The 71620-nt window shown below is 40.5% G+C and overlaps 3 protein-coding genes and 1 pseudogene across 3 annotated transcripts; 3 read left to right on the plus strand and 1 right to left on the minus strand.

Annotated features, from left to right (window-relative positions):
• Positions 1–8633: 8633 nt before the first annotated feature.
• On the plus strand, positions 8634–16829 carry ggt5b (gamma-glutamyltransferase 5b). Its single transcript, XM_085463629.1, has 12 exons — positions 8634–9171; positions 11059–11186; positions 11280–11375; positions 11668–11857; positions 13937–14097; positions 14249–14395; positions 14521–14651; positions 15233–15417; positions 15508–15599; positions 15688–15797; positions 15882–15992; positions 16197–16829. The coding sequence occupies exons 1-12, from the start codon at positions 8999–9001 to the stop codon at positions 16344–16346; spliced, it is 1674 nt and encodes a 557-aa protein (XP_085319755.1). The 5' UTR covers positions 8634–8998; the 3' UTR covers positions 16347–16829.
• Positions 16830–22026: 5197 nt separating this feature from the next.
• ggt1b (gamma-glutamyltransferase 1b) lies at positions 22027–29317 on the minus strand. The gene is made up of 13 exons (XM_085463631.1): positions 29130–29317; positions 28228–28402; positions 28001–28131; positions 27786–27875; positions 27351–27543; positions 27102–27262; positions 26526–26675; positions 25357–25493; positions 24897–25084; positions 24675–24802; positions 24331–24443; positions 24122–24235; positions 22027–22887 (listed from the first exon to the last, which is right to left on the minus strand). Exons 2-13 carry the CDS (start codon positions 28392–28394, stop codon positions 22741–22743), a joined length of 1719 nt encoding a protein of 572 aa, XP_085319757.1. The 5' UTR covers positions 28395–28402; positions 29130–29317; the 3' UTR covers positions 22027–22740.
• A 7208-nt stretch (positions 29318–36525) lies between these two features.
• Positions 36526–53952, plus strand: LOC146705808 (leucine-rich repeat-containing protein 75B-like). Its single transcript, XM_085463632.1, has 4 exons — positions 36526–36637; positions 36745–37053; positions 49543–49671; positions 51569–53952. Exons 2-4 carry the CDS (start codon positions 36766–36768, stop codon positions 51683–51685), a joined length of 534 nt encoding a protein of 177 aa, XP_085319758.1. The 5' UTR covers positions 36526–36637; positions 36745–36765; the 3' UTR covers positions 51686–53952.
• Positions 53953–71532: 17580 nt separating this feature from the next.
• LOC146705809 (leucine-rich repeat-containing protein 75A pseudogene) overlaps positions 71533–71620 on the plus strand; it is a 2377-nt pseudogene continuing 2289 nt past the window's right edge.

The raw sequence follows: 71620 nt of genomic DNA on the forward strand, positions 1-71620 counted from the left end.
TGGGGATTTTTTTAAACCAATGAAATATAAACAAATGCACAAACTGTAGCAGCAGTTCAGTGAAATGTGAAGATTTTATGACCACGTTCTAAATTTTTATAAAATGGGAACATCAGAAAAGAATCCAAAATGAATGGTTTTAATGGCTATTGTTGGCTTTTATTACTTCAAAAAAAAATATTTCAGACATAAAAACAGCAGCACATAATGTATCTTGACTTCATGCCTTTCACATTTATTTTATTCCTTCGGCAGGATGGAGAAGTTTTATCGGTATCATTTTGCATGTTAGTGCTTCAGCTGTGAACTGCAGCAAAGCATAGTTGCATAAACGTGTTGGCTTAAAAGAAACAGATATTTTGGGGGTTATGCAATAGCTGTGAATTCAGAACACACTCCAAGTGATCTTGAATGTGCTTGTGCATCTTTTTCATGCTCCTCTGTTTCATTTCATCCTGGCTAGTTCCCAAAGAAATGTACTTGTCTGAATAGAAGAAAACATCAATTTTAGTTATGATCTGCCAGCCTATAAGTGCACTCTAAAACATAAAGATATTAAGAAAAGTGATGCTAATTCTCTCCTGGAAAATGAAAAGTAAGACTCTGCAAAAGGATGATTTAAAAAAATATCCCTTGAACTAAAAGCTGTGAAGGTGCAGTGGCGATGATGGCGGATGTGATTGACTAGAGGCTGGCATGGTGAATTTGGGAGGTGGGGGTAGTTATGACGCATCAAGGACATAATAATAACCACGAGCGATTTATAGGAACACAGCGACCTACAGTATGATATCCTTCATACACATTCTCTGTGTGCTTACATAAGTGGAAATCATGACACACTTATTTGCATTTTGTAAAGATTAATTACTGGAGCGCAGCAGAAAATAAAGTGATTCAGCTCCTTTTCAGCGCTGTAGGCACTCAAACCCAGCTCAGATTTTATTACGTTTGTGGTTATAACAAAGCCAACGCGGCCTTAAAGAACTTTAGCATGCATGTGGTTTTGTTTTTTGGAGGCGCATTACTTTTGATTATTGCTGTTTTTCACATAGCACAGTCCAAATACTTTAATGTGTAACACCAGACATTACGGCTAAACTGGAGTATTATACTGGGACGTTCGTGGCCCAAGAGTTGGCAGTTCGTCTTGCAATCGGAAGGTTGCCGGTTTGAGCCCCGGCTCCGACAGTCTTGGTCGTTGTGTCCTTGGGGAAGACAGTTCACCCGTCGCCTACTGGTGGTGGTCAGAGGGCCCGGTGGCGCCAGTGTCCGGCAGCCTCGCCTCTGTCAGTGCGCCCCAGGGCAGCTGTGGCTACAATGTAGCTTGCCGTGAATGTGTGTGTGATGTGTGGGTAGATGACTGGTCCATAGGGACTAAGTAAAGCGCTATACAAATACAAGCCATTTACCATTTATCATACAATTGTATGTGCTTTTCTTAATTATGAAAATGTATTCTACATCTAAAACCCCAATTCCAAAGAAGTTGGGATGCAAAAACCTGAAAACGTAAAATGAGACATTTTACTATTTTGTGAATTCAAAAAAGAGCTAATAGCTCATTTGAAATTTGATTGCAGCAACATGTCTCAAAGGTTGGAAACAAAAGACTGTAAAACATTATACTAAGAAGAAACAGCTGGAGGAACATTTAGGTTAATTGACAACAGGTCAGTAACATGTTTCTCAGAGTTTCTCAGAAGTAAAGATGGGAAGAGGTTAAAGAAAACCAAACTGTGTCTTCAAACTGTGGGGCATTTTTTTAAAAACTTTGATTATCCCACCAACTACAGTACACAATATTATCAAGAGATCCAGAGAACCTGGAGGAGACTGTGCACAGGGGACAAAGCTGCAAATCAGTACTGGATGTCCACGATCCTGAAGCAGGACTTCATTAAAAACAGGCATCATCCTGTCACGGAAACCACTGCAGGGGTCACAGTTCACAGACATGTTTCCTGAAAAAGAGATCCACACCTCAACAGCAACATGAATGTGAACTTGCCAACATCATCACTATAATCTCATGTGCATTTGACCAAACTAATGCCTGAATGAAAATGTAAAAGTAAATAAATAAATGAAATGTATGAAAATGTGTGAATGTGTCATCTTCGCTCAGTCATAGGAGTCTGGAGTTTCATCTCTGAAAGCGTGCACACTATTTCCCCCTTGTTTTGAATGATAGCTGGCCCTTTGCTGCAGTGGCCATAATCATATGAGTGCTCTCTCAAACCATACAATGTTCTGACCATGTCATATAAGACATACAAATATCTGCATACGTATTGCTCATTATAATTATCACTTGCACCTCTTCTTAAAGTCAATAAAGATTTATTTTTACTGAGTTGGCTTTTATGTGAGTCATAAAATCTTGGGGTTGATATTGTTACAGCATCACCTTGATCACAAACTACGCCACCGTCGAACTAAAACACAAAATGAAAAAAATTCAATGAAATAGGAGGACGGGTGAAATAGAGACAAATAAATGATCTATATAAAAAACAAAACATACCTTGCTGCCTGACCCCTGCTTTGAGGCAGAAATAAACACCTTACAGATACTTTTAAGAACATTTAAAAATCCTCTGACTTAAATTGGCCTCTCCTGCTTCACTTCCATCCTTCAACATGGGTGTACATCTCACTCAGGTGCACCAGCGGAACCAACATGCAGTACAATAGTTCCTACATGAGAATTTCCACAATAAATGACCTAATGACATATAAAATATGTGTAGTGCAAAAAAAATACATTAACTAAAAGTATAGCAGTAAAAATAATAATGATAACAGCAATCCAATAGCAGGAGCAAACACACTCTCTCTTGGCTTGGGACTCATGGCTCCTGTGGTGCAGTGGCTCTTGCTCCACCTAAGAGTCAACACACAAGGCGGCGACAGTCGATGTCAGATTTTTTAAAATGTTGAGCCGTAATGAGTGACCGTCTCACCTGAGGTCACTAAACATACTGGAATCTGGTGACCCTCTTGCCATAATTTTTATTATACTGTTACGGCTGTGGCCATAAGAACACTGTGTGGGCTGTTTGTTCTGTGTCTCTTTACTGTGTTTAAGACTCTTTACAGGTCCCTCCCCTAATGAAGAGTAGTGAGCAGCTGATTGGACCATGGAACAGGTGACCACATTCAAAAAGCCGCTCTGACAGCTCCAGGGAGAGAGAGAGAGAGAGAGAGTGTGGAACGAGCGAGTAGCCTGACAGCCGTCGCAGTCCTGACCCTGGTTTTCCCAGCCTGTGTTTATCTTGTGTATTTGTGGGAGTGTGAATTGTAAAAGCCGCTCCTAGTGCATTAGCTGAGAGCTTAGGCACTCGTGGGCTGAAGCGGAAGGGGTGAGCTGCCTTTTCTTTTGGAATCGTTTTCTCCTGTTTTCTTGGTCAGGGAGCGAGGGATAGCTCTGTCATTTGTTTGTTCTTTTTTCTTTCTTAGGGTTTAGTTAGTCTTTTCTGGTGGGACTTAGTTGGTTTTGTTTATTATTTTGGCCTGGGCTCACCCTGGAGCTATGCTTCTTGTCCTTAAATAAAATCACTTTTTTTACTCACAACTGGTTTGGATGTTTGGCTTGGGAACCAGGGCGGGGATTTGTCTCTCTCTCCTCCAACCTTATGTGCGTCCCTACCCGCCTAGACTAGGGGCATAACATATACGCTTGTGTCTTTGTTTGCTATTGTTGGACTTCACATCTGACTTCAGCTGATTATATCCCTGAACACACCAGCCCTCACTCCACTGTTGGCTCTTCTTCTTGACTTTACAGTAACACTATCCACTCAACCAGACAGCTGACTATAGTTACACATTTCATCAAGATTTGTGTTACAGTTTCTGTAAACATGGTGTTTCACTTTCACTGTAACTGAGGCCTATGATTACTGATACTGCGGGTCTAAAGGAGGAAGGAGAGCTAACAAAGGAACTGGGCTGGAAAAAAACTCACAAACCGGTCTGATAGCTGTCTTGTAAAATATGAAAGAGAGCTTTATATGGGACCTTGTTTCTGCCACTGGAAAAAAAAAACCTAGCATACCTAAGTCAATACATTTGGGTTACTATCTCAAAATTTCAACTTAATAACTTGAGACTTAAAGTTATTTTCTCAGTCTTGAGTTGTTTTGTCAGAAGTTTGAGTTAGTAAGTCAAACTTCTGACAGAAACAAGGTTCCATACCTTTATGTATGTGTACTACTTTAAATATATCACATGACTTTGCCTGTTCCCTCCAAAGAGGGATCATGTGCAGTCATCTCATGGATTATCAGGCTGAGCATGTGGTCGTCTGGTAGATTACCAGGTCTGCTCGGCAGACAGGAAGAAATCCAGTCTTGTTCCTCGCTTCCACGGTGGCCAGCATGGTAGAAATGCAGTGATCCAGGGTGGAGTTTATACATCAGGTTTGTGAACAGACTGTCTGGGATGTTGGACAAACCACATGTTCCCTGTCTGGGTTTTTTCCACTTTTCACAGTTTAAGAATAGACTGGCCATCTGGTCATTTCATGTGCTGAAACAGCAAAAATATAAACAATGAAATCCCTGTTTACCTTTTCTGTAGAATGATGGAACCATGTAAGAAGCTAAGAATTAATCACATCTTGTCACTCGTTCTCTTTCACTTCAGAGACTTGGCTCTGGTAATTCTGATTCACATGTGCTGCAGGCTAGCTACGGTGCACTTCTACAACATTTCAAAAAGAGGGGAAAAAAACCTTAAGATGTTTTGGAGTTTGAATGGGTAGCTATGCATGCATGAACAAAGAAATGAGACAACATTCAGAGCTTCACAATGACTCACAATAACTGTCAAAGTGAAATGACAATAAACGCTAATCCATGTCCTCTTGTTGTTTCTGTCTCAGTCCACTGAGCAATGACTTTGTCATTGCCACAAGTTTAGCCTACTACAGGAAAAAAGTAAAAGGTACTCTATATTTCCAAAAGTATTTGCTTGTCTGCCTTTACATGATTATGAATTTGAGTGACATCCCATTCTTAATCCACAGGGTTTTATATGACATCGGCCCACCCTTTACAAACAGCTTCAACTCTTAAGAGGAGGCTTTCTAAAAGGTTTAGGAGTTTGTTTATAGGAATTTTTGACGATTCTTCAAGAAGCCCATTTGTGAGGTCAGACAGTGATGTTGAACAAGAAGACCTAAATCATAGTTTCCACTGTAATTCAACACAAAGGTTGAATTAGATTTGATTGAGGTCAGGACTGTGTGCACGCTAGTCAAGTTCTCCCACAACAGACGCACTCATTCATGTCTTTACGGACCCTGCTTTTTGTGCACTGGTGTGCACGTTGGAACAAGATGAGACCATCCCCAAACTGTTTGCACGAAGTTAAGAGTTTTAACTTGTCCAGAATCTCTTGGTATTCTGAAGCAGTAAGAGTTCCTTTCACTGGAACTAGGGGTTGAGCCCATGTCCTGAAAAACACCTGAAAAAACTACACCAAACTAACAAACTAATCCCCCCTCCACCAAACTTGACACTTGGCACACGGCAGCCAGACAATTAGTGTTCACCCAGCAACTGCCAGGTTCATCCATTTGATTGCAGGACAGAGAAGCTTGATTCATTGCTGCAGAGAACACATCTCAACTTCTCTAGAGTCCAGTGGTAGGATGGTTTACACCATTGCATCCAACACTTTGCATTACATAAGGCTTGTATGCAGCTGCTCACTATGGAAACCTGTTTCATGAAGCTCTCCACAAACTATTCTTGAGCTGATCTGACGGCCACATAAAGTTTGGATGTTTGTAGCAATTGACTCTGCAGAAAGTTGGACCTGTGCATATTATGTGCCTCAACACCTGCTGACTGTGATTTTACATGCCATACCCTCCCACACAGTTGCTATTGTTCCCAATCACATCCACTGTGTTACAATACCACAAAAAACTAATATAAAAATATTAAGTAAAAAGGAAATTTCATGACTTGTTGCATGGCTGGCATCCTATCATGGGATTACGCTGGAATTCCTGAGAGCGACCCATTCTTTCTCAACCATTTGTAGAAGCAGTCTGCATGCCTATGCACTTCATTCCACGCCCCTGCGTCAGTCGAATTGATTGGAACACCTGAACTCAATCATTTGGATGGATGAGTGAATATTTTTGGCAATATGGTGTATGTGGATTTGTCCTGACATATCAGTTTAAATGTTTTAAAGACATCTATTGGTAAAAAGTGGAAATCAAGGACAGTATTAGTGTTGGACACTTGTGAAATGTATAAATGTGTTTTTTCACCTACCTCTGCAAATAATTTGAAAAACTTGTAAGTGGACATTTACTGGAAATTGATGTGGACAGGCTTGGGGATAGTGCATATTATTTTACATACATAATTAAAGGTTTTAGTGTTGAAGTCAGCAAGCCTGCTGGTGACTCACCATGAATCACTGATTCCCAGACTGGATTGGCTCTCACTGCAGAGCTCACTTCTCTCTCACTGTAGCTGTTGTGACTGCTTGCAGGAGTTGGAGACAGGTGTGATGGTGTGAGAGCAGAGCTTCCCAACCTGGAGATCAATCCTGTCTTCTTCTTTTTGTAGTTCTGTCTGCTCTAGCGACCCTTGAGCCTCCCTTCCTTCAGTAATGTATAACTCTTTAACACATTCACCAAATAAAAGATTATTGTATCTGGACCATCTTACGTCAGTGGAAGATGGCCATTAAGAAGAAGGCTGCAATCATGCTGCAGACATCAGCACTCAGAACTCTCCGTCTTCTCTCCTCCCACTTTCTGTCTCTTACTTTCTGACTGGATTCCTTCTCTCTCTCTGTGTGACTGTCTTTCTCTATCTCTGCTCCAGCCCTTGACCTCAGGCTCAAATCAATCAACCATGCCCATGCCAGTGTCACCAGGTGGAGGTGTTTTTAGTGGACTCCAACACACTGTCAGACCACCAGTTTTGCTCTGTGCATTGATCTTTTTGTTTGTTTGTTTTTTCCTTTCTTTTTGGGTTTGTTTTTGACTTTTATTGTATTTATTTGAAGTTAAAGTACAGACTTTCTTTACTTAAGTAGAAATACAGATACCTGTTGATGGGTCCGTCTAGCACAACCCTTCGCTGGAACAAAACAATCCTACTACAACAGCAAAAGCAAGATGCAAGTCATCAAAGTTATTTCTATTACTCGTGCACGAGGAAGAGAACTGTGACAAGCATGTTCCTGTCGCTCACCCCAGTCGATCTGCTCCCTCGTAACACTGCTCTTTATTGAGTTTACATGAATATGCATAAGTTCATTAACATATGGCATCTCAAAGAGTACCAGTCTGTGCATAGTGTAGGTATGTGTGTGTGTTGGGGGGGGGCGACTCCCCAAAGCTGGTGCTAGGAGCGCCGCGGTCCACCTAAACAAAGGGCTCTTATACTTAACCAGATGACAATCAACAATATAAACCTAACACCTGTGTTTAAAAAAAGTACTCCAGTAAATCTTGAAGTACTGACTCCACTTTACTCAAGTGAAAGTGAAAAAGTACAGACTCTGAAATATACTCAAACTAAGTAACTAAAAACTAGCTCTCTTTGAAGTAAAATTCTACTCTCCATTTTTATACAAAGGTAACTGAACTTTGTGCTATATTAATGCAATAATAAAACAAAGATATATTTTGAAAAGTCGAAAGTCCACATATTTGTGTAAAGACGTAGGGAGCCAGGGCAAAAGGTTGTTTGAAGAATAAATATGTAAGTACAGAAACCTGAAAATTCTAAAGCATTACAGAGTAATGAAGTATTTGTACTTACTTCCCACCTTTACATGAGAACTATTGCAGACACCTATAATAAAATGAAATCAATAAAAAGACAATAAAATATCGAAAACTATCTAATGTTTGAGCAATGAAAATGAAAACAAGAACAGATTCCCAGTGATTATTTTTTTATTTAAAAAAAATGTTTATACGTCTTTTAAACTCTGTAAACAACTGAGAGAGCTTTCGTAACGTCTCTCATGATGAGCCTTCTCTAAACGAACTGATAGATAAGGTGGAGGAAATGACGTCATGAGAAAGTAAACTATGAATAAACTGTTTACCTAACATGTAATCTGATAAATAGGTGTTAGAGTTTTACTAATCTGAATGCTGTGGACTCCTTGAAAGTCATCCGTGTTTTGTTTTGTTGTTGTTGTGGTTTTGTTTATTTGTTTGGTTGGTTGGTTTTTGTTTTGTTTTGGGGGGTTTTGTGTGTTTTTTGGTGCAGGGTTTTTCTTACTAATCTATTTTTCTTATTAATCTATGTGTCCTATTTCCTGTCTCACAGTCTGTGCGCCCCTCGGTTCACTTTTTCTTGTAGACTCCTCTTGCGTAAAACCATTACAGATTTTACGCACGGAGTTGTTCTGTGTTGCTGTTTAATTTGTCTTACAATGTCTTACCATCCAGAGGTCAGTTACGATGGCGCAATTAAAATAACAAGTGGGAGCCTGCTGTGGTCTTAATGCAGATGAGTTCAGCATCTGCGATATCTCTCTTTAAATACCCCAGTGTCACAGCTGGGTCGCTGACACAGAGTTCACATCAGACAGTGTGGTGGATGTCTGACAGCAGGAAACTAGTTTTTCACACACTGAGGGTCAGGGTGGGATGCTTTAGAGAGTGAGAGGGTACAAATTTATTTTTAACGTCGCATCTTTAGATCATTTATCGACATTGACGTCAATGAGTCGAATGGAAATCACCCTGGAAATCACAGCTAAGTCCCTCGTGAGATTTTAACATGATATAAGAAGGACAATTAAGGTTTAGTGGCATGCTGTAGTCATTGTACTACTCATCCGGTCCTATCTTCAGTTTCAGTTTAGCCATTTCTTTAAAAGAGGCTGGTGGAGGCAGGGAGGGAGGTAATCCACGTCTGGATCATTGGGCAGACCTCGCGCACACTTAGTGGCAGCAAGAACAAGTTCCTTCGGCGCAAGGTTTTCCCCTCAGAAAGTCAAAATGGCCAAATATAAGCCCTGGGTGCTGTGGTGCTTTATTTTGATCGGTTTTATTTGCATCGTTACGCTCTTGTGCCTGTGCTTCACCTCGTTTCTGGGCGTAAGATGTTCCAGCGGCAGCTTCAAGCAAGCGGCGGTGGCCGCAGACTCTCAGATTTGCTCGGAGATTGGCAGGTACGTTTTTGTCTATTAAAGTCCTCTCTATAGTGGAAAGCTAAAGCTGGAAGAAAAAGAAAGTATTGAATTCGACTGGATTTTGTCTTTTATACTAATTCTTTTTAGAAATAGTAAGGAGGTTTTTAATTATGATTTTATTGTGTGTGTGTGTGTGTGTGTGTGTGTGTGTGTGTGTGTGTGTGTGTGTTTATAGATCTTAGATACAGTATTTTCATTTTAAGCATGCTTTCGTTCATGTTATATTCAGTAAGACTGTGCATGCTTCCTTCTGAACCCAGCTGGCACTCCATGAGGAGCCAGTGTGCACCTTGTCCCACTCAGCAATCTGTCAGCCAACAGTAAAGAAAATAAATAAATAAATAAAAATTTTAAAAAATAGACTGTACAACTTGGAGGAGATGGTTAAACAGAAGAAAAACACCTCTATCGCCAAACCAAAACTACTCACTAGTAGCAGCAAAACAACTCCAGCCTCACAGTCAGAAGCTCAAGCAATGCATACCACTGCAACTTTCTACCCTCAGGGTGCTTCACAAATTAACTGACCTGTAGCGCTTACCCAGTGCTGCATGGCAACAATTCACAATACTGTTTGACAGAACTATTAGACTGGACCTTCCAACTCTAAAGAAAAAAGCTGAACTGAGCAATGTGATAAGCTGTTTAAGAGATTTAATAGGCAGTGAAGAACAGAGATAAGACCTGCAGATCAGTAAGCATGCAGCACACTGTACCTCAGTACTTGTGCTTGTAACTGTAAAAGAAAAACTCAGTAACTGATATTAGCTTTTCTGACTGGGCAGTGAAGGTCTGAGCTGTTTCTCTAATGCACTCTGTGGTTGAGTTATTTGTTCTGCAGTGAGCAAGCCATTAATCAATCAACACAGTAACTGCAAATAAAGCTCAGCAGATTATTTTATTGTCCCCCCCATCCCACCCGACTAGATGTGAGCATACCCTTTCCTGCTTCCTGCAGATAGATATATCTCTGTCTGTTCTCTGCCAAAGTTTAAAGAGGGTTCATTTCCCACTTCAAAGCCAACACACTAAATTTGTTCAGGCAGGTAAAACCACCGGGCACTGTGCCAACAGGACACAACTTCAAGTAATCAAAGAAACCTGAAACACATCAGCTTTTTGTTGTTTAATCATACTGACCTTGTTCTTCTACAGTAGATGGGCAGCAAATAGAGCTCTTTATATGTCTGTGTGTGCACCAACACTCACTGCGGACAGATGAGCTATCAAGTTTCAGTTTGAGTTTTCAAACCTCCAAAATTCTTTCAGCTCCCCCACCCCGTGAACATCCCCAATTTTTCCCAACTCATGTTTCATTGTAAAGCTCCTTTGGTTGCCTGCTCTGTGTTACTTATGCTCACAGATTTGTAAGATAATCACTCATTCGGTCAGACCTTATTCACTGACCATCAGAAGCAAAACATTCCCAACAGTGCTTCCTCTTGTAGCTCAGTGACTACACTTGATCCCACGCCAGGCTACTGGTGAAAGGGCCCATTCAGGGCTATTCAAATACGGTCCAGTCAGGATTAAGTTGTTTATGTCACAGCTAACTTAGATAATCCGAGTGAGAAATGTGAGTTACATTTCTTTTTTTAGAGCCAGGTTACCTTATGAGTCAAATAAAAAAAAGAAGAGAAAGAAAAGAAAGAACACCACTATGGTCAGCGACTTCCTGGTATGTCACCTGAGTTCAACCTCAAACAGCAGGATGTGGTTCGAACATGCCCACTGGCAGCCGTCACCGTACTGTGGCATCTTCAAGTACTCAAACACCAGGTTCAATAATTAAAGCCACGTGTAAGTCGGAGCGTGTGCAATGAGTGTTTACACATTTCCCATAAATAAAATTAAACCCTCTTCCAGGAATATGCTTCAGCAGGGTGGATCAGCAGTAGATGGCGCCATTGCAGCTCTTCTGTGCACATCTGTGGTCAATCCTCAGAGCATGGGGATTGGAGGGGGCTCTATAATAACTATAAGAGATAAGAAAGGTAAGTCCTCTACTGATACGTGTTTCGTAAATTGTATTTCTCCACAGCAGTGATTGATTAGACCAACCAATTGGATTTCTCATCTATTTTAAGGCAACATTAAAGTCTACAACTTCAGAGAAACTGTCCCACAGTCATTCAGACAGAACCTGTTAAAGGAGTGTCCCACTTTCTTCAGTTTTTCCACAGGTAGGTAGATTTACAGCACTTATCAATATCCAGTTACAGATTTTGTCCTTGTGGTTTCTCACTTTACAGAAATTCATTTATTTAATTTTAAAAGATGCCGTTTTTATCCACTTATGTACTTAGTATCACTATGTATTGTTTATACAGTGATTGTAGCTTAAGTTGTTAGTGCTCTAGTTGTGCTGGTAAGGTTAGATCTTCCTTATCAATTAACATTTTGTCATATTTTGCAAACAGTTTTCCACCATTAGTCTAATTTACCTGCACTACTTTTTTCATTTTTACATTGAAGGCAGCCAGTGGGTCGGCGTTCCCGGAGAGCTGCGAGGCTATGAGGCAATTCACGAACAGTACGGGAAGCTGCCCTGGGCCAGGCTTTTTGAACCAACAATTAAACTGGCTAGGGAGGGCATCCCTCTGTCACCCTATCTGGGAAAAATCGTGTCCTTTGTGAAAAGAAACATACAAACATCGTCTCTCTGGTACAGCTTTTCAATTACTCCTCTGTGACTTAAGATATTTTTTTTTATTAATAATGCTTGCAAAGAAAAAATTGTGTTTTAAATCACATGTTTGATGGCACCAATGAACTAAAAGCATTTGTAATCCTAGCTGGAGCCTATTTCATGCAGCTGTCACTGCAGAAATCCTGGAGCGAAGGCCTCTCCTGTAAATCCCTGGTTATACTAATTTTGTGATAGTTTTATGTAACATCTCAAAGAGAATTTAACTTTACACATTGCGTAATAGTTTAGGCCAGGCACCACGCTCATTGTTCTCAGTGAAGCATTGTTATTTTTAATGACATAAGAGTGCACATTGTTTTTCTTAACGTGACTCAGGACCAGGATTTACCAGCTCAGAGACAAAGGTAGCATTAACCTTCATCCAAAAAATGTTTGTGAGACGCAGCCAGGACTCAGGTATCATGGGGAATACCTGAAAGATTGCATTTCCTTTTTGGATGCCGGGCCAAAAGTGTGTGCACAAACAGAGTTTTTTAATGTTTACGATAGCGAAGGGAATCAAAGGAAAATAAGTGGTGATTAGAAAACCTATTGCACTTGGATCTTTAAAAAGTGCATCACTGTCAGGTGCAAATCTGGATTCCTGTGAGATTGAAGATAAAAAAAAAATTGTAGTAAACACCAAGTGACCCAATTCTACTGTAAGGTAATCTCAGAAAGCTTTTAAACTAATAGGTAAAATTATGGAGCACTGCTTAGATGATCAGAGGCAAACCTGCTTCGACTCACTGCCCTCGGGGTAGATTTTAGCTGAGTCAGTCATTTAAAAAGGTGTGTTTGCTGAAAGGGAATGATTATCTTTGTGTTTGTCAGTGTCTCAATCTGTAAGAGGGTTGATGGATTGAGTACAATTTTGTGCGTGTGGGTGGTTGAGGCACACACTCGGCTCTAGGGTCAATGACGAGTCTTGTTTATCCAGAGTTTCTTTTGATTTGGGTCTCAGTGATATATGCTGCCTCAGCAGTGCTTTCAGGGCATTCACGTCAGCGCCATTTGATCAGCATGTTGCATTCCTAATGCATTCAAGATCTAATGTGGTAACAAATATGGTGATTAGCCATTTTTCTGGAGCTCTCTTTTCAGAGTTAGAAATGCCTCGTCTAATCAGCTTTTAAACTGAAAATGTTTTTCTAATCAAGACCAGTGAAAAGGACATTTTGGGTGCAAGAATGAAAATGGCTGCTTCTAATGCCAAAGTGCAATCAGTTCTTCCAAACAGAGCCACCGACTTTATGATCCAGTTTTGTTTTTGTTTTCTTTTAATTATCAGCTTTGTGCTGTGTCCTTCAGTTTACTTCCTGTTTAAAGTTAAAGTGTGGTTTCTGTAATTTTGTTTCAATCCCATATTCCGTGTTATGTATTTAGTGAGTTTTTGTCTGGTCTTGTCTGAATCTCCCTCAACTTCCTGGCTCCTCTGTTGTGCTTGGATTGTTGTTTTTTTTATTTAGTTTAATATTCTGAATTTTCTGAGACCTAAGAGCACAAGAAAAATAACTAAAAGGGACTTGATAAACTGTCAGCTATCAGTTCCACTGAAGAATATTTCCCTGAACTGTGACTGCGCTGTGTTAATTTCCTATTCAATCAATGCAGCGTGCCACTAATCAACCTGGCTTCAGTTTATACTGCAGTGAGTCTAACAAACCGTCTTCTCTGTCTGCCCAAAAATTAGATGGTCTCCATTTTTGTCACAAGTTTAAACAAGCACTTCATCTCAGTGGACTAAGAAGTAATTTTTTTAAAATTTCCATCTTTATATCTGAACATTTATAATCCTGGTAGGATTAGGTAATAAATAAGAAGTAGAAAAAGAGTTACTTAGTCCTAAAGCAAAGATTTCTAATAGCTGCAGATCCCACACAGGGCGATCTCGATCCATTCTTCTTTGCAGAAGTGGTTTAGCTGTGCAATGTTGTTAGGATGCACGGGGTGTAGTGCTTTGACCCTTCATCAGTTTTTGGTTTTGACAGCTCTCTGTCTCTTTTTCTCTGCTCTCCTTTTTGCTTAGTTTGTGTTTTCTTTTCTTTTTTACAGTGAAATTTTTTGCCACAAGAACAAAACTGTTCTGAGCACAGGCGAAATCGTAAAGTTTTCCAAACTTGCAGAAACCATGGAAACCATTGCAGAGAAAGGAGCAGAGGATTTCTACACTGGCAAGATAGGGCATGACTTAATCCAAGACATAACAGCTGCAGGTTGGTGCAATGTCAGCATTAGCAGCCTGAGGGTTTGTGTTTGAAAAGGAATTAAATGGAATGGAAAAATGACTTTTACTCAGTGTTATGAAAAAAATTTAATCTAATTTAGGGCAAAGTTTGTTATATACGTTCTGTGTGTCTGTCTCAGGTGGGACCTTGACTATAGAGGATTTGAGGTCATTCCAGGTGCAGGTCCAAGATGCTTGGACTGTTCCTTTGGGAGATGCTAAACTCTACATCCCTCCACCCCCTGCTGGAGGCGCCCTGCTTGCCTTCATTCTCAAACTCATGGAAGGTGTCGTGTTTTGTGTGATTTTCTTTTTCCGCTGTAACAGCTGGATGAAATTTCAATTGAAAGAAACAGTTAAACAGTTCTTAGCTCACAAAAGCTTAAAAACATTATCACTGTCTTTTCTGCAGGGTTCTCGCTGACGCCAAACTCTCTGGTTGGTGACAAGAAGATTGAGATGTACCATCATTTTATAGAGGCAGTTAAATTTGCTAATGGACAGAAGAAGAGCATTTGTGATCCAAAGTTTAATAACGGCAAGGTTGGGATCTGAAATATCTTTTTTCTTATTGGAACTGGGGACATTTTTAATACAAGGGCAAGAAATTGAATTCTAAAGTCTAGGTATATATTATGTATTGTTTCATGTATTTTATATTTTATTATATTATTTATATTCACTGCTCAAAAAACTCAAGATGAATATCTATAATATGTTAAGAATGAAGGGACTTTGCATTGATTGATGGAAATGAAAACAATCCATCTACAGAAGGTACAGATGAACTGAGGAGCCCAGCAGCTGGTCTCCTCAGTTCCAGATGTTTGCAGACTGTTGATAAAAGAAGAAGTGGTAAACACGGCCCTCTCTCAACGTTTTTGAGACGTGTTGCTGACATCAATTTCTAAATTACCTCTTTCTTTTTTTTAATAATAGTAGATTTTCTCACTTTAAACATTTGACATGTGTTCTGCTGTGAACAAAATGTGGGTTTATGACACTTTCAATGTGTCTTTCGAAACATTTTATAAAGCATCCCAACTTTTAGGATGGGGTTTCTACATCTCAAACCAGTAATATCTGGGATATCTTGGAAATGTTTAATGATGCTCTCCTTTTAGTGTGCAGAGCACTTGATTGATCCCACCTTCATTGATCGCATCAGGAAGATGATTTCTTCAAACATGACCCATGACAACTCTTACTACAACGTCGCACCTTCTTCAGATCACATTGGGACGACACACGTGTCTGTCCTGGATGAAGATGGCCTGGCCGTCTCTGCCACAAGCACCATAAACCAAGTGTGAGCAGGAAGAGTTGTGTTATAGGAAACATACTAATGTTGGGTGTATCCATCATCCCCTCAGCTGACTGAGTACCCTTTGTTCTGTAGATTTGGAGGAATGATTTACTCTCCACGTACAGGCATCATCCTCAACAATGAGCTGGCTGACTTTTGCGGGAGAGCAGACACACTGAGGGCAGGTGAAGTTATATACGACAACTAAATTACAGACGTTTCACGATCTCATCACCGAGTCTGATTTCCATCTGATGTTTTATTTTTACGTAGGCGAACGACCTCCATCCTCAATGAGTCCAGTGATACTGGAGTCAAAGTCTGGAGGTCTTCTTATAATTGGTGGATCGGGAGGAAGCCTGATTACGCCGGCAATGGCCTTGGTAATTCAATAATTAAAAACTCTATTTGTTTCCTTGTTTGTATACTTCTTTGTTTGTTTACTCACAGTTCTTTTATCCTTGCAGTCTATAATAAATCACCAGTGGCTGGGGATGAGCTTGAAAGATGCCATTACTGAGCGCATAATCTTCATCGACTCAAAGAACGACGTAAATTTTGAACCTGGTTTTGATGAGGTGAAGTACTTCCCTTTATCCTTGCTATCCATTAATGATATTCAAATTCACTAGACTGTCTATCAGAAAAAAATCATCTGTAATAATGGATTCTGAAGAAGATTAGCGGTCCATAATCCTACAAAGGCAGATTTTATTTTTCTGTAATCTCTTAAGGATAAGTAGTATTAATGTTTTGTCTGTGTGTGTGTTGTGTACCCTCAGTCTGTGTCAAAAAGCTTAAAGGAACAGCTTAAACACAAAACCGGGAACTGGCAATACTTTCTCAATGTGGTCAATGCTGTGGAAAAGGAGAACAACTGCATTGCTGCTGTGTCTGACAGCAGGAAGATGGGAATGTCAGCTGGATACTGACCACAAGGATGCGTGACCTTTCCACTTATCTCTGCCCTTTAGACTAACTGACCCTTCAGCATTAAAAGTAACCATATGTGCGGAAACACTGACAAATAAAAGGTGAACAAAAGGTGCTGTGGCTCCATCCAACTGGACCAATCAGGAAACTACTCACCTTAGAGGATAACTCCAATTTATAATTGCTTCAAATCCAATCACTCCAGGCTATAGAAACCCAATTTATGTTGAGGTGAAATCTGCACTAAATATATAAATATAAGGGTGTTTAAATTTCTATTCATCAACTACATCTATGTAGATATTAGGAAATAGGCACACACAGGTGGAGTTTGTTTCCAGTCGAGCACCATTGAGCTATTGCAGGAAAGTGCCCTGAGATGATGTAATATATGTGACACACCGTTTCCAGTGAACTTTGCTTTCATCCATGTGTCAACCTTTCTACCTTCAGCGGGCGTTGACAAGTTTCTGTATGTTTCTTTTTTTATGCAGTCATTGAGAATTCCCATAAAAACAATGAGATAAGAAAATACAGTCGCTGTGTGTACCGGGAGCATGCACAGCTACAGAAAGTTCAGGACAATGTTCAGCTAGGAAAGCGGTCTCTGAAGTGTTGTGAATGTTTGAAATGCTCCGTCTTAAGTACATACGCACTTGTTCGTTTTTATGGCACTAGCCTTGACGACAGTAGTCAAAGAGGACGATGACTTTTATTGGTTTGTCAAAAACCAATGTCACAAAATGTCAGCCGGCCACACTGACTGTTTGAAAACTGCTTTTGGTCGACCGCGCGGGCCGCCTGCCTCGTCACAGCTACTTTTAGTTTTGCCTACGTGTGCTCAGCAAGAGTAGGGAGCTAAACTGAAATGTTAATATCTGACCAACGGATACACAAATGATCACTCCAGCCACAAAGGTGCTCGTATTTGATTTCATGCACTGTTGGAGAAATGTGCACTGAGTGTGTCTGCTAAATCAGTTATTGAAACATGTAATTCTTTGTAAGAAATATTAACTCAAGATGAGCCATATAACCTTTTTAAAGTGACATCCTGGCAGCTTCCTCAACAAGGAACTTTTACTGTGACCTTAAATGTGTTACTCTATGTGAAATAACCTAATCCAAAAAAAAGCCTCCCCCAAAAATGTACTTTATATATTTTAACACACCTTGAATATTTTGGTTTTTTATGTTTTATGAACATATTTTGTATTGTTTGTAATAAAAATCCTTCTAAACCACAAACTCTTTCTTTAAACACATATTCCTGGTTGTTAGTACAGTATGATGGGAATAATTCTATTTGGTGCTTTCCCCTTTTGCCTTGTGCGTTTATACAGAGCAGCAGTGGAACAAAGAAAGCAGTAATGAGATACATTTCAGCAGAGAAACTTATGAATTAGTAATGATTTCTTAAGTGGATTCTGCTCCGTTCTCCTTTGAGGCTCTAGATGAGAGTTATGAGAACATGCAAATTTTACTCCGTGTGAAGCACCACTGTCTTTTGTTGTATGACAAATGAGTTAATCTGGATAAGTTGCAACTTCACGACTTTAGTGCCACGATCTTGCCCTCTTTGTATAAATAACAACCACTTAAAGTGAGCCATCACTTTAAAGGGTGCAGAAATAGTCTTTCTCTCTCAGAGCGGAGCGGTTAAATAATCCTGTGATGATTCAGCACACTTTCGCTCACAAAGTCCTTTGATGAGGCAAATTATCTTAACAGTAGTTTGATGCTTTTATTATGTCAGTTTCTGTGTCATTATATGCATTTGTCACAATGCCATTCGAGGCAATGAGTCAAATTAAAACTACACGTAGACTCTGATATACACAGAGAATTGGGATTTTTTTCTTTCCTAGCCTAGAGGGTTAGTCAATTGGTCTGAGTTGCATAACTTTGAATTTAATCATATGTGGAAGTGAGACTTTGCTTAATTGGGCCCTGAAGGAAAATTTTTAGATTTTTTATTTATTTTTAATTTTTTGCAGCTTCTTCTCAGAGCAGCTGTAAGCACAGGAGGTAGCAGCTCAGGATAATAAAAATAAAATAATTGTGAATTCAAATAAAATTGTGGTATGTTAAATGTAATATTGGCACACATGGTGGGATTGCACTTTCCCCCCAATTACTGTAACTCTACACCTGCTCCTGCCACTACTGGCAAAACCGCCAATGGATGGTAATGGTTCACAGGTGAGAGAGTGCCCAAACACCAGATAACAGAGAGCAATAAAAGTCAAAAATACACATCTCAAATCTCAGGCGAGAGGTCATTACATCATAACATTATATAACAATCAAGACCAACTGTTCAGGTAAAACATAAAATGTACGTGGAATATCTGGAGTGGAAAAAACGAAACAAAAAACCGTAGCACTGTCTTACTCGCCACAGTACAGTCATCTACACATTTTTTATAGTTCTTCTATTTTTGTTCTTTTCTTCTTTTCTTTTAAAATATGTAAAAACAAAAAAAAACATAAATTAGGTCAGGTTCAGTAAGAGCCTGTATGTGTAGGAAGATATCTTTGTGAAAAATGATCTTCTCTCTGAGGCTTACATCAAAGAATTCGAGCATCAACATGGATTTTGCAATGCGAATGAGTCTCACTTTAATAACTACGCGCACGCAGACATTAAATCATACCTCTCGGCAGGTAGTTCTCCCCCTATTTCCCCCTGCAGGAGACATTTGGCTTTATTTATGTAAAATAAAACCACTGGCTTTTATCCAGCCTTGAGCAACGTTGTGAAAAATAGCACTGCGTCCGAGGTTTGTTCCAGGAGCGGGAATATTTCAGCGGCCAAACATTTTTTCTGATGTAACTGTAACTGTCAGAATGGGTATATTAGCCTGCTTTGTGTGCCCATTGTAGTTTAATGAAAGTTAAAGACCTCACCTCCGCTGTACTGAAGCTGTAAGCTAGTGGTAGTCAATATGTTTGCATGCAGAGAAACAAGTACAAGCAAGTTACAGTTACAGGCAAGGACTTCAAACGGCCTCTTGAGGCTGGCTCCAAAAGCAGTTTTCACTTATACAAGTTGGCAAGTTTTGGTCCCTTTGTGAGAAGAGAGGATAGAGATGAATTTGTCTTTTAAATGTTTGAAGCTATGTGTTACCTTACAGGAGTATAGGCCCTTTGAACTTGTTCAGTGTCCTCATAAGTCATCCTAAAGACATCAGTATACCTGCCACGTTGGTCACGTTGTGTGCTGCCGCTAACGTCATGGCACACTCGCATCCATGTATGCTCACCAATACACTACAGGTAGCACTTGCAGTATTCTCCTGAAGGATAGGTGCCGCAACTCAGACAGTACCTCAGAATGTCCTTGGGCAAGATGCTAGCCCCAAGTTCCTCTCCGATGGATCCATCAGCATATGAGTGTGTTTGAATGTTAGATAGAAAGCACTTATGTAGATAAAGCATAGAAAGAAGTGCTTGTATGAGTCGGCAAGTCATGTAAAGTGGTCAGTTGGAGTACAAAGGTGTCATTTGCCATTACTAATCATTTACCCTGTCGACACAGAGGCGCAGCAGCTCTACTCTGAGCCCCTTTCAAATGTCTAAACTCTTCAGCCTATCACTAAGAAAGATGTCAGCCACACTTCAGAGAAAGCTCATTTACACCACTTCTATCTGCAGTCTCGTTCTTTCAGTCACTGTCCAGAGCTCGTGACTATAAGGTAGGGACGTAAATCGACATGCTCCTCTCTCTTTTTACCACGATGGACCAGTACAGTGCGTGCATCACTGCAGATGCCGCCCCAGTCCGTCTGTCAATCACTTGCTCCCCTCTCCCCTCACTTGTGGCAGCATCTCATCACTGACCCAGAGTGAGCACTCCACCCTTCCCTGGCTGAGGACCATGGCATCAGACTTGGAGGTGCTAATTCTTGTTCCCGCCGCATCACTCTTGGCCGCCAACTGCTCCAGTGCGTGTGAACTGCTGAACTACATCATCTGCAATAAGCAGAGATGAAATTCTGGGAAGAAGAAAAAAGCAAAGATTTCCACTGCCAGTGTCACAGCTGGGGTCATGTTTACTGTAACTGTCTGTAAGTAGATCATGACAAAAGTGATTTATTCCTCTGGGGGTGAAAAGTGAAAAAGAGAAAAACAGAGGAAGGAAAAAAGTAGCAGAAAAAGGATGTTTCCATGAGTAATTACAGTCTGGTATCATAAACACTCACTGACCGTGATGTTAGTTAAATAGAGGCATGAAAGTGGCCTTCATTTCACTCAGTGCATGACGAGGTTAGTTTACGTTGTGTGGAAACCACAGAAATCATGGCTGGAAACTTTATCTTTAGCTCACTAGTCTGTTCACAGCCTTACAAACAGATCTGGTCATCACGTCTGATGTTGCTGAATAACATTCATCGTTATATGAATGGTACTCGCACCATCGAGGCACCTCAATATTTGATGCAAGGAAATGAGCACTAATTTGGGAGTGGTTTTGTGTTTCACAATGGCTGCAATTGGGTTGGGTTCATTGATGACAGGTGTATTTGATTGCACTCACATGCAGAAAATTGTCTTGCTGAGCCTGGAGTGGTTGCTGGACTACTCTGTACAGGATGGGAGAACAACAGCTGATCCCTGTTGAGGTTATCAGCCTGTGGGGTGTAGCTGATTTGTGGCATAGCTATCCCTGGCCTTGGACTATATTGTTTATCCCTTTTGAAAGTGGGAGATTCAACTTTAATATGATAAATATTGTAGCTGCCGGGATTGTTTCCCATTAATCTCATTGATTTGACTAATGAATTATGTTTTAGATTTAGTCTGAGATGGTCAGAGTTAGACTCTTGCTACACAAGTTAAACTGTAAATATGACTTGTTACTGATTAGGCTGAAACGTTGCCATGGCTGTCTGAACTAAGGAAGTGCTAGTCACATATTAATGGGCTATCCTGTATTGACAGGTTGTCTCATTTTGTTTGTGGCTTGCATTGCCTCATTTTGAACGCATCACATTAAGTTTTCCTACATACGTTTGTATTAAACTTGGTTGTTTTTTGCCCTTGTTTTTTATGTAATAAAAAATATTTAGGCTTATGTTCAATTGTAATTGTTTTGCCCTTTTGTACAAAGTCAATAAAAATTGTTAACTTTATTTGTGTAACTTTTGTCTGCTGGTTTATTTTACTGCTTTCCTGCACGGTAGTACACCATGGTAATGGTTGTCTTAGATGCACAATTAACAATTCAATGAGGAGAATGGTTAATAATTAATGGTGCCATGTGGGGGGTAGGTGATGTGTTCAGGCACCTAATAAAATTCTGCTTAGGGCCCCATAACACCTTGACCTGGCCCTGCACTTGATTTATGACCTCAGAAAACACTTGATGGTGTCAGTCGCTAGATTCACAACCTAAATTCAATACAGGATTATGTTCATTTGGTAAATTATGGTCCCAGCTCTAGTCTGATAAACTATATAACAGGGTAAGCTACTGGGCTGAATGTTGTGCAACGAGTTGTTGAGTGACAAGAGTGCACAGTCTTTGTCAGTTCCATCCTTCACTTATTAGATCTGGTGTCAAAACACCAAGATGGAGTCATGGTTTAACGTTGTAAACATAGTTAATGATCCAAGTAGTGATATAAAAAAAATTAAAAGAGAGAACAAGATGGAAATAGCCAAACTACACAGCTCTGCGCTTCAAAAGTTGCAATTTATTTATTTTTCAATAAATATATGGTAGGTCCAGAGAACAAGTCCCAGCTTTGTTTTGAAACATTGGTTCTATTACATGTGATCCAGTCACTCACAGCAAATCTATTTATTTCTATATATCTAATCTAACACTGTTATGTATTTAACTTATTATGTAACTTTAGCTGAATGAAAGGTGAAGATGGACGGCAACAGCTGTAATGTTTTTATGAGGTCATTAAAAGCCGATGAACTTGGGATTCCTGGATGTTGTTATGTGCAGTGTTTGAAAATGTTTGATCCCGAGGTGTTGCAGTTTCTTATGACAGTAGCAGATCTCAGTTTTGTGGATGCCATGTGTCAAAACAATCGCAGGAAACTGCTTTACACATCTACTAATCTGTGCTTCACAAATACCAAAAGATATATTTTTTAAAAGATTTTATTCACTAGATTGATGTGATCATTAGAATGATGTGAAGTTAAGAAGGTTCAGCCAAGGCACTCAGTGTTAAAGTATAGCTTGTAATGGTTAAAGGCTTGTTCAGCTGGTACTAGTTGTTTTGTACAATCAGTACAAAACAACTGGTGCCCAAGACAAACGCCCATGTTGGCTGAATCTTTATCAACTTTCTAATCTTTGAGGTTGTCCCACTGGTGTCAAGGTTCACAAAACTACAGTATCTCTCCATAATCATAGGTGTGTTTATAACTTCAGTATCCTGCTGCATACCCCCCCTTGCGTGGATCGGACTGAGCATACACCTTGTCATCATGACACAGTACTGCCTGCACCACGGCTCCCGTCGATGTGAGGAGTTCTGTCTCATGGTTCTTCCTTGCCAAACCATCCAGGACATCCTGGAAACCAAAGCATGAGTGAAGACAGACTCTAAGCACAAAAACATGACTGACTAGGCGTGCCATGTAAACATGTGGGGAGGGGTTGTCTGTTCAGTGTTTGTCCATTAACACTGCTGTTTTTGCATGAGAGTAGAGAGGATTATTTTAATACTTTTTGCATTGCACAGTACTTGTAAACTGTACTTGTAAAGAGCACTTTTAATAAGAGAACTGGAGTGCTGGTCAGCAATCACCCCACATGTAATGGTGCAACCAAGTTAACTATGTAAGAATAAGAATATAAAACATGAACGATCTTTGGACCAGGAAGTCAGTGTCTGCTGTTAGAAAAAAACAGATGCAGAATTTAAAGGGGGTGGAAGTTTGAAATGAACCAAGCATAAAACTCTATTACTGAAACATTTTTTTCTTTTCAGGTATGGAAATTCATAATTGTAAACTGGTGCCAATAAAAAAAAAAGTGTGCTACATTTTCTTTTTTTCTTTTTTTTTGCTTTTTAGTCAAACTGAATTAGAAAATTCAGAACAGCAATACTTATATTTTTGCATTAAAATATCGTTATGATTGGTGGATTAACTGTAACAGAAACAGAGAAATTTTGTAATTACCAATACTGCTAATTCAGAGTAGCTGTGGTAGTAAATTTACACCAGAAAAACATAAATTTGTCAAGCATTGTATTTGTGATGTACAAATATATCACCTAAAACTGTTCTTGTTTTCAGTTTTCTCTTTCTCTCTCCCTTCTTCTCCTCTCTGTGTAACCTGATTACAGAAGTATGGATCTAGAATCATGAAATCATCTGTAATTGTTTCTGCTTGCAGTCCAGTTTTCAGCTCCACCACATCCCCAGATTATAAACTCAGTAAATATCAGCTTTGTTCCAGCCTTTTATAATTGTTCTAGTCTGCTCCAGCCTAGCCTCTAAACTTCTCACCATGAATTAACACACATGTTATGAACACTCAGAGAGTCCTGGTCTGGTGTCTTGTTCAATTTTGTGAACAGAGGTGAAATGCCACAAATTAGACCATTAGCATAACCCTAGTACAACCATTTCCTCCCTTATTGTTACGCTGTTTTTACCCATGAAGCTAAAGATGAAACAGTGTTCCCAGTTCTAGTCATGACTTTGGTTTATACAGTGTTTCTTAGGGTTGTGAATAAAACATAGTTTCCCTGCACACCACACCACCGCCCAGTTGTTGTTTACTGCTTGTGACACTCACTTTGTCAAAGCCAGGCTCCGCTACAGTGATGTTAGGACTCAGCTGGTTGTGGACCCTTGGATCTAACACAGCTTCTTTCAGATCATAGTTGAAGAACAGGGTGTTTAGAATCACCTAATAAGTATTAAATAGAAACCAAGTTATTAATTAGTTTCTACATTTAACGAGTAGAAATGAGTGTTTTACATAGGTATCGGTACGCATTTTACCTGAGCAACAGAGGTGGTGATTTTTGTTCCTCCTGAACCTCCGACCACCATCTTCACTTTGTTGCTTTTGTCAAAAAGGATTGTTGGACACATTGAAGACATTGGCCGTTTCCCTTTTTAAAATGATATGTTGATAATAATTACTTTCTGAATGTCTGAGTCAGAGCAGATTCATGTGCATGCACACAAGATATTATTCAGTAACCGTCAATAACCAGGCTGACATCTGCATGACTTTTAATCACTCTGTCATTAAAAAGCTCATCTGTCTTGCAGAGTCGCTGGTTTTAAGGCCCTCTTATGTGTGTTCTCAGTCTGTACGAGCGTGGTGGCCATAACCTTACCTGGCCTGATGAAGTTGTTCGGTGAAGGAGGCACACCGAAGCTGTTTGTGATATCAGGCGAGCTGAAGTCGTCCATCTCATTGTTGAGAATGATCCCTGTTGATGCTGACATAACTTTGGAGCCCAAACTGCAAAAAACAAACCCAATAACCAGTAAGAAATCACATAAGTTGTACACACATGAGTGATTAACTTCATGAAGTGTCAGTTAGGAAGTCGTACTATAGGTTGATAGTGCTGGTGGCAGCCACAGCACTTCCATCTTCAGCTACTACCGAGAGGTGCGAGGTCCCGTAGTTTTCAGGCAGATAAAACTCTGGCTCGTAGTAGTTCATGTGATGTGTGGTTTCATCGGTAATCTTTTCACGGAGGGCATCGGCATACAATTGTGAAGTCATATTCTGGATGAGCTTTGGGGGAGAAATATTATAATTATACACATGCAAAACCTAAAAAGGTTTCCTATTATTCTGTCCTCAGGTTTTAAAGATTCTAGCCTAATCAGAATATGCAGGGTAATTTTGTTTTTCTCTTTTCAAACAGTGTCGAACAATGACTCTCATGGAGGACTAACATCAAATTTGGATTAATTTCAATTGTTTTTTTAAAATTTGTTTGATTTGTTTCATTATAGAAGTGATGTCAAAAACTCCTTTAATAATTGTATAATCTATAACCTTACACCTGTGATGTTGAGAAACTTCCGATCTCCGAGCATGGTTCTCTTTGCGTAAGCGAAACGATAGGCCTCCACCATGCGGTGGTAGGTTAGGATCTTTTTCTCAGTGCTTGCCACGCTATCTGAGGTGAAGTTGTAGCCTGCAGAAAATACAACAATAAGTACCATTTCATTTAAAGCACAGCCTTACCCACAAATGGTTGTTCAGGTAGGAAATGAGACACAAAATGCAGGCTGTTCCTGTGCTTTTCATTTAGTCTAAAAGGGAGCTGCAATCAGACCAGAGCTGACAGCCACATGAGGAAACAGGGAGATGGCTGAGAGAGCCAGAGTCTGGGTCTGATGGGTTTCAGCTGACAGCGGCAGGAGTCACAGTGTGTGTGTGTGTGTGCGCGAAGCCTCCACCATTCAACTCTGTCCAATTAGAGATGAAATAGTGAGATTAATGTGAGTGTGTGGGAGGCAGGGCGGAAATAGTGAGGAAAGGAAAGGAAAGGAAAGGAAAGGAAAGGAAAGGAAAGGAAAGGAAAGGAAAGGAAAGGAAAGGAAAGGAAAGGAAAGGAAAGGAAAGGAAAGGAAAGATTACTATCTTTAAAGGAAGATTTGGGATCTAATCGTTAGAAGAAGAGACTGTCTCTGACCTAAAAAGTTACTGAAGCAGGGAGACAGTGTCCTCCCAGGCAAATATTTTAGATAGTATAGCATTCCCCAACCAACAAGGTCAAGGTCAACTTTATTTATATATCACATTGCCAACAGTCCATGCTGCACAAAGTGGAGCATGGAAATAGCATCACAGATGTAAAACAGACAATTATCTTTGGATCTTCACTACTTCAATAAAATTAAAGCTCTTTTAATCCAAATGGGCCCCACACTTTCAACCTGGAGCACTAATTTAATTTTGGCATAGTTATCCCATATCTATATGATAGTTCACTGAAAATCATCCCAAAGGTAGATCTGTGCTTTATCCCATCATTCCAGCTGCTCTTAGGTAGCAATAAGTCAAAGGTGCTTTTTATTGAAGTGAGACTGAAGAGATTTAGTGCACAGTAGATCAGCTTGTTGAGTCTTTTCTGAAAGACTGACTGGTAGTGTGAAGGCAGCTCACATAAAAGCTTATTCTCTCCCACTCGGGATGTTTTTTTGGACAAAGCATCAAGGCTTACCATTCAAGATGTTTAATATCAGCGAGAGCACAGGGCCGCTAGCGGGGGCATTGGGAACAACCATGGTGTACTCCCCCACGTTCACCCTTAGAGGGTTCTCATCCAAGACAGGCGTATAATCCTGCAGATCCTCCATTGTGATGATGCCGCCTAAACAGATTGACAAACACTGTGAACGCACACTTGGACAGAACTGCTGCGTTGCACAAATCCTCTTTATCGTGAAAATTAGATGTGCATAGAGGTGTATGTAGCTATTTAAAGACTAAATATAAAGACTTTTTATGGAAACTGCGTATATGGGGTTTTCTAAGTACAGAAACATGATTTTAATTGCAGAAACTGCTGTTCTCATAAGTCTAACCCTTTGACTGTAAATCTCAAAACTGGGAAGATAGCTGCGACTATCAGCACAGGAGAACTGAACGTTTGCTGCCAGACTCAAATCAGTTCAGTCCTGATGTTAAGTGCTGGTGAATTTCTATATATGTGACTCCAACTCATCTGTTTTCCCGTTCAATTAAAATGTCTGCTTATTAGTGTTAAAAACTATACTTTGTAAAATAAAAATAGTACCTGCTGCCTGGATATCTGCCACAAGCTTCTGAGCCAATTCTCCCTTGTAAAAAGCATCAGGACCCTCTTCGGCTATTTTTCTATAGGTTTCCGCGAGCTTTGTAAATTTAACAGTTTCATTTTCTTTTAGGACGTCGCTTTTCTCCCCGCAAAAAACTTGACTGAAAGAAGAGAAGATGATTTACAATGGATTTAGTCACTGTCTAAATAATGTCACAGTTTTTATAGGGATAGTTCCCTTCTTCTCACCACAAGGTTGGGTCCTGCATGATGGTTTGCTTATTACTAGACAAAGCTGAGGCAAGTGCCTTTCCCAAAGGAAATCCTTTCTCTGCAAGTTCAATGCTTGGCATAAACAAGTCTTTCCAAGGCAGTTTTCCATGTCGCTGGTGTGCCATCTGGTAACCTCGAATCTCCCCTGGCACAGCAATCGCCAACCCTCCTAATAACAATGAGGATCAGGCACAAGGAAGTCTTAAAGATTTTATTTTGGTGCACTGAAGTTCTTTAGAGGTTTTTTAAAATAATTTTTAATCTAAATGATTGTTTAATTATTTATTTCACAAGCAAATCTTTAAGAAATTACACTCTCTGACACTGATCACCCTTTTCTCCATCACAATCACAAAGTCATCAGCTTCCCTCAGTTTGTTGCCATGTCAGATAGTGCTGGTTAAACATTACCTTTCTGGGATAGATCTGTACTGTTCCCAAACATGTTTTCTGTTGCGTTGCGTGGTGCCGTCTCCCTGGCATCAATGGTCTCAACTCTCCCTGTGCAGGTCAGGAAAAGCATTTAGGGGCCCAATGAAGTGGAAGCTTTATGGGTTTGTTGTGTTAGTGGGAAAGTATAAGAACAGAGTATTTGAAGTAAAATGCATTTAAGACGGCAGGTGTACCAGTCATTGCATTATAGATGGTGAAGAAAAGTCCTCCTCCGATACCCATACTATGAGCATTCATCAGTCCAACACACAAAAAAGCAGCTATAGCAGCATCTACTGCAGAGCCCCCTCTCTTCAGCATGTCCCTGAGGTTTGAAATAAAAAGGAGACAAAGTGGGAAGGGAAGGTGCTGGAAGTTTTACAGTTAAGATCCTCCGAAGTATCTTGTGGACAGATCTTACCTGCCGATCTCTGAACATGGTCCAGCGTCTGTTGCCACAGCTGCCTTAGAGTACCCCCTCTCACTTTTTGTCTCCCTTCTCCCCACACCAAAGTAGACGCCCACAAAAGTAGCAGCTGCTGCCAGCAGCAGTATTGTCAGTGCCACAATTATTGTCTTCTTTTTCATTTTTATACCTCAAACACAACAAATAATTTCTTTAATACCTCAGAAGACTTGGCTTGTATTTTAAAAGTTGCAATGTTGAGCTAAAACAAAGCAGCAGGAACATGCAAAACACTGAGATTATACATCCTCTGACAGACATACAATACATGTTTAAATACTTTGTGCAATGTGAAACCAAACACGACTGCTCGCACCTGTACCAGCTACATAAAGAGGTTGTAGATGAAATTAATTCAGCAGAGAGAAAACTAAAAATATATATCATGTCCAGTGGCTTGGGTAAATAATTTAGAAATTTAGTCATCATTATACAGCTACGCTCATCATGTATTCCCATTTGATCCAGGTCAGCAATGCCAGTTTGAGGAAAAGATTTGTAGATTTGATAAGTCTGAGGCACAAGATTTCCAACGTTGTGTAATATTAACATAACCACAGTAAGAGCCCTAAGAGAATCCATTTCTAATACTTCCCTGAAAAAACGTCTTGGAAATTGTAGCCTGCAAAGCTTCACTACACGAATAAAACCAGAGAATGTGACGGGAAAGCAAATTAATAGCTGCGCAGCACATTTAATATTAGTGCACATCAGTATAAACTGACTAGTTATACAAAGCTGTCGTCTGTTTTCACACCTCACACACAAAATAACTTCAATAAACTGAAAACGGCCCCTTTCTTCAATTTAAATTGAACATTTTGCTTTCACAGATATGAATCAATGACCTCTCTTACTTCAGTTCCTCTCGGGGTCTCAGCAGCAGGCTGCACGCTGTGCCACGGTCTGCAGGAGTTGAACGGTAAAAGGCTCACTCAAGGTCTCGATGTGTGATTGTTACAGAGTAGTTAAACTTTAAACCATCCCACCATAAAACACCATACTTGTGTTTTTGATTGGGGTGAAAGATGCAGGCAGACGAAAGTATAGAAAATGAAAGAAAAAAAAAAACCTTAGACAGCTGCTTTCAAATAATTAGTTTTCTGTATTCAAGCAACTTTCTAATATCCACAGACAACTGCACAACCCTGGAGCTGAGAGTAAGAAATAATCGCCAGATGAAAGGCTCTTTATCTGTGGTAATACTTTATCTGTGAAAAAGATTAACCAGCAGTAGCCTCAGTTTGCTGATGGTTCACTTTAAATAAATGCCAAACGTTTTATAGTTAACACAGGACCTGTTTCCTTCTCTTAAGTAACGCAGCGCCTGCAGGAATGTCATTGAGTTTTTTTTCTTTCTATGACTTCACACAAAACCTAATATTTAGGTTTTTAAATAAAGTGCCTTCTCATCGGAAAAGTGAAGGCTTTCTCGGCTGCGAGGGAGAAGATCTGCCATGAGGCGAGGAAACAAACTCTCTGAACAAACTGCAGGAGAACCATGTGAACGAGTGCAAAGCTGACTGAGGAAGGTCAGTTACAGTTTTTTCTGATTGCTTAAGCACATTTTTTGTAACTATTGGCTAATTTTGTAAAACTCTTCACACAAATAAGAAAACCTGTCACCCAATCATCAAAACATTGTAGTTCTCTTGCAAAAGCAAACACAGCTAGACTAACTCTTCACACCTTCGTAAAAATGGTCTTTCCGTATCAAACAGTACACACAAGCCATCATCTACTAAGCACACAATGCGCCAACTGCACACTGATGGTATGAATACAAAACACATCTGGCTTTTGCTTTCTCTGTGCACAAGGTAGGCTATGTCAGTTTGAGCTCATACTTCTGTCATAGATCCATAAGCATAGAGGGATCCAAACTTCAAGTACATCAAAATAAACACAAGTGTTTATTTCCAAGTATAGGATTATTTGCAATCGCCATAATGACTATATGGGTTACTTGGTCTGCAGTGAACATGCTTCCTCTGCCCCCAGCATCTGGTCATCTAGCAATTCTGTAAAGTAACAATTTCAGTATTTTTACATCAATGGTATTGGTGTGTTTCTCATTGGCATATGGCAGTGCTACAAATCTTTGTGCGAAGTGACTGTACTAACCGATTCTCATTTCAAGATGTCCTTATGGTGCTTGCTACAGTGTAGCGGCTCGAGTTAGGCTGGACCCGTTGGCCAGCTACCCTCAGGGTCATTCCACGGTTGATTACATGGTCCACTATTGTAGCTCTGATGTCATCAGCAATTCTATTTCTTACTCTTCCTACCCTTCCTCTCCCCCCTCCTCATCTTCCTCTCCCTCCTCCTCGTCTTCCTCTTGCTCCTCCTTGTCCTTGTCGTCCTCTTCATCCTACTTCTTCACCTCCACGTCCTCTTCCTCGGCCTCCTCTACTTCTCACTCTTTCTGCTCCCTCCATTGTACTCCGCACACACAGCTTACCTGTATTATAGTGCTTAGGCTGATTGCAAAGTGAACTAATTATCTAAAAAAGTTTTCACATGTGAAAGTGTGCCAGACAGTTGGCAAGTTAGTGTTAATGATAGCCATACATGTGTATACTTTTGCTAGGAGTGTGTTGGAAATTTGGTAATTGAGTGTTGTGCAGTGAATTGTGCCTACAGTTTTGCAAAGTGTGTGTTACAAAATTGCAAACTGAGTGCAAAGCAGTTTTTGTGCTTTTAGTTTTGCAAACTCAGTGAGTGGTTTTGCTATAAGTCTGAATAGTTTCAGAGATTGTGCTACAGGAATCACAGTTAGGGTTTAAGCATTCAGAAAAAACTGTAAGTAAGCATTCAGGCCGAAAGCAGCAGGGACACGATGGATTACCTTCTTATGTAAGAAAAATTGTGTATGTTTCTGTTCTGTGTCCTGTGTACTGTTTGTTTGTATATGTGTGTTTTTGGCTGCTGTTACAACCAAATTTCCCTTTGTGGGACAATTAAAGGATTATTCTATTCTATTCTATTCTATTCTTATTTTTGACTGATTTGAACCTCAAAACTTGAATGAATCCAGGAACATCTTTACTTTAGCAAAGACACTTCTAATAACTGAATTAAAATATGGTGCACCTGGTGTTGAATTATGCTAAACTATGGATTTTACATTCAAATACGTCCTTGTTTAAAAACCAAGGATTTTTTGTTAGAAAAACTACCCACATACATGGGTTTTTGCAGTTTTTATGTGAGCAATAAACTGCATGATTGCCAGGTGTAGCTAAAAAGATAGGATTTTTAATTTATGATAAAATGACAAACTCATATATGCAAATTGATATATTTTTTATATATGTATTTATATTTCGGATGTCTATTTAGTATATTTGTGTGGATTTCTTAAATAAGCACTCCCGTTTTTTGTTTTTTGCTTTTTTAATTGAATTTTCTGGTAATTATTTAATGGTTCGGGCTTCACTGGGTTAAATTCTGTGTAAGCTTTCAGTGTAGCTCATCACAGAAAACACACACAGGTGGAAATGAGTGATGTAGCAGCTCCAACCTATTATAGAATAGAATCAAACAGAATGTGCTTTTTACTGATAAGAGGCTGATTCGTTTAAACTGCTGAATTTGATTAATCTGAATCTTTCCCCAGAGAGCAGGGCAAAGAATCAGTGATGTCCGGGTGGGTGTGATCCATTATTATACACCTGGCTTTCCACTGGAGTCAGGGTGTCGCGCTGACCACCACCTGCCCTCACCAGCTATGCAGCTGGCGAACCACACCACGCAGCAGAGGGTCCGAAGGCTCTCTGCTGTTGAATGATAGAAGCTGCTCAGCAGGTAGCAAGGGAGGTGAACGTGTCTTAGCTTCCTCAGGAAGCAAACGCCTCAGCTGGGCCTTCCCCACCTGACAGGAGATCCGTGGTTCAAATGAGGTCAACCTAAATGTGAACACCAAGGTAACTAAAACTATCTACCTGCTCTACTTCTTGAAGTCCACAATCATTTCCTTGGTTTTTGTAGTGTTTAAATCCAAATGATTGTGATAGCAATAACCTGTGAGAGGCCTGACCTGCTCCCTGTAGGTGGTTTTGTTATTATGTAGAGTTGTTCACCTCAACTAAAATAATGTTTCATTCCATCCTAATGCTGGGGTTTGTTTTTAAGGATATCAGAGGCCAGATTGAGATGGTTTGCAGGATGGCTCTGGTCATTTAGCTGTATTTTCCCTATGTGTGTTTTAAATTCTGGATCCCTTGTCCCATGTGGCCGGTGCACATGGGACAAGGTGCAGGTCCCGTCCCATCCCAGTGACGAACTATTTCGACTTCTGCAATCAGGCAGAAGTTTCCACACTATCAGGGCAAAAACAGAGAGACTCAAGAGGAGCTCCCACTCCCACTTCCCTCATAACATCACCCAAAGTGACGGAAACAGGACATTATATCATATTCTTGTCACGTCCCAGAACTTTTACTGTCATGTTTCATATCATATCTGATTTATTATTACATCACACACTGATTCACTGATCATACTGCTTCACTACTATTTATATTACTCTGGTTACTCTGTTTAATTATCCTGTTAAAATACTCTGCTTACATTACTCTGGTCACTTTGTTTTCTCTGCTTTCATTGCTCTGTCAATACATTGTTGTGCTAATATGGCACAAAGCACTTTAACATTAAGTTCGCACATTGTACTTTTTTCAGATTTAAATTTAAAATTTCCAGATTTAATTTAAATTTAAATGTACTTGTTTTTAATATAATGTCTTGCACAGTCAAAGGAGCAGTTCAGGACACATTTGACTGTGTGTTGTACTTGTATCACTATGCATGTGACGAATAACGAATCTTGAATCTGTGGAGCCGCAGCTATCAAAGCACTCAAAAATCCAATTTAGGCATTTAAGGAACACAGACCTTTGACCTTTGAATTGCCAAACAAAACAATTATAGTCTTCTTCTTCTTTACTAATTTGTCCCCATCACTTTGCTCCTGCTGTGACATCACCAACAGACAGCATTGATGTTTTCATAGCTGTAACCCTCAGGCTGTACTAAATATTCAGAGTTAGGTGCATTGCTCCATGTCAGACGAAAGAGAACAGCAGGAAAATGGTGCCTTCATAATGCAACAAAACACAGAAGAGATGGGATATTGTTCTTTCCTTTTCACAAGAACAATGAAGCTGTAGATTTCTCCTCAGGCTCCACCCAACTGACAGCCATCCGCCAGACAGATTTTTTTTTAAAGTTTGGTTTAATGGCGTCTTTAATAAAAGATGTTATTGCAGAACTGTGGGTGAGTCAGATTACTCTAAAATACAAATTGCACTCCAAGTTTTCTAGTTTGGTTCCACCAGACTGGTTGTGGAGTTTCTGTTATGGACTTTGCATTGTTCAACCTGTGGCCTGCATGGGTTTTATTAGCATGATTAAAGTTCAAGGAGTAATTTCAATATACAGTGGAACATAATCAGAATCAATCTGAATCTAACCACGTAATCAGGGATTAATCAAGCAGTTCTTGTCAATCTAAATGTCATTATTTTTTCTGATTGTGTAACTTAGATGACATTTTATTAGTTATTACCCAGCCCTGTGAGGATGAAGACTAGATATGGAGTCTTCATTCATATAGTGTGTAATTTTTATCTAAAGGCAGCTATGTCTGTGTCATGGTCAGTTTTGAGTTTGTCGGAGGTTTGGGGATTTTTTTTTTTACATTCTTTTTTGGGGATTTTTAAATTATTGTGGAGTTTAGTTCTGCCTGAGAGTCTTACATCTGGGTCCTTTTCTGTCTTGCCTCACACACCATTTTATGACAGTCTGGCATACAAAAGCATATAAGGAGCTCATGGCAAAGCCTGACCCCAAACCATCTATGTGGTGGTGGTGCAACACAGGTTGGTAAATCAGTTCCTATGTTGCATGCAGGTATGTTGAACCACTGAGACACGTCAGCTAAGAAGCATGAGTGTGGCTGGGAAGGTAAAGGAATGCCTCACTCCACCGCCATAAAGAGCAGTGAGCAAAGTGAGCCACACGCTAATGATTCTCCTTGAATTTAAATGTTAGCCCACGTCTCATAAACCACACGGTGACTGTGGTGTCCCTCAAGCAGAACAGAGAGAATGAGGAATCCAGGAGATGGAGCTGCAGATCATTAAAGATTTTTTTCCGTACACCTGCTGCTCCTGGAGTAGGCCTCCGCCTGTGAGCGCCGACACATCCTGCAGCACAGCATCCCAAAGGCTCTGCATCAGTTTGGAGACACAAGGGCAGATGAAAGGTGAGATCCACAGTAAACAAAGAGTTCGATTTCGTTCTAAAAGTCCACTTGCGTCTCTCTTCAAGGATCTGTATAAGATTAGTATGACTCTTCAGTACTGCTACAGTAAGTCAGAAATTATAAGCTTTCTCATTATCCACTTCAGTTTTAGAAAAAAGGCCTAGATTAATAAACTAATTTCTGTGTTGTTGTTAATCTTGTGTTTAGAGAAAGTGGCTGTTACCTGCTGCCATAGGCCATAATGATGGTGTCAAGGCAGAATTAAATGCAAGATGAAGGGGGGACAACCCCTCTAAATTAGATGCTTGACAGGGGTTATACTAGGTTTCCATACAAGGAAAGAAAACATGTATGTAGGTTCTCAGTCATCCAGGTCATGGTAATCTAAGGAGCTGACGTTCCCTGACATTGTTCCCTGACATTCAAACACAGCTGTTCAAACTACATGTCAGTGAAAAAGGATTTTTCCAATCTCCTGTTGTCCAATTTTGGTGAACCTGTGCAGATTATGACATTTATTTTACTGTTTTTAGCTTATAGAAGTGCTGATCAGTGTGGTCTTCTGCTGTTTTAGCTCATCTGCTACAAGATCCAGTGTGCATTTAGAGATGCACTTCTGCGTACCTTTGTCATAATGAGTATGTATTTGACCGACTGTTGCTTTCCTATCAGCTCAAAGCAGTGTGACAATTTTCCTCTGACCTCTGACATCAGCAAGGCATTTTCACCCACAAAACGGCTGATCACTGGATATATTGTTTTTCAGACCATTCTCTGTGAAGGAAACGGTTTCCAGGGCCTACTCCGTGGATCGGCTTCCTCCGAGGCGTGGACGTCTATCAGCAGAGAATGTACCTTCACCTATCAGCAGAGAATGTACCTTCACCTATCAGCAGAGAATGTCCCTTAGTCTGTAACACAGTCAAATATATTCTCAAGTAATATTCAAGCATGCCATTCAGCGTGTTAGTACGAGCTCGGGAGCAGCTTGGGAGAACAAGAAAACAGAGACTGTTTCAGGTTGTCTTCCCAAATTGACTCAACTTTATTCACAAGTATAACAGTTTATATAGAGGGTAAAATTCATGAGACAGCAGATTATCAGTTTAAACCAGTACAGACCAAGATAAGGCAGCGTCTTCCTGCCCATGGGTGAAGAAGCATCCTTTGTGTAGTTTATCAGTTCAGCTACAATTGTGATTATCTCAGCGACATATTTTCAAGGCACAAAACAAAGAGTTCTTACATTAGTGAAATCTGAAACAAACCATTTGGCCTTCAACAGGCGTCTAAAAGATTAAGAAACTAATGTAGCTGAGGGAGTGATCTCTGTGGTATTTCAACCTTGTACCAGCCTGTGATTCTCACACATCAATTCTTGGGTCAAAGAGAAAAATAACTAAAACAAAGGGGCCTTATTGAATGACAGAGTTTTCCTGCATAATGTCACTATAAAACAATATCCAGTAAATGCTCCCATGGTACTAAAATACCTAACACTCTGTAAACCCTATTGATGACTGAGTGGGAAAATCCCAGTATGACAGTCTGACTGACACCAACAGCCATGACACGTTCAGTCAAGTCACGTAGGTCACATTTCTGGCCCACTCTGATGCTCACTTTGAACATTAACAGGTCGTGATTGTATATTTAAGTTGAACATGTGTACCTAACAAAGTGGCCAGTGAGTGTAAATACCACTGAAGGCAGGTGACCCATACAGACGCCCCAAATCTCAATAAACAGACGCATCAAAGCATCATGTTGTGATAACAAATTTCACCAAACTGACAAAAACTCAAACTAAACATATTTTCTGGATGCTTTTATTTTTATTCACTTTATTCGCACCCAGTTTCAGATTGTAGTTCAGCTTTAGCCAACTCTAATAGCTATGCAAGAAAACTCAGCTGAGTGTTTTCCTGCACTCTCAAGCTGTGCAGCGAGTACCGATCTGATTGGCTGAGAAGAAACACCATCCCCGAGTAAAGCGAGGGATGCCAGAGTGCTTAGGCAGTGCATGGACAGATGCAGACTGAGAGAAGACGGCGGCGAAACCAGCCGCACATTTACGGTGGCGATGCTGTGCGGTTGGTTAGTAGCCTTCAAACTTTGAGGCACTATTTTATGCATCTCCTCACATTTCAAGTTAAGTGTGATGTTTTGGCTGCACGCTGAAAATTCGCTCTCCGCACCAACAGTGACACATCCTCCCAGGAGTGATGGGCTCTAAGTTGACCAGACAGAGAAGTCTCGATTTTGATAGCAAATTGTCAAAAAGGAGACGCCAGAGGAATGATATTCCTGGAGAGAGCGAGAGGAGTGGCGGCAGGAGCGGAGACTTCTTGTTTACCTCCCTGATGCTCAAGTCCGACAAGCTTCCAGGGATGCTGCGGAAAACCAACCACAGCCCATATGTCAGGCGGGTGGCTTGGGTCCGGGAAATCCAGAGGCTTCTCCGAGAGCAGAAGATGGAGCAAGCGGCCGAAGTGCTGAAAGTGCTGAGAAAGGCAAGAGACCGAGCTTATTTTAATCATGCATGCGCTTACTGTGGAAGCTTGGGGGAGGGGGGACTACTTTATTCCTAGTGTACCTGAAACTTTCTGACTAAAGAATGGAAGGTGGTTTTTAAGCAACTGGCCTTCTTAAATCGCTAGGAAGCTGGTTTTGCGTGAAACTGTGTGCTTAATGTTTGAACCATCCACAAGTGCATTTGTAAAATTCTGTAGTTCAGTTTTTGCATGTCTGCTAAAACCTGGTCACGTCTAACAGAACATTCACTAAAAGCAGAAGTTCAGCATAATGATCACACCCCAGCTAGTAATAGCCTTTGGCCATCAGCATTTCTGATTTCTAAAATCCTGTGCAACTTCTCCTCAAATGAAGGCATGCTGAATAGTTCCATAAAGTCTGTTTCTTTGGTTACATTCTGGTCCAATCAAACATTATTATACTATGAATAATGATTTTATTTTGTTGTTGTTGTACGGCATTTCTTAACACATTGTTGCAGAGCTCTTCACAATTACAAAAAAACACATTAAAGATAAGTATACACAATCCATCATGCAAACACACAGGCACACACAATCTTTTGATTGTGTTTTTTCATAAAGGCATAGTTCTGTGCATCCATTCGGTTTGAGTTATATCACAAAAATACTGGATGAAAGATTAGAGAAACATATGAAACCACAGAAATTAGTTCTCAGTAGTTATTTAAAACACACCCACTTATTCAGCTTACCTGATAAACTGAGGGGGCTGATGTACTACAACCTCAAAGGAGTTTACAATAAAGTCAAAAAGATTTCAAATTAGAGCTTGGGTCAGTATATAAAGACTGCTCAGATGACCGGAGCCTGGAGCCTGGCCATACAAGGCTATAAAGGCTTTATATGAAATTAGTAACACTTTGAAATGAATTCACAAATTTCACTGGATGTCAGTGAAAGGGAAGCCAGGATAAGAAGGGTGGTGGCCATGTTTTTTGTGAGCAGCTGCAATTCTGGATGAGCTGATGATGGGCTAAGCGGGACTGAGGGACGCACATAAAATGTGAGAGATGAGAGAAAATTAAAGTGCGTACTAAAAGCTCTAAATTATGGGTGGGTCTAAATGATCTGTGTTTGATTTATGCATTGTTTTTTGGTTGAACGAAATAGGTTTGAATGAGCTTAGAAATGTGAGATTAAAAATTCAGATGCTGGTGAAATATTAAGATTCAGATGATGAAGATAGAGATGATAAACTCAGGCTCAATATTTTTATCAGCCTTTTATATTAACACTGAAAGTGTGAGTAGGCAGACTTAAGAACCTGGGGTGACTCTGTTTACCAGTCAAGTTTATAGAGTATACAAAGCCTGTATATAATGTAAATGAATGGCATGTCTGTTCACTGTTTTCATTGTTAAGAAGGCTTAAGAAGCAGTTTATCCAAAAGTCTTGGAGGTTATAATACACCATTGTTAAAAATAGCTCTAATCAGTCCCCGATCGAAACACCTTTCTTTCCCCAGCTTCATAGCTCTGAAATAATATACAGGTCTAGGGTAAGGGAAGCCTTTCTTCTCTCATCTGTTACACATTGCTGTGTGTTGCCATCTCTGGGTTAATCCTTGCTCTAGATTTATACAAACTAGAGAAATAAGAAAAAATAAATATTTTTCAAGCTTGAAGCCTGAGCTTCCTGCTGCCTTCTGTTAGCTGTGATCAAAGGGAACAGTTCTGAAGTTCAGACAAAAGCAGTTTTGATCAAGAGGGCCTCCTGTCATGAAAAGTCCCTGCCCATCTGTAGGGTGCTGTAGAATAAATTATACAGATGTGTGCAGATTAAAGCAGGAAACAATGCCGATGGGAAGCTCTCAAAAGTCTGAATTAAAGACAGATTTATGGGTATCCTTCTGCTAAAACCAATAGCAGAGCACAAAATAGGATGAATTGTTAAGCTTCATACACTATTTGCATGAAGCAGGAGGGAAGTGACTCATACATATTCCTTTAAGACTTCAAAGTGTCTATGTTTATTAAAGCAGACCTACAGTCACTCATTTCTTTTTATTTTTTTAAAGGATTTTAAAGATCAACATGTAGATTTGTTGGTCGTGTGCAGGGGCTGCTTTCTCCATAGCTCGGCATTTAAACTGCTCACGAAGCACGAATAGTCTCTCCATCACTCAGTGAGGTGAAGCCAGAGCACTGCTACGTTGTTGGGGCTGAAGCCAAGTGTCTGACTAATAATACTTCAAGACTGGAGGGGAAAAAAAACTGCCAGTTGATCTCCTGTTGTTGTTCTCTAGCAGTAAAGCAGCTTTTCCTCTCAGGGACGGATGGTTTTGGAGATAATCACCTCGAAGTGATGGATGCTGGAACAAGTGTCTTTCACATCGAGGAAGTCGTTTCAAAGAGGAACGAATAACATCGGCCCCCACATGATATCTCTGTGGTAGATCTGCCTTCTGGGCCATTAAGTTAATTAGTTTGGGATCTTCTAGATATTTATTAGCAAACAAAGAATCAGCAAATACTGATATTAATTACCAATATGTAGCTATGGAGAAAACAGTAATTAAACTGCTCCACATTATTGTATGTGACCTTTTTAAAGATTAAGATTAGTTGTCAGAAGCACACTCATTTTATTAACTGGAAAAACATCCTAAATAACAGTGGGCTAGAAATGGATATAAAAAAAATACATGGAAATGCGGCATATAAAGCAAAAACATAATTTGTACAATTCTAACAAGCTTGAAAATCGATATTTGGTATGGCCACCTTTAATTTTTCAACACAGCCTAAACTCTCTTAGACAAGTTTTCTTGTCATTTGTTTAAGTTGTCTTCAGGAATAGTTCTCCAGGCTTCTTGAAGGATATTCAAAGCTCTTATTTGGATGTTGGCGGACTTTTGTTTCGCTCTCTGTCAAGATGATCCCACACTGCTTCAGTAATAATCAGACTCGGGGAAGCCAATCTATGACTGATAACATTCTGCTGTTTGTTCTTCATTGGCAGTGTGCTTCAGATCACTGCTGATAAATGCACCGGACGCTTTCCCAGTCGTATTGCATGAAGAGTCAAAATATGACTCTAGTTTTCTACATTCAAAATTGATCAATTTTGACAAGATCTCTGACACCACTGGTTGAAATCCAGCCCCAAAATATGACAGAGCCTCCGCTGTGTTGCACAGATGGCTGTAGACACATCACTGTTGTACCTCAATGTAAACTGACGATGATTTAAACCAGAAATTTAACATTTGGATTCATCGTTTCATAAAACATCTTGCCACCAATTTTTAGTCCAGTTTTTGTCATTTTCATCCCGTTCTTTAAGAATGGCTTGTTGACAGCCAGCCTTCCACTAAAACCGTTTTGATGCGGGTTCAGTGAGCAGTAGATGGATCAGCTGAAGGGTCAGATGCATCTCTCGGGTCCTGTGTCTGATCTCTACAGGATTTTTCCTATTTCTTAATTAGATGACTTTCAGATCTTTTTTAGACCTGCCACTTCTTCTTTTGTTCACCACTTGTCCGGTTTCCTTTTTTAAGACACGCTACGTCAAGTTTTTGGCTCTTTGGGAATCACCTTGTTGGTCTAAAAAAGCTATTTTATGCCTGCTAACTGTGTTATCTTTGGCAATTTTTGGATATCCAAGTAAAGAAGTGGAGACGTGTGTTTTGCTGCTGGTAAGAAAATTTGGCTCTTTGCTAAGTTGTCTGTTATGCGTAGACACAATACCAGTTATTCAGTTGACTTAAAAGCCTTTTAATGATTGAATAAGTCAGAGGTTGGTGGTCAGTGGCTTAAAAGGAAAAAAAACTCTGAAATTGGTCAGGTGAAAGGACTGGACTGAAAATGAGTGAAAACGTAGTCAGTGTCCACTGTTAAAGTTTAAAATGTCCTGAGAAAGCTTGGAAAACTATTCCTCAAGACCACTTAAAAATTACAACAGCCTGGCTCCTTGGAATTAAAATACAAAAGAAAATCAACTTGCCTTAAGTTTGTTAATATGGTAATAACAGTATAGCTGGATTGCAGCCAAGATGCAACCCTCTTAATGGCAGCATTCTTGCTTATGTACATGCGAGGTAATGTTTTAATAGTCTAAATAAAAGCTTCACACTGAATCACGTCGGGGGGCTGCTTTGAATGGATTTTACAGTGTGACTGGTCCTAACGCTGATGAGTTAGCAGCTAACAGAGCTCTGATTAGAAAATCAATTATTTACATGTGTAGGCTATTTATTGCTAATCATTTTCAGTCAGCCAAATTAGATAGATAAGATAGATAACTCTTTATTGTCATTACACAGTCATACCTAGTACAGTAGTACAACGAAATTGGTGCCACGTCAGCACTTAATAAATAAAAGAATAAGTGAATGCTTATTGTACATTATTTTTATTGCACACCAAAAAAGTCAAGGGAGGTAGCCATTCAGGTCAGCTGTTAGCACTGATTAATATCTAACTGTTACTGTAACTGTTGTAAAAGCTGTCCTTGAGTGTGTTTGTTTGTGACCTCAGCAACCTAAATCTCCTGCCAGACGGCAGCAGCTTAAACACCCGGTGTCCTGGGTGTGTGAATCCCGTAGGATGCTGCGTGCCCTCTTGAGACAGCGAGTGCTGTACGGGTCCTTCAGGGAGGGAAGAGGATGTCCAATGATTTTTTGGGCCATGTTGATGACCCTCTGAAGTGCCTTTTTGTGTGCTGAAGAATTATACAGAGATGCAGTATCTCAGCACACTTTAACTTGAGCAACAGTAGAAGACGATCAGCAGCTCCCTCTTCAGGTCCATTTTTCTGAGGATTCTCACAAAAATGGAGACGCTGTTGGGCCTTCTTTACAACCGTCGAAGTGTTTGAGCTCCATTGGATGTCTGTGTCTATGTGCATACCCATTAACCTGAAACTGGACACCCTTTCTACACACTTCCCGTTGATGCTGAAGGGCTGCAGCAGGGACTTCCTCCTTCTGAAGTCGACTACCAGTTCTTTTGTCTTGGTGATATTGAGGTCCAAGTTATTGTCTACACACCAATCCGACAGCCTCTGAACCTCAGCTCTGTATGCTGTCTCGTCGCCCCCAGAGATGAGCTCCACCATCGTATCATCTGCGAACTTAATAACTGCGTTGACTGGGTGCTGATACAGTCATGTGTGTACAGAGTGCACTGTAGGGGACTTAGTACACAGACTTGTGGAGAGCCGGGGTTAAGGCTGAGGGCTGAGGAAAGAAGGGGACCCACTCTAACTCTCTGTACACGGTCTGACAGGAACTCTCTGATCCAGCAGCAGGTGGTAGAAGGAAATCTGATATCGAGCAGTTTAACTATTAGTCCGTCCAGGAGTTTCGTATTAAAAGCAGCAGCCTGGCATAACACCCCTGTTGTTCCAGGTGAGAGATGGCATTTTGGACAATGGCATCTTCAGTTGATCTGTTAGCTCTGTATGCAACCTGGAGCGTGTCGAGTGTGAGTGGCAGGCAGGACATGATGTGGCATCGGACCAGTTTCTCGAAAAACTTCAGTATAACAGGTGTTAGAGCAACTGGTCGGTAGTTGTTGAGGCTGCTAATGTTGGTACACTTTGGCAGTAGGACAATTGTGACCGACTTTAGGCATGGCAGGATGCAGGACTGGGACAGTGACGTGTTGAAGATCAAAGTGAAGACCCCAGCCAGCTGGTCTGCACATTCTTTTAGGACACTCCCACTCACCCTGTCTGGACCGGCGGCCTTCCTGGGGTTCACTGCCCTCAGTGTGCACCTCACCTCATATACCTGCACCATGAGGCTTGGGCTGCTGCTGTTGTCCGATGTTTGAGCTGCGGCTGCCTGTTGTCCCTTCACCGTGAAGCGTGCAAAGACGTGGTTCAGTTTCTCCGCAAGCGCCTCGTTGCCCTCAGCCATCGTGGTATTTCCAGGCTTGTACTTGGTTAGGTGCTGAACTCCCTCTACATTTTGTTTATTTGACTGTGGGGGTATGATAGATCTGAGCACAGTGAATAACATTTAACCTCCTAGTACAGGGGAGGGCAACTAGTACCTGGCTTCCACATATGTGAACATCACATTTTGTGTTGTCTAGACCAACATACTTAATTTTTGCTCTACAAGGGCTTGATAATTTAAAATGAATGTCCTCATATGTGGATCTCATTTTTCTCAGAAAAAATCTGGTAAAAAAAAAAAAGGTAATTCTTTGTTTTTCCATTCATCAGGTCCCAATCAGCCCAAATAACAAAGAGAAATTAAAAATGCATGTCATGAAAGAGTTCAGGTCTTAGGAGGTTAATGTTTCTTCCAAATGGGTTAGGGTTAGGGATGTGCAGCTATAATGCTAGAAATGCAGCACCAAGCTAATGCAGGGAAAAGCCTGGCTTTGTCGAATTTGCTTCATAATACAGCCACCGAGGGAAGGACTTAGCTCAACTCTGTCTGAGAGAAACAAAGTATATCAGCAAGTGTCTTTAAAGCTTGCTTGCTAATTAGCATGTGTTATAAATGTTACAAATAAGTTAGAACTTCCTGAAGTTTCAGGTGACTAACAGGGCGCAAGAAGTTTTTTGTTTGTGTAACAGAACCACAGAAGACCCGTCCACGTTTGCATACTTTTCAGCATCTTTATTCACGGCTTTTGAAATGTACAAAACAGCTGCAGCTCTTCAGCAACAACAGTCAGAGAGCACAGACTTTAAGCCGGCGAGTCATGATTGCGGATGCCGTGCAGGTGCGTCTGCCTCCCCTGCAGCAGCACCGCAGACTACACCCCGCCACACTTTGTATCTAGAAACAGTTTGGTTTCTATACACAGGCTAATGAACAAGCTAGTTTCAGAAATACTTGACTTTTTGTAAAGCCAGCACTGGATGCAAGTGTCTACTTCAAAACCAATATGTAGTGACTCATATTAGCGTTCCCATGTATCAACGTGACAGCGAAAAGCAACAACCAAAATATCATAAAATACAGAAATAGTCATCTTACTGTGTCCTGACACCTGTGACCAAACATACAGACTCCATCCTACCCTTACCAAAGTGTTGTTTAAGTCTTTACAGCTTTCATTTTCATATTACAGCCATGATATTTTGAATTTAGTCCAGTCAGTGAAGAAAAAAAAGGGGTTAGCATAACTGGAGTTGGAGCATCCTTCACCTGACAGCTCTGGCATGTTTCTTCCTACATAAAATGGTGGGACTGGATTTGTTGCACTCTGCAATATATTTAATTGGATTCTAATGAACTGCATGTGTGGGATGATGTTCTGCGGTTTGGAGCTCATCGCTCGATTCAGACTTTTTTGTGACAAAGCACACACCAGATTAGATATGCAGCTTTCACAGGGGACATTTGTCGTGGGATCTGAAGGCACACAAGCGTATGCACAGGCATCGTCTCAGTGAGAAATAGCAAAACATTTCATGCTTTTATAATTAGGAATCGGTCGGATTAATCCACGGGATCAGATCTTGTTTTGCGTAGTTGAAATGTCTTTCGATTTAGCTGTGAATGCTCCACAAAGAAAAAAAAATCATATCTGATGCCGCAGCTGCGCTATGGTTAACACGCATCATGATCATAATCTCCAAAATCCTCTATGCCTCCACTTTTAGACGCATGTGGCACCTTCTGTCTCCAATTAATGAGGTTTATTGAAAGGAGAGCTGGTCTGGAGGATAGCCCGGCGTCAGGGAATCCCACAGATCTCTGCTGTAATAAATCAACACAAAAGCTGGAGGAGGAGAAAATGCTGATGGGAGTTTTCCTCTTTGCCTCCACTGTGCCCCGCAGTGTTATGGCTGTCAGCACATATAGAGCACGTCTTACACAGTTTCAACCTCCAGCCTGCAGTTTGAAAAGCTTTTCAGTTCATATAGAGCTGACAGTATTTATTTTTAAGCTCCACGGCCTCTTGTTGCATGCTTACATAAAACTGCCATCACAGTAAACTGTTAAAGGAAGATCGGCCAGTGAAACACGATTTTATATTCTTTTCGTATTTAAAAAAAAGGGTCTGTAGTCTGTTGATATATCTGAGTAGGGAAACTCTTTAATTTGTCTTGAACTAGGAAAAGACGTTGATGCTTTATGCCTTTAAAGACCAGATTTCCTTTGACTTCCTTTCCTTTTGCTGCCAGCCTTTAATCTTCGGATTATTTGGTCTCCTCCGCTTCGTTCATATCTTCTCCGCCGTTTGTTGTTTCTTTTTTTAAATATGGCTTGTTGTGTGTTTACGTGTCGGCGTCTTCATCGAAAAGGTGGCTGACACTGCGTGCTGCTGGGGTTATTCAGCGCGTCTGAAAACATTACATCTCAAACACTCAAACTTCAATATACTCTATTTACATTGTCGCCACAAACGAAAATAAAGCCCGGTCAAAAAATATCATCAGCCACCCCACTGGGGATGTGACCTGTTTTATGGTTTTATTAAAATCTTCTGCACATCACACAGTCTTCTGGTTATGAACTATCAAGATTAAAAAAAAGCAACGTTAGATTGAATCAAAAAGCATTATCCTCAAATGGATTAGAGGTCTTACATTTTTTCCCATTTCAACTGGTTAATGTAAGTATCCAGCTCCAAATATCACACTGATTGCCCATTTTAGCATCCCTGCATTCAGCCCTTTAGTGGTGCACCTGTGACAGAGGATCTGTTGTCTTCACAGCATTTTTTTTTTTTTTTTTTTTTGGGGGGGGGGGATTATTATACATGTGACGTCTGATGCATCAAACAGTTGAGAGGAGATGCAGTTCACAGCCTCACACCATTTCCTACAGTTTCAGGGAAACATCTCAAACCAGCAACAAAAACCATCCTCTTAGTTGTGACTGAACATGCTACAAGTTTTATCCATGTTGCAAAAGTTCTTTTTCGGTGTCTGTAGCTTTACCTTTGTTTAATGAAATAACCCTGGCCTGAGAACCAGGCAAAATAAACTTGTGTTCTTGCAGGTTGCACAAGTATAGCTATAGTCCTCTCACATGTTAACTGAACCCTGGAGTTTACCTGTGCGTGTTTTGATTAAAAACCCACATGAAACTCTGGCAGAAATTGCTACATTACGCACAATGTTGTCGGATGTGGTGGCATTACTACTAGATCTTCATTTCTCAGATGCCTGGGGGGAGTGAAGACTCTCGCATGTACTTGTGCAGGCAGAAACAGTTAAAGTTAGCAGTCTGACAGGTTTGTCTCTGCAAACAAAAAAAGGTTGCACTGTGGATCCCGGTGGGCTGTACTGAAAGCCTGAATGAGGACAATTGTACATTGTTATATGTATGTTTACAAAGCTGAACAAATTTTTAAGGTCCATAATCTCTTGTTGTGTCCTTATGTAAATCTGCCATCACTGTAAACTGTAAGAGGATGGGCCAGAGGAACATGTTTTTCTATTCTTTTCATGCTATAAAAATGCCAGTAATCTCTTAATATGTCTGAGTAGATCAACTTCAATTAGTAAAAGATTGTGATGCTTTATGCTTGTGTGCACGTCTCTGTAGATCAAGCTTTTTTAACATTTGCAAAGCAGATACAGGGCAACAGAAGTTTCATTTTCTCCACCACTGTGTTGCTATAATATGACAATGGTGCTCCCCACCCGTAGCACCACTCCACAAAATCTGCTCACGAACAGCTTGAGCAACATGACAATGAGGCACTGATCTACCCTGCAAACTGTCTAGCGCTCAGTCCAAATGAGCATCTGCAGGATGGATTGAAAAAAGCCCAATCAGCAGAGGCACTAACCAATAACGATCTGCTTGCCAGTGTCTAGATTGAAGGTTTAGCTTCAGCAACATTATGTGCCCAAAACTGAGTTTGGCTGACTACCTAAACATACTGAATGACCAGGTTTGTCCATCAGGTGATATTTTCTCCCCTGATGGCAGAGTCATAGTCCAAGATTCACTGAGCTCAAAATGTGCAAGAGTGGTTCAGGGAGCATGAGTGGTCAGATTCTTCCATCATTAACACAAGATGTTGGCAAAGAAGTAATGAAACCGTGGACAGAAATACATTTTGTGACACTGGATAAGTGTTTGACTTTTTGGGGTTTTCAGGCCAGAAGGTAGAAAGTCTTGAAAGAGTGACCAGACCCTAAAAAATAATGAGTCATTTCTGTTTTGTAGTCTTTCATGTGGAGAGTATTAGATTTCCTGGTACCAAATGGTAACACTTGGCAAAGAAGCTTTGATCCAGTTGTGTAAAATACACTTTTTGGCAATTAAAAGAAGCTTCTCCAGAAGTCTGTAGTGTAAATGGTAAATGGCCTGTATTTGTATAGAGCTTTACTAGTCCCTAAGGACCCCAAAGCCCTTTACACATCCAGTCATCCACCCATTCACACACTGGTGATGGTAAGCTACATTGTAGCCACAGCCACCCTGGGGCGCACTGACAGAGGCAAGGCTGCCAGACACTGGCGCCACCGGGCCCTCTGACCACCACCAGTAGGCAACGGGTGAAGTGTCTTGCCCAAGGACACAACGACCGAGACTGTCCAAGCCGGGGCTCAAACCGGCAATCTTCCGATTACAAAGCGAACTCCCAATTCTTGAGCTATGACTGCTAGCTACTGCTAGATGCAACTCTCTAAAGGATAGGCCTAAGAGGAAAACACCAGGATCATTTTAAATTTTCATTTTAAATATTCTACTATGTTCCGTAGATATAAATGACCACAAGCTGGAAATTAATTTACTCCCAGAAGCAATGAAAATATGTTCCCCAATCAGAAGAGAACAGAGAAGGGAGAGAGCAGTTGATCTTGTACAAAACAACAGGGGTGATATGCAATCTGTGAAGAATCTTATACTGAGTCGCTCTGTCTATTGCATATGAGGGCAGATTTTATAATGCTCCCTGCCAGTCATCCTCTATATATTCTGTGCCTGAATCCTTTTCCCACTTATGAGCAATATTAGGCAGCTCATATTCATCAGAGGAACAGAGAAGGGAGTAGAATAGCGAAATAAAAGACTTCCCAGATTAAGGCTCTAAGACAAACCGCTCTATGATGCTATAGGTAGGTAACTGAACCCTGTAGGTAGGTAGGTTAATAGAAGTAGAGGTGAGATTAGAAGATAAAAAGTGCCTAACTTTCAAATATCCAAAGAATTGTTCCTTTGGACACATTATCTCCCCGTCCCACAATAAGGAGAAAGCAGATGAGCCAGTGCCAGCAGGAAAGTCAGCATTTTGGACAATAAGGGACAGCAAGGATTTCATATTATTCCTTCCAAGGTATTTAGTAATATAGTGCCAGTCTTTAATACTGTTATATAAAATAAGATGGTGCTTTACCACTGGGCTTATATTACTGACATAACGTGACCAGACTCCATAGGAAGCGTGGAGAACTCCAAGAAGCAATACATGATTCCAATTTAAGATTTGCATTAGCCAAGACCAAAGATGTGAGCATGGCAAGTCTGGTTGTAGAACAGTAATTTAGGCATGGAAAGGCCACCCATGTCTGTATGTAACTGTAAAGGTATAAGCCTCTGTCTAGGTTTTTTGCCATGACAGATTCATTTAGAGAAGGCCTTTTGTATATCCTGAATATTCTTCTGGGCAATTACAGAGGAAGCATCTACAAAGTTTATAAAATATGAGGGAGGATATTCATTTTAATGAAACTAATGTGGCCTATCAGAGAAAGTGGTACGTCATGCCAAGGTCAATGTCTTTTCTTTTTATTGAGGAATAAACTGGAAGAAAATTAGGTTTCCACAGGTCCTTTAGGTTTGGCAATGTTTTGATTCCCAAGTAAGTAAAACCAAATACAGACCATTTGAAAGGAAAAATTTTTCATTATAGTTTAGTCCACAAATTTTACCAACCTCCAACAGCTGGTATAGTTCTTTCGTTTGAAAGCCTCAGTTTTACTCCTCTTTTATAATTGTTCCTATTCCCACTCAGTATTGATAAATCAATTGAATCATGTCAAACAAACTTTTTGAACGCAAAGAGAAACTACAAATTGCAGTCGATCATGATCACCAACTTGAAAATATTAGGTCTTGTTTTTCATCTTTTTATCTTCTTTTTTTCTCTTGTTTTTTAAAGTCATCAAAGATGTATGCTGTATAATTATATTACAGTGGGAAAAGAACAGTTCAGAGAGCTCATTAAATGCTCACAATTACAAAGACATTTGGCAATGATGAGTGGATGTTAACTACAACTGTATATTCTGTACACTGCCCAGCACACCCTAATCAGCTACGTTGGGTGGAGAAACACAGCTATGATGGGAAACACTCATCAGCTGACCTTGTGTTAAGGAGCCGTGATGAAAGGGAATAATGAACATAGCTGACAATACTGAAAGTCTATTTTCAGTTAACTAGCTATGAAATCTCAGTTTAATATTTAAAGTGTGGTTCAGTTGAATCAAATTCTGTTTTTGAAATTCTAATCCATGGGTTAGAAAGAGTAAATTGAATCACTCACATCCTTTTTCTTGTCTCTCCTTTAGGATTTGGGACTTCAGGGAACGTCACTCAATGACATTTTGTACAAAAATGCAGCGTTTCTAAACCTGGTGGACCCCATTTCCCACGAGTTGCTGCTCAGCCTTGCCCGGGACCTGCAGTGTCCAAAAAGGGTATGAATAAAACAGTTTTATTCATAGTGAACATTCAAAGCAGCTGTTTGTTTACAGACTTGACACCAGTAAAAAGGACAAGCAGTACATTTCACACAGAGGCTACACGCACGCCTTCATTAGCCACGCTTAGATGCTTGTGTCATATTCATTGTCATGCTATTGCAATAACAATGAACCATCGGTTTGCTTTGTGCAGGCACAAATGCAGAAGACAGGAAGAATGGAAAATATTGTAAGCGCTGACTCATTAGCATGAAAGGTTAGGGATGAATATCAGGGCCAAACAGAACCAGGGTATGACTCTTCATTGTTACTCTGCGCTCGGTTAGCCCAGTTGCAAGTGGGAAGCAGCTATGCACCAGGTGTATTAAAATACCTGCTCTGGTTGGGTTATACTGGAAAGCACGGTCAGGTGCCAGGCAGCCAGAGGTCAACAGAGCTCTTAACCTCTAGCTGCCTGGCTTTAGGGGGCTCATTACCCTGGCACTAACAGTGAGGGAAGTTTGAGGGCTTTGATAAATAGCCAGAAAAATCAAACTGGGGAAGGTAATGCTTTCCTCTTGGAACTGGGAAATCTAGGAAAGAGCAAAGAGAGATTTTCCAACACAAAATTTGAATTCTGCCCAAAAATCAAAGCCACTTTTTTTTTTCTTTGTCCAAACTGGCAGTCGGCTCGTTTACTTGCAGCACAGCATACAAATCAGACACGTTGAAATTCAAAGTACATTTCAATCTAAGGTAAGAGGCTGAAGACATTACAGAATCTACTCAGAGTGGCTGTAAAACATGAACCCAGAAGCTATTACGGATACAGTTATGAAAGAATGGCTGCCACAGGGGGAAAAAAACGTCCTTGTGGTGTAGTTATTACTTACTGAGTTCAGATGATAATCACCTGGAAGAAACTCTAATCTTATCTTTGTTTACTTCAGCGAGGAAAGCCCTGGAGGTAGGGAAGAAAAGTGAGAAGCTGGCAGCAATGTTCTCCTGACTGGCTGGCGACCCGTGGCAGGATACTGTGTTAAACGTGACAAGGGTGTATAGCGGCAATGTGGTGGATATAGGGCCCCGCAGGTGCTTCTGTGGCCAGTATTTTCCACCTTAGATTTATTTAGGCTGAGCATTCAAGGGCATACCGTGGGTTAAAACATACATCATATGCCAGTGTCTTGTTTTAATGCAGACCCATTATTAATGCTTAGCATTGCTTATAGAGTTACAGTACTGCACTCTGTCAATAACTCTGGAGCACGCATTTTTCTAAGAACACTTTTGCTCTGTAAATCAGCATGCGCTGCTTAACATCGTGCTCATTCATCCAAGTGGCTGAAAGAGAAGCACTGAATGTTTTGAAGCGCGTGACATGTTTGTTTGTCACCCAAGAAAAGAAGAGGCAGCGGGAACGGTTAATCGCCTTAAGGTAAATTGGCCCTGTCTTTTTTCCTCTCTCGCCGCATTGCCTCTTTCTAGTTGTCGTGTTGTACCATTAATTAGATTTAGCCTGCCCAGCGCAACCCGTTCCAGTGTTTGACGGAGGAGGGAGAGCGAAGAAAAAGAATGTAAAGAGGTGCCGGAGAATCAGGAAGGAACAGGAACGCAAAAGAGAAGCTGAATTACTGAGTCATGTGGAAAATGTTTAAAGCAAGACAAAGAAATACTTTGTAAACATGTAAAATTTGGTAGTTTCACAAGTATTTTTTTTTCAGCAGTAATAAAGGAAGAAAATATATGCTAATTACTGACTTTTAGTATATCTAACATCTGGAAAAGCTGTCCAGTATCACATTGTTTGCTTAGTTCCCTGTTTCAGGTGTGCTCATGCATGAGGAACAGTTTGTTTATAGATTTGTGGCTTGCTTTTCTGTCCCTCATTCGCCCCTTTTGTGTGTTGCAGGAGACTGACTCGTTTAAGTCTACTAACAAGATATGTCGCCAGCTGATTTACCACCTGACCCCTCACTCCAAGTGGACAAGACAGAGCGTGCCCAGGAGAAAGTCCCAGGCCTGGTGAGTGTGTTCTCTTGGCTACCGCCTGAAACTGTGCCATCACACAGTAAATATATCCTCACCGTGTGTGTCAGTGTGATTCACAACCCTCCGGAGCATCTGTGGAATAAAGCAAGTGTGGAACAATCTCTGTGTCTAGGAATATGTTCCTTGACTTCTTGCTAAGCCCTGCTCCTCTTAGCTCATGCAGCTAATCTATCTCCAACTTACCAGGAGAACAGTGCAGATTTAAGATCCAGTCAGATCCCCTGGCAACCACCAGTCACTAGAGGAAAATGTAAAGTCCTCAACCAGCTTGCAAGTGGAGGTTGCAAGGATTTGGGGTTGCTTGGGGTTCACTGACCAAGCTCTAGATTTTCCAACATAAGGAGCCCAGACAGGAGAAGAGAAAAATCAGCGTCTCATTTGTAGAGATAAGCTGCTGAATTTGATGGCTGGAATGATTGTGTGCAACAGATTTTATATCAATTTGCGCACTAATAAAGCTACACAGCTAAGATAACTGCTCCAGTTAGCAGAAAGGGGTTTCTTTGGCTCAATTTTAAATTGTTCTTGCTGTTTTGTCTTAAAATAAGTCTTAAATATGCTACTAATTAGACAAAGTAAGGTTCTTTCTCAGTGCAGAGTGAATTTAACAATATGGGCTTTAAACTATTCAAGATCTGTATCATCAGAGCTGATCGGATCATTATCATTTATCATGTCATTTCAACAACAATCTGTAGAGCTCATCCTCTGACTGTGAATACATTTGACCTGCCCTGTCTGGATTTGTTTTCCATTTGGTTATTAGGTTATGATGTGAAAACTGGCAGTTGGAGTGGGATTTATGTTTCCTGCATGCTGCTCTTCTTAAAAACATTATTTCCTTGCTTACATTAGCCAGTCAGGGTTGCATTAGTAATACAACCAAGGGTACCATGACCACAAGGCGTAGCTTGCACTTCTAACCCACAACCAATCACAGGGGAACACTAAATGACAGGTTTCATTTTTTCTTTTAAAAAAATTGTTTACCTGATGTTTTTTCTTCTACCTAAATAACATTAGAGCTGATATGCCCTTACAAATCCTTGTGTGTAGCCAGTAATGATGTTTTTGTATCATTAATCAACACAAAACATAAAGACAAAAAATGTAGTATTCCACTGTTAAGGACATTTCTGTGCTTTTTAAGTGTTTCTTATATTCATTCACATAGTTTTGCTTCAGTTATGAAGCGATATGGTAAACTACCCACGCTGACATCGGCTCAGGTGGCAGAATGCAGACTTTTAAAGGTCGTCAGTTCATTACATGCAGCAGAAGGACCGATGAGCTTATGCCACAGAGAGGCGTCCCCCATCAATAATTCACAAAAATCGCTGCTCCCCCTACGTGTTGGTCAGAATTTGATCAAACTTGCATACAGAAATTACTTGATGGGTCTTCATCTGTGCAAACTGTGCTCAAGGTCAAAATCACATATGTTCAAAAACCTGTGAATTGTAATGGCTCGTGAGTCAAATGAGCATCACTATGGTTCTGGTCTTTACCACTTATCCTATTCATGGCTGTTGGTGGACTGCGAGCCTATCCCAGCTGTGATAATAACACTGGGATAGGCCGATGAACCGCTCTTTAATTTTTAATTTGTACTGACATTTATCTGATCACACCCCTGACCAAGATCCTTCCTAAGAAAAATAGAAGACGCATCTTTAACGCAGTTCTTTTCATCTGAACTTAAGTCCTCAGGTTACAGTTTTCCACCTTGTGCCCTGTATTTGTTTACATGGACATGTTTGTGATCCAAATCAACTTTCAGTGCATAGTCAGTCAGTCTAACACCACCACTAGCCTGCCTGTGCTCTCTTGCTTCATTTACAGTACATTTCTTAAACATCACTATAAGACTGGACTCTCACACACGTCACCACACATTTCCTATAATCCTATAATTCCTATAATTTATAATCCTTATCTTTATAATCTCTTCTGCTATTTGCACATTCTTTACTGTAAATTCCTAAGTTAATTTGTAAATTTTTGTAGTAAACTGTAAATTGTAAATATTGTAAAACTTTTCTTCTGTCATTTAATGGTCGGGCATTGTACAGCTACAAGCATTTCACCCCCATGTCATACTGTGTATGGTTGTGTGTGTGTGACAAATAAAATTTGAATTTGAATTTGATTGACGTTTTAAATACAGCATATTATATCTGTGCATATGTACAGGTATAAGGTTGTATTATCTGCAAAATAACAAAGTCAAGAATGAATAAAGTAATTGTGAATCTTTTACTTTTGTTGTTTTACTTACTTTAGTTATGAAAAGTGGAGTTTTTCCTGGTAAATGTAATTTTTCTTGTTGTAAAATAACACATCACAATGTGTGCTTACTGGGATGTGTCCGTTTTCTCACTGGCCTCTCAACAGCAATGCTTCTTTTTTCTCTCTCTCTCATCCAATACTGCTGTGACTGAAACACTGCCAGTGACAAGTTTGACAAACCCAGAGCGTTAGTCGCCCTCTCGTTCCCTCAGTAGTAAAATCTGCTACAAACCTGTCCCGTGTCACTTCATACACTGTTTTGAGTTTTATAAATAATTACTACAACAGTTCCCTGTTGTATTATTTTTATGTCTCTAGGTTAGTTGTAAATCGCTTTTCATTAGTTCCCTTCCTGTAACCTTAGTCATCTCTTTGTGCTTCGTCCTTTTGTGTCTCCCTGAAGTCTGCCGTGCCTCCCGGTTTGTTTACCTTTTGTCTATGTCAAGTTCATGTGTATTAGTCTCTGTCTGTGTTTGTGCTTCCTGTTTTATTTTGGTGATCTCTTGTTCATGTGCGCCGTCTTGAGTTTTGCTTCCTTTGTGTCGTCTGTTATGATTCTGCTCGTCAATGCCTCGTTCTCCCCAGCTGTCTCCACTTCCCCTAATCACCCTCCTGTGTGTGTTGTCTGTCTCTCTGTTCTTTGTCAGCATCTGTTTAGTTCCTGTTTCGTCTTGTGCTTAGTGTTTTCTCAGTCCTAGTAACTCCGGTGTATTTCTTAGCAGTTTATAGTTTTCTGTTTTCCCCTTTTGGACGTTTGCTGCTTTTGTTCATCTTTTGCCATCAGTTGAATAAAGAGTTTGCTTTCTGTTAAACCCCGCCTGCTCGTGTCCGCATTTGAGTACAACTCAGCTTCCAGTCTGCACATCCTGCAGATTATGACACAGATCCCAAAGGTGCTCTAATGGATTTGAATCTGGTGACTGTGGAGGCCATTTGAGCACAGTGAACTCATTATCGTGTTCAAGAAACTAGTTTGAGATCATTTGAGCTTTATGACCTGTTGTGTTATTCTGCTGAAAGAAGCCATCAGAAAACAGCTACACTGTGATAATAAAGGGATAGATGGTCAGCAACAATAATCAGGCAGGCTGTGGTGTTTAAATGATGTTGGTACTAAGGGGCCAGAAGAGTGCCAAGAAAATATCCCCCACACCGTTACACTACAGTGTCATCACCAGACAATGTTTTTCCAATTTTCTGTTGTCCAACTGAGGCTATAATTTACAGGGGAGCCCCTGTATATTGTAGCCTCTGTTTCCTGTTCTCGGCTGACAGGAGTTGAATCTAGTGTTGTCTTCTGCTGCTGTAGCCCATCTGCCTATTGTAATGAATGGTTATTTGCATTACTCTGTCCTTCCAGTCAGCTTGAGGCAGTCTCGCCATTCTCCATGACATCAACAAGGCATTTTCACCCAGAAAACCGCTGCTCACTAGATGTTTTCTCTCTTAAACTAGAGATGGCTCTGTGGAAAAATCAGTTTCTGACATACTCAGTCCTGCCTGTCTGGCACCAACAACCACATAAATCAAATTTCTTCCCCAGGCTGGTGCTCAGTTTGACTTTGACCATGTCTGCATGTCTAAATTGAGTTGCTTCTTTGACTGGATGATATTTTAACCAACCCCTAAACTGATGTACTTTGTGAAGTGTGCTTTAAGTGTGTTATCAATGCTTGAGAGGTAGAGAGAGAGCGAGATAAAGGATGTAAAGGAGTAAACAAAGGACACTGATTTGATCAGCTCGAGAAAAATCCGTGTAAACAAATAAAAATGCTCAAACTCAGTTAAGTAACAGTTACATTTGAGGAAACATTATGGGGGGAAAAAGAAAAGAAAAACAGTGCTAATCATAATAATACGGCACTCTCCCCGAACAATTAACCCAGATCGAAAGATGGTTTGACAGCTAGAGTTGCCTTCCCGCCCGAGTCTCTTGGTTGCAATGTTTCGAAATAACACTCAACAAAACAACAAGGCAGACACTCCCAGTGTGCTCATTAGCAAGCTCTGTCTCTCTCACAGCTTCGGCTGCAAACATCCACACAGCAGCACTTTACTGTCGCTGTCTCTTTACTCGCTGCAGAAAACGTGGCTGCCTTTGGATTAGATTAAGCATCAGTTTACTTGATTTCAGATGCTTTTCATTACAGCTCAATCTTCTCTTTCTCAATCCCTCACTCCTTTCTTTGGCAATCTTCTCGCCCACCTTTAAGCTCTTCTCTTTCAGTAACCCCCCGACCTTCAGTTCAACCTATTTGAAAATCCCCTTCTTGCATCGATTTTCTCCCTCTCCCCCTTTCCTGTGGGATTTTTTTCTCTCCTCCTTGTGAGAGTCCATTTTGTTCAACAGTTGCCACACCGAGCGCTTCTGCAGTTTGAGTCGAGGCTCTGGGGAAACGCTCTGGGGGAAAGGCCTGTCAGTGAGAGAGAGGGAGAGAGAAAATCTGGAATCAGTGCAAGGTAGCAGATTAAAAGTCACACGCAGCCCCCGCCTGCCCTCCCCTTCTTCCAGACTCACTTTGAATCGATCAACAATTTGATCTTTTTATAAAATGAAAAGGCGATAGCTATTACGTAAGCTGCATTGTACCCTCGCAATCTTATTTTCTCCATTAATTGATAATGAGAACCCATCTGTCGAAGTGTCCCCGTGGCACACGGGAGATTACTTTCATGAAATATATGCAAGTGGTTCCAAATGTTCAACAGATGACATATAAACTATAATTCAAGCTTTATTACAGAGTCTTGTTTTTTTTTTTTCTCTAACACTGTAAGTGCAAAGCAAGTGTGTCGCGCATAATATATTATCGAGGCAGTTTCATTCTTACTCTGCAGCTGCTTGTGCCAGCTTTCTACAGTATTGCCAAACATCCAGTGGAGTTTTTAATGTTACCGTAATTGGTATTGAATTTCAGATTAATCAAGCTCATGCTTCATATTGCACTAAAATTGCACCTCCAGCACATTTTGAAGAGATTGGAATCCAATTGCAGATTGCTATTTCATTACTCGTCTTTACTGCAGGGCAATAATTGATGCGATGCTCTGGCAGCAGATATTAGAGGCGTCTTCAGGTAAAATTACTATAGCTCAAGAAGAGCACTCATTCTAATAGGGTAGAGAGAAAACCATCCAAGTATTGGAAAAATATCTGTGGAGCTGTTTTTTTGGTTGTTGTTGTTGTTGGTGTATTTGAGTCAAGATTTAACTGAAGCTCATCTTCAGTTTTGTTTGTCATGCTGTCCAATGCTGAAACCAGGCGCGGCTGTGACAGCTGTTTTGAGCAGGTGGGAACAGCTGCGGATGAGTGTTGATAACCCAAGTCCTGATATTTGACCCAGACCTCACACTGCTCAAACTAAACTGCTTTTCCACCCACATTTCACACTGTGAAGGATGTCCAGATGCCAGTTTCATCACTTTCATTTTGGCTTCAAGTTTTAACAACTGACATCTTCCAAGGTCTTGTTCGTCTGTAAGTACTCACGCTTTCATAGTGATGTAGCAGTGATTTAGATGTGTTTAGTGTGTTATGAAATAGTCAGAAAGAAAGCATCTGGAAACATCTGATAACATTTAACATCTGAGATCACTTTACTGTTGCACAACTCAAATATTTTGTAATAACACAAATTTACAACAAAGATTAAAAATGCCACGTGTTCATCGGGAATTTCAGTGGAAACCAGCAGAGTAAAGGGAAAAGAAACAAGAGGCAGATATCTATAATCTTGAGCTTCTGTCATGTATGAAGTATTCATGGCTGGACCATCGGTTATGCTTTGTTTTGCTCATTTTCAGCCTGATTTCTGGTCATACCTCAACTGAAGTCCAAGCACAACATGTGAAATGTGCACCTGTCTTCCAGCACATACCGAGCAGCCTACTGGATCATAGACAGTATGGGACTATATTTTAATGAGTTGTTAGTTGGCTGTTTTTGCATAAACAATTTCGACATAAACATTAGATCTCAACTCAAGAAACAAGTACACTAATAGCCATGATCTGCCTAAATCTTGCATCTACTGCACAAAGCTCACAAATGTGTCATTCTCCTTTCTACCAGAGTTGAAATGCCCTTCCTACTTTAACAAGATCACCTTTTCCATGCCTTTGCTCATAGGCTGCACTTGCACAAGTGGCACTTCATGTCATGTTGTCACTTCGGAATCACACCCCTGCAGCACTAACGAGTGAAAAGCCATCCAGGCATCTTCACTATACAACTAATTTTGGTTGAGTAGTGAAAATTCTCTAGACATCTCTTTAACAGTTTGGATGCCCATGACCACTTTTACAGCTTCAGCCCCGAATCTGTGACAGCTTTTCACTAATCACAAGGGAAAAAAGCTCAGTGGGATTTTCTAACTAGCTTTTTTCTGCTCTCCTCAGCCTCATTTGCTCTAATCTTTAAAGAACTCCCGTCTTCCTCGTTTCCTTGCTGTTATTTCGAGAATTCCCCTTTTGCACAATCCTTCCAGAGCCACAGCAATATTTGACTCAGAGCTTACCTCAAGACAACATTTACACTGATGTGGTTTTAAAAAATGTCTGTCTTTAATTTATCTTTCTGGGAAAGTCAGACCAGATGGGATATTTATGGTGTTTTTAAGGTGAAGTTCTGAAAGGACACCATGATGGAAGCAGAGCTACTCTAAGTGTTAATTTTAAGAAACGCAATAACAAAACGCTGCTTTGACTCATTGGCTTTAAAAAGGCTGAAATACACCACTCAGATCAAATAGACAGCAGTGAGAAATGCACAGTGAGGCGCTCATAAATTAAACCAGACAGTGATGAGAAGAACAAAGGCACATGAGGACACATTCAAGTTATTTCTATTTATTATTATCTTAAATGTTTAACTTAACTCAAAATTTCAAGTTGTTTTTCAATTTTGATTTAATTATTCAGAAGTCGAATCTGTAAGTCAACATTTTCAGCTAATAAATCGATATTTTGGCTTAAGAATGGTGAGAAATCTTTTTTAATGGCAGAGACTTCCTTAACACACATCCTGTGAGATACAGGGAAAAGAGGGGGAAACTGCTAACATGAGCAAAGGCAAAGAAATAAAGAAATTTCAGTAATCTTAAACACACTGACCATGAAAGTTTCTTGGCTCCCTGACGATGTATTCTACTCACTTTCATGTCATGATGTCCTGACTTTACCTCTGCTGCTGTGATAATTTGCTGGGAACACCAAGTGGGTCTCAACTTGGAAGTGATGTAACTCAAATATGCACCAGGGGATGGAATAATAATGCTTACCGACATTGGATGGCGTGGGAAACGTTAACACCGAAAAGAGAAAGCAAATAAAAGCAAAGAAAGCTGGATCTGTTCACTTCAGCCCAACTGTGACAATGAGAAACTTGTTTTAATTGTGGACAGGACTTTAGTTACCGGCCAGGTTTTTTAAACACTGCAGGAGGAAGTTCTTGGTCTTTGTGCACAAGGTCTGTCAGACTGTCAGAGTTCTTATTTATATATTCATACTTTGTGGTATCCAGTGTTAAGGAAAGATATTTCAAAAATGTATGCAAACATAATCTGTTTGAAAATAAGTGAATGAGAGGGAGATGGGTGGAAATGCAAACTGGGGCCAATCATCCAAAGCAAGAGAAGAGCATGCGGGCAGGGTGGAGCGGTTGAAGACAAGTGTCGGATTTCATGTGTGACAGAAAGAGTGAGAGAGAAGGTTAACAAGATGGTAGTGAGACCTAGTCTATTGTTTGGAGACAGTGGCACTGACAAAAAGACTGGAGGTCGAGCTGGCGATGGCAGAATTGAAGATGCTCAGGCTGTCATTGGGAGTGAGCATGATGGATAGGATTACAAATGAGTATATGAGAGGGACAGCTCAGGTTGAGCAGTTTGGAGACAAAGTCAAATATTCAAGAGTGAGATGCTTTGGTCGCATGCAGAGGAGGGATAGTGGATATATTGAACAAAGGATGTTGAAGAATGAGCTGCCAGGCAAGAGGAAAAAGGGAAGATCTCATAGGAGGTTCATGGATGTAATGAAAGACATCCAGAGTCTTGGCGTGACAGGAAAGTATGCTAGGGTGAGATGTGGTGACCCCTAAAAAAAGAAACCAAAACAACACGATGATGTAAACACGATCTGTGGAGACAATCAAACAACAGTGTTACTTTAAGCTTTGTTAAAGTTTTTACGTCTGTATAAGGAAATACAACACAATGTCAACCGAGCAAGGCAAACTGGTCCTCAGCTCACATCCTTGGCCTTTCCGTGAAGGGAAACTGAAGAAGCTGACTGGAAACATGTGAACATATGTTTCATGCAGTGTAATGGTGTTATAGCGACAGTATAGCACTACACATTTCAACCCTGCTTTCTGGTTGAAACGTTGCCTTTCTCAACACAATACACAGGACACTGTTTGTATAGTAGTAGCAGCAGCTATACTAGTAATCCAATCATGTGTGTGTACTAAGTGGTGCAAATACACGGAAGAAAAAGCCTTTAAAGGTGTGTCGTTGATGGGACAGCACCCGATTAGGCATTTAGTCCCAGACAGTTCCTCTAACTCTGGTCTGAAAGCACCTTTTGGTTACTTTCTGACTTTAGCTGTTGTGCTTCCTTGACCTATTAAAACCATGAAACTGTGGACAGACATTTTTTTGTTCTTCTTTAAGCCATCAACAGTTGAAACTTACATCTGTCCAACACTTTAGCGTAGAGCTAAATATTAAGCTGTTACCAATAATGTGCACATCTGCTGCTGGTAAAATTAACTATCTAGTTCTTCTTTAATGTTTTTACTGTACTTGTGACATCTGCAAACTAAGTTTTGTGTCATCTGCCTTTAAAGCATGCGTGACCTATTTGTCTGGAGCCAAATTACCCCCCTGAAGTGTACTCTGGCAGTCCAAACAGGCTCTGACACAGCGTGCCTGACCTCTGACTACGCCTCAAGGTCAACGCATAACTGAGGAGGGGAAAGAGTTTGTGGGAAAATATGAACTACAGATGTCTGTTTTTTGTAAAATGTGACCGTCCCTGTTTTTATTTCCCTTCGGCGATGGAGTACTCTACTTGAATGCACGCCACATTCAGTCTCCTCGATCTCCTGTCTCTCTGACCTCCACTTTTAATACAGCCTTAAAGATCCATCCACCATCCTTGTCCATGAATAATTGAGGGCTTCCCGTGGAGATCCTGCAGAGTGAGGCGGAGGGAGGAGGAGGCGCTCAGTGACTTCAGGGCACGGGGTGACAATTAAATAATTAGAATGATTAAATGTGTTGATCTTTGAACTGAAGATCGCTGGTGTAGTTCGTTTAACTGAGATAAAATCCTCTTTATGCATTTCAAGAGCTTCTTTCTGATGGTTTCTCCTCTCCTAACCGTTCATGTTTTTAACTGTGAATCAGAGATAAGGCTGCTTCACTAAAACATAAATAAGGATTGTTGTGTTTTTGATGATCTGCGGGGTCTCCTTCCTTGAAGGCTGACACAGATCACTCCACACGATCAAGCCCCCGGGCCTGTGTTTGGAGCCCTGCATTTTAATGCTGGTTTCATAACTGCGCCGTGACACGGTGTAGCAGAGACAGGCACACTCCTCCATGATATACAGTTATGTAATGCAAACTGTTTCTATGTGTTCTGTCGCAGCGCTCTTTCCTCCCAATCATCTAGTTTGTCACATGAAATCAAATCATGGGTGAATTTATAGCTCACCCGAGAAGCACGTGTTGCTTCTGCCACACTGCGCAGTTGAATTGTGGTACATCCTGTACCGAGAGGTTTAAGTATCATCGGCACAAAGGCAACGATATGCTTTTGGTTTGAATTTACATGTCATTAGAAGAGATCCGCGTCATTGCGTCGCTGGGCCGTTTGTGTTATTTTTGGTGTAAAATGAACATAACAGGGCGTTAATGTTAGTGGTATTTACATGGGAGTCAAAGACATTTGGTTTCTTTTGCGCTGTACTGTACATTACTTACATTTTTTGGTGGGAAATTTTTTTTTTTATGAGAAAAAATGTCACAGCAGGTTGTGCAGTCTGACGTGTTTTCCACATCGATGTGTGAAGAGACCTCTGAGAGTTGTGTGATGGAGTAGCTTATAGTTGTGGTTTATAGAAACTCGACAGACCCTGGAGTCTTTTTTGTTCCTGTTTTTCTTTGTGCTAATTAAAACTCCACCTTCAGACGCGTACGAAAGGCGGATGGTGACTAATGGCGCTGCATCTTTAAGGGTGGGACTGTAAGTTGGAGACTGTTCGACCTGTGTTTTCCATGATTTGTGTCTTTCGGTGAGATGAGACAAAAAAACAAAACAAAAAAATAGCGAGAGCTTTTCTCATTTTAAGGGCACACGCTGTCACTTCTTTCTCAGTCAACACCGACGTTTCCCCGAAACTTCGAATTCAAAGTTTCCAAGAACCAAGTGAATGATTTGAGATGTCAAAACACTGCACAGCCTCAAGCTGCTGCATTGACAGTGTACAATAGAGGCAGCCTTAATCAGCCCATCCGCTAAATTTTTCACTGAAATTTAATCCAAATCCAAATGAGCTTTGAGGCTATTTTTTCCTTCCCAGAAAATGTGCCATTATCCCCATGAAACTGGAGGACTCTGGATGGTGTATGTAATCACCACTTTCATGTTTCCTAGTGCATTTTCTGCAGGAACCGTAGTATCAGTATGACAGTTGCATAGTTGTGCAAATTCAACTCCATTTTTAGAGTCGCTGTAAAGAATCCTCATTAACACGGGCCAAAGTAGCCTGAGGCGTAAGAGTGACACATAGCCGATGCTATAACTGAGTCAAGCTCCACAAGCTGGTGGAGAAAATGTTGAGCCTGCAGTCAAAAGGCCTGAAGTGACATCTGCAGAGAACTGAAGGATCGGCCCTTTAGCAGCTCACTTTTCAGCGATGAGTTTGTACAGTACATTGGACCCTTGTAAGGCCCTCCCTGACTGAGACAGACTACCACGCATGTATTATACAAATGCCCGGAGGCAAAACAGTTCAGATCGATCTGAGGTATAAACAAGTCAAGACCAAAGCGTTGATGAAGCAGACATTGATCTGGTCGTCCCACGGGTCTGTGGTACAGCATCCACATCCAGTGTTTCTTAAGTGCTTTTATTTTATTGCCCTGAAATGAATCTGGTGTATCTCTGCATGCTCAGCGGGAAAAAATTCAAATCAAATTTGTAGTTCAGAGAAGTTTCTCCTCACAGCTGAGATACTGCTCGTTATTCTCTCTGATGTGATCACGGACATGCTGAACTTGGTCAGAGCTGTGCAAATGGACCACAGACCTTTTCTAATAACATGTTCTAATGAGACAGATTATATAATATAAATGATTTATTAATGGGTTATAATTTGTAATAAAGTATTCAGCTTTCATGCTTTTAAGAGACTGGAGAGAATATGGATAATGCCACCATCAAATCACCCACAAACTTCAGCTGTATGGCCCACACAGACATATCTGCTTAATAATGCTTCAAACCAAGAAATTAATATATTTCATAACAGAGACTGGAGACTTCTTGGATGGGCTGTTAGTGTAATCGATTGCACAGCAAGACCTTATTTGTCAAAAGAAAATTAAATAAAATAACGCTATGAAAACACTACTCAGAGGTGCTGTTAGAGGATTATAGAGGTTAGGGTTATAGGTTAGGGTAAGAGTTTTTTATAATTAAAGAAAAAAGTGAGAAAAGTAAGAATTATCACATTAAAATTATGAGGGGGGAAAAAGTCAGAAATCTACGGTGGCCCCAAGGGGTCAAATATACTGTAATTTAAGAAGACGCTTGTAAATTAACAATAAAAATTGCTGCAAAAGCACACAAAACACAATGGAAATTGAATAAAAACACAATAGAAAAAAGAAAACATCTGAGGGACCGGAACAAACTTAAGAGAAGCAGAGAATTCTTCAGTGTTGGGAGGGAGAAAAGGGGTAGTGTGTGTTTAAATCGCATAATTCATACAAAACCAGCGCATGTTTGCTATTAGCAGTAAAATGTTAGCTTGTCATTTCTACCGTCTCCACAAAAACACTTCCATTGTGTTTTGTGAGTTTTGCTTTGTTTTGGAGGGGTTTTTTATAGATTTTTTTTGTTCTGTTTTATTTGAGGTCAGAATTTTGACTTTCGCCTCAGAATTATAATTTTTTTCATCATTGTGAAAAAATAAAAACCCAAATTCTGTGATTAAAGTCAGAATTTCTCACTTGAGGAAGTTACTTGGAAACAAAACTCCCTTTTAACAGGAATAAAAATGCAGTAGAAACAGGCTCAGGGAGGGGCAGCCATCTGCCGTGACCAGTTGGGGGTCATTTTAATAACTTATAATGACAGTGAGGCATATTTAATATCATACATCTCATTATTGTTAGCAAGCTTTTTTAATTTTAAAAAATAACTGCTTAACAGTAATAGTTCTTTACAGAAACTATATGCAACTGCATGAGTGAAAAGATGAATCGAGATGTCAGCCATGCAGTTAGCATCTCAAGAAACAGATTAATGATTTTTCCCAGGTTCTCCGCTTTCCTCCCACAGTACAAAGACATGCATGTGAGGTTAACTGGTCAGTCTAAATTGGCCGTAGGTGTGAATATAAGCATTGTCTTTCTCTTTACGTTTGCCCTGTGATGGACCCGTGACCTATGCAAGAATACCCCGCCTCTCATTCTATGCCCAGATAGGGTTGGCTCTAGCTCCCCAGGATAAAAAGAGATCCATGTAGTCCACGAGTCATGAAGTCTGCAGATAAGATTTTCCCCACATTTCTCACCCTATCAGCTCTTTTTAAATGTGTTCATCTCCTCAGCCTTCCATCTCTGCCTGGTTCAGTGCTGAGAAAGTGTTTGGTTGCATTCAAGCAAAAATTGATTAGTACATTGGTGAAGGAGGGAAGCTGCAGACTAATGATGGGCACTTAACTTTTTGAGACAGCTAGACTGAGTGGAGACTAACGGGGAACAGAAAATGAGTGTGAATGCAGAAATCAATGGACCTGCTACGACCGAGCCTTAATGGAGAGGCTTTAATGCTGTCTGGGGATGTATAGAACAAAATTACAACTCCTGCATGTATCTGGTAAATGTTTCAGTGAAAATGGGAAAAAAGCCAAAGTTGTATATTTTACATCTGGAAATAAAAGTTGCAAATTGAATATGAATATTTTTCTATTCATTTTTGTTTAAAAAAAAAAAAAAAAAAAATCAGCTGTTATGTATTCAAAAGGCACAGAAGTCGCCGGGCAGCCTAGACTGAATAAATCTCTGTCTCAACAGCAGCAGATTGTGCAATAGATCAAGCCACTGTAGGTTTTTTAATCAGCGCTAACTCCATTGCAGTCTGAAACACGCTGAATCACTCGTGTAGCTCCTAAACCGAATTCTCAAAAATGTTTCATTAAGTCATTATTCTTTCAATTTGTTCTGACCCTTTTTGTGCACTCCACTCTCTTTGCCTGCACTCATTTTTAACGTCACAAACCCCAGATGTTTTAGTCTCCACCTCTGGGGTTTACATAACTACAAATCAACAAGGACCCTGGTTCAGTGGATAAAAGTTAACAACATCCCAGAGGAAAGACGGCATATGAAAAGCAATTAGACAGCCTGTGTGAACCCACATTTAAGCAGCCAATAGTTTGACACATGAGACTCAGCCATTATTGGATTCCTGCGCTGTTGTATCAGTTGCTCCTGAAGATGTCAATAGATGGATTTTCCTCAGTTATTTGCTTTTAAATTGGTCCCAAAGCTGGGGACGCTCTCGTTCACATCATATTTATGGGGACGTGCTAGCCTTTGAAGTTGTTTGTGACTGAGCTAGTCCAAGAGGAAACGCACCACTGCCTACAAGTGTGCAACCACATCAGAAAGAGCAAAATAAGACATTTTGTTGTTTATGTTGTTATCATTTTCATGCTGATGGACAGTTGCATACACTGTGGCTTTAGAAATCCTCCTTATGCCCCCTGGGCCTGCAGCTAACTAAGGAGCCCGTGGGTGGAACTGAGCTCACGGAGCTGGGAGGAAGCACATTTTGGGGGATGGGGGGGGTCTTTACTCTGTCTCATTAAAATCATATTAGAGCCCCACCTCCCCGTGCACCACCTACTCAGTTGCAGCACCTACTGTGCCTGTCTCATGAAATAGCTCTTTCTACATGAATGCAAAGGCACCACAGGTGAGAGGGAAAGGTTCTAGCAGAAGGAGGAAAACCTCCTATAAATAAGTCAGAGAGAACAATAGTCACTTAGATGACAGTAAAGAGCAGAAGCTGCACAGTGGAACAGAAAACCTGTGGTTGATTAACCCAAGAAGACTTCTCCTGCTTTTTAAGTTGCTTCTTAGCAATGTGCAAACCTCATTCATCATTTTCTGTTTTCTGTATTATTAAACTGAGAAAAAATTATTGAATAGTAATTTAATTGTTAACATATAAGAGATCACAGAATTTGCCGAGAAACTAACGTCAAATATGAGGAGCGATCCCCAAACTAGGTGTAACAGGGGGACAATGAGAACGAATCAGAGGGGGACCATGGAAAATTAAAAAAATATATATTACAAATTAAGCAATGAAAATTAGCATAGAAGACTTTGGACAGTTTTCAGGCTCCTGTGCTGTGTCACATGCACTGGTACAGGTAGAACATAAAAATTACATGAAAAGTAGCACTGAAAAAAAAACCTTTGTTTAACTGAATCTCTGCAAATTAGCTTCTTGAAGGTCAGACATACTTGCACATCAATTGCCCTGGTTAGGATTTTATGTTGTTATTATGTTAGGTTCACTAACGTTCACTGTTATCAGCCAATCACATGGCAGCAACTCAAGGCATGCAGACGAGATCAAAATAACCTGCTGAAGTTCAAACCAAACATCAAAATGGAGAAGAAAGATGAATATCACTTTGAATGCTGCAAGACTGCTGGTGCCAGACGGGCCAGTTTGAGTATTTTAGAAACTGCTGATTCTGGATTTTTCACACACAGCCATCAGTTTACAGAAAATGCATTAAAAAGGCGAAAATATCTTGTGAGCAGCAGGTCTCATGGTGAAAATGCTTTGTTGATGCCAGAGGTAAGAGATGAATGTCAAGACTCCTTTGAGCTAATAGGAAGGCTAAAAAAACATTACAACCAGGGTATGCAGAAGAGCATCTCTGAACACACAGCATATTGAACCTGCAGCAGCAGAAGACCACAATCGGTGCCACTCTTGTCAGCAAAACTTTTGTATGGGCTGAACAAGAAGATTGGTGTTGCCAGGTCTGATGACTCTCAATTTCTGCTGTGATTTCCAGATGATAGGGTTAAAATAAAAATAAAAACATGACAGCATGGATGTGTTGTAGTACAACCCCAACCTTTTTTGCACCACGGACCAGTTTATGCCCAACAATATTTTCACATGTTGCGGAATAATACAACAAAATAAAACCAGTACCGGTACCAGAAAAAAGAAGATTTATTTATAAGACACGGGAAAAGACCCAGGGAAACCAAGTTAACGATAAAAACAATTAAAAAAATAATGTTAAAAACCCTGAGAACCATCAATTTCACACCCGAGCCTCAACTCTCGCAGCCCAGAGCAAACAACTCGCGGACCGACACCAGTCTGTGGCCCGGGGGTTGGGTACCGCTGTTGTGGTATAATGATGTGGCTATATTTTCTTTCTTAGCATTGTTTAAATGTCACAGCTTACCTGAGTATTGTCCGTGACTATGCCCGTCCTTTTATGACCACAGTGTTGTGATGACCGTCTTCTGATTGCTGCTTCCACCACAATAACTCGCTGTGTCATTATCTCAAACTGGTTTCTTGAACATGGCATTGAGCCACTGTAATCAAATGACACAGTCAGCAGACATCAATCCAGTTGAGCATTTTACCCTCAGCAGTACAAGACTGATGGGGTATTGTCATCACCCCGCCGGGTGGGCGGCCAGGCAAGTGGCGTGCACACCTACGTTTGTGAATGCGATAACTCGAGGAAGAGGAGAGGTAGGCGTTTAAAATCAATAGCATAAGTGTATCTACTAGAGATGGACCGATCCGATATTACGTATCGGTCCGATACTGACCTAAATTACTGGATCGGATATCGGAGAAAAATAAAAAATGTAATCCGATCCATTAAATATCACGAAAGCACCTCACAAAACTTGCAACACGCCGTAACTCACCTCAGAACGTTAGCAGTCGGAGCAGTATGCATCACGTGATAGAGCGGCTGTGGCATGCGGGACCTGTCGGTGGTCTGGATAGCATGTGGAGCTTCGCTAGCAACCTGGCATTTCATCTCCGACAAAGTTATCCCGAGAGAAGTAAAGCAAGTGTGTAAGTCCATCTCTGAATGTTTGTAAAGCATTCCCACGTTAAGCTTAACGAGCGACTGCCTCTCGCTCTCCGGCTGCTACTTCAATCGTGAAACTGCTTAAATGATCAGCTGATCGGCTTTTCTGTCGCGAGTCCGTGACTCTAGTTTGCTTTTGGCCCACTTTGCACCAGAACGAGGAAACCAGCGGCTGAACAACAGCAGCACGTTTAAGCTTGATCAGCTGTTGTTAGAATGTATTTAATATTACTTTCTACACCAGGATCTTTTTCTACGTAGCTGACGCTGGTAACTGTGCAGGGGCGGATCTAGCAAAGTTTAGCCAGGGGGGCCGATAGGGCATTAACAGGGAAAAGGGGGCACAAAGACATACTTTTCTTTCTTATTCTCATTTAAAATGTCTAGCTTTTAATAAATAATTATCTGACACCCAAAGTTTTAATTTGATGCAAAATGAATAGAAGTCCATTACTGTATATAGTAACTATTAAGTCTAATATATATACCCTAGTAAGCTATAGTACTTTTTCCTTTGGGAAGGTACCATCTGTGCAGTCTGCAATTTTGTTGAAGAAAGATGTTGAATCTATTTAATATTTCTTGAAAAATAATTGATTTCTATTTTTTTTCACACTGCATCAAATTAAGGTTGATTACGTCGATTAAGCATCATGAGGTGGAGCGTGAGGGGTGGTTCCCTATTTTTTATTTATTTATTTTTGTTGTTGCTGGGAGTTGGAACCCTATTAGTTAGGTTGCTTAATATTTACGCTAAGTACTCTTTAAAATACCAGAATAGGGAGGATGGTGTAGGTCTAAGTTTATTAGATTGATCAGTATTGCTGAACTATGAAACATTTTTTTTGTATACAGGTATAACAGAATAGCTTTAGTGTAGTTGTTGTTTTAAACTTGAGTATGAACTTGCAGACTTGCAAAATGCAGCAAGATATTTTAAAAAACAGTTTTGTTGATTAAAAAACACTATATCGGATTCATATCGGTATCGGCAGATATCCAAATTTATGATATCGGTATCGGTATCGGACATAAAAAAGTGGTATCGTGCCATCTCTAGTATCTACTAAAAATATTGGACGAGTTCGAGTCTGACCTCAAGGTCAGAGGTCATGTTTTCTGAAAATCTTGTGAATGCGATAACTGGAGAACGAGGCGATGTAGGACTTTGAAATTTATACCATGCATGTATCTACTAGGAGGCTGCAGTGTAGCACTTGCAGCTGCCAGTATTTTTAGGATGTGATGGAACAGGAGATTCACTTTGTGGATGTCCCCTATAATACATAACCCAAAAATACGGTTTTCATTCTCATATGAAAACTGTTCTAGGTCTTTTAATCTGTTAATTATTAGAGGTTTAGGTGTACCTGGTGCGTGCAATTCAATAACCTTTTGAAGGGAGCCATTCAAAAATGAGAGAATGAAGGGGTGAATATGTTTGCTTCAGCAGATCAGATTTAGAACAGGAGAGACTGTGAGGCTGTGAACAAAACAAACCGAAGAGGCCAAGAAAATAGAAAAGAGCAAGAAAGTGAGAGGCAGTGAGCAGGAGTGAGGATATGAGGGAGGGAGAGATGAATTATAGCCTACTCCTCAAATCAATAATCTTGCGAATCGCAGCCCCGGTGTGCTACAGATCTTCTTCTTTCCCTTAACCGAGCAGAGAGGGTGACAGATGTAAAGAGCACAGCCTGCCAATTTATGAGGCTCCCAGACAGACCAGAGAGCAGAGAGAGATGTAGGGATAATCCTTTATGCTGGCCTAGATCGTTCCTGTCTACATCACCTTCAACTGGTGCAGAACGCTGCCGCTCGCCTGTTGACCGGTTCAAAAAAAAGAGAACACATCACTCCGGTTCTCTGCTCTCTCCACTGGCTCCCAGTTGCCTTTAGGATTGATTTTAAAATCTTATTGCTGGCTTTTAAGGTTTTAAATGGCACTGCACCTTCTTACCTGTCAGAACTCCTTAGTACTCATCGCCCCAGGAGATCTTTGAGGTCAGCCGACCTGATGCTTTTAGATGTTCCCAGGTATAAATTAAAGACAAAGGGAGAGAGGGCGTTTGCTGTGGCTGCACCCAGACTGTGGAACAGTTTACCTCCTCACGTCAGACTCTCCAAAAGCCTAGAAACTTTTAAAACCGCTCTTAAAACTCACCTCTTTTCATTGGCTTTTAGAAAGGTTTAATTTATTTGTTTTATATATTTTTATTTTATTTTTATCAGCGAGGTGTTATTACGAAATTGTGTTCTATTGTATTTTTATCTGTATTTACTGTACAGCACTTTGGTCAGCCTTGGTTGTTTTTAAATGTGCTCTATAAATAAACTTGACTTGACTTGACTTGACTTTACTGCGCCTGAGGAGGCAGAGGGGCGAGGAAAAGCAAACAGGACTAAGACAAAAACAGAATGAACCTCTGGTCGCTCAAACAGAGCGTTTTTCTGCTGTTTGTTGATTTTCTTTAACTAATTCTCCATTTGTTTGGCATATCTGTTTCCTCTGACTTCTTCAAAAAAAAACAGTGTTCTGCAGCAGGCTCTGTCTACACACTCCTGTACCGCCCTAACATGTATGTTTCCTCCTTTTAGCTCAGCTATCCATATTCAACCAAGTTCTTTTATAAAGCAAATGTTTTGTTGAGCAATTCCATGACAGATCTGGAAGTCTGATAGTTACCGATAGTAGTATTTCACCTTTCACTGTGTTCCTGCTAAATGGAGAGATTCCGTAGTATCCATTCTGTTGTGGCGGGTGTGGTTTGTGGTGACCTGCAGTGGAGACTGACACCTGAGTTTGTTGTTGTTGTGCCGTATGTGTGGCTGGCAGCTGGGAAGCTGCAGCCAGAGTTAAAAGAGCAGCAACCGGGAATAGTGTTACAAAGTGCAAATATGTGGTCGGGTCCGTCCTTACTGCCACAAACTTGTTCTTATAAATGATGCTGTACTTCCTCTTATTCTTATAACATGCAGATTGCATGGGGTCCTAAATCAGGAGATGTAAACACAGAGGGTGCAAGGTGCAAACCACTGGTTACAGTCAAGAACAAGAATGCCAGATTAGACTGCCAGAAAAAAACCTAATAGAGCCTGCACATATATTTGGATGAAACCAAGATGAACTGATGCATACTGCAAACATGTGGAGGTAATGTTGGGCATGTGTGACTGCCAGTGGAACTGGGTCACTAGTTTTTATGGATGATGTAAGTGCTGAGAGAAGAAGCA

This window comes from Copadichromis virginalis, linkage group LG7 (genome assembly GCF_057382275.1).
Source record: "Copadichromis virginalis isolate Kocher_CV1m ecotype Utaka linkage group LG7, C_Virginalis_male_GT1.1, whole genome shotgun sequence".
Taxonomy (NCBI): domain Eukaryota; kingdom Metazoa; phylum Chordata; class Actinopteri; order Cichliformes; family Cichlidae; genus Copadichromis; species Copadichromis virginalis.

Coding starts and splice junctions, on each gene's coding strand:
- ggt5b (XM_085463629.1), top strand. CDS start 8,999: ATGGCCAAATATAAGCCCTGGGTGCTGTGGTGCTTTATTTTGATCGGT. Junction 11,858..13,936: donor ATACAAACATCGTCTCTCTG/GTACAGCTTTTC, acceptor TCTTTTTTACAG/TGAAATTTTTTGCCACAAGA. Junction 15,600..15,687: donor AGCAGACACACTGAGGGCAG/GTGAAGTTATAT, acceptor ATTTTTACGTAG/GCGAACGACCTCCATCCTCA.
- ggt1b (XM_085463631.1), bottom strand. CDS start 28,394: ATGAAAAAGAAGACAATAATTGTGGCACTGACAATACTGCTGCTGGCA. Junction 27,876..28,000: donor CATCTATAATGCAATGACTG/GTACACCTGCCG, acceptor TGACCTGCACAG/GGAGAGTTGAGACCATTGAT. Junction 27,263..27,350: donor ATGCAGGACCCAACCTTGTG/GTGAGAAGAAGG, acceptor CTCTTCTTTCAG/TCAAGTTTTTTGCGGGGAGA.
- LOC146705808 (XM_085463632.1), top strand. CDS start 36,766: ATGGGCTCTAAGTTGACCAGACAGAGAAGTCTCGATTTTGATAGCAAA. Junction 37,054..49,542: donor TGCTGAAAGTGCTGAGAAAG/GCAAGAGACCGA, acceptor TCTCTCCTTTAG/GATTTGGGACTTCAGGGAAC. Junction 49,672..51,568: donor ACCTGCAGTGTCCAAAAAGG/GTATGAATAAAA, acceptor TGTGTGTTGCAG/GAGACTGACTCGTTTAAGTC.